The 56,040-nt window shown below is 35.8% G+C and overlaps 3 protein-coding genes across 6 annotated transcripts; 2 read left to right on the plus strand and 1 right to left on the minus strand.

Moving 5' to 3' along the window:
- Window positions 1-7,887: 7,887 nt before the first annotated feature.
- On the plus strand, window positions 7,888-19,269 carry LOC109103164 (CAP-Gly domain-containing linker protein 3). 2 transcript variants are annotated; one of them, XM_042739675.1, is made up of 14 exons: window positions 7,888-8,044; window positions 10,463-10,611; window positions 10,781-10,920; window positions 12,595-12,688; window positions 12,889-13,050; window positions 13,225-13,343; window positions 14,182-14,418; window positions 14,518-14,653; window positions 14,788-14,928; window positions 15,480-15,614; window positions 15,789-15,912; window positions 16,281-16,345; window positions 16,726-16,798; window positions 16,914-19,269. In XM_042739675.1, the coding sequence occupies exons 2-14, from the start codon at window positions 10,482-10,484 to the stop codon at window positions 16,969-16,971; spliced, it is 1,614 nt and encodes a 537-aa protein (XP_042595609.1). In that variant the 5' UTR covers window positions 7,888-8,044; window positions 10,463-10,481; the 3' UTR covers window positions 16,972-19,269. The 2 variants fall into 2 exon arrangements, with proteins under 2 accessions (XP_042595609.1, XP_042595610.1); XM_042739676.1 differs by having other exon boundaries at window positions 16,917-19,269.
- A 382-nt stretch (window positions 19,270-19,651) lies between these two features.
- LOC109103170 (homeobox expressed in ES cells 1-B-like) lies at window positions 19,652-20,896 on the minus strand. The gene is made up of 3 exons (XM_019116528.2): window positions 20,322-20,896; window positions 20,018-20,205; window positions 19,652-19,857 (listed from the first exon to the last, which is right to left on the minus strand). Exons 1-3 carry the CDS (start codon window positions 20,626-20,628, stop codon window positions 19,759-19,761), a joined length of 594 nt encoding a protein of 197 aa, XP_018972073.1. The 5' UTR covers window positions 20,629-20,896; the 3' UTR covers window positions 19,652-19,758.
- An 8,013-nt stretch (window positions 20,897-28,909) lies between these two features.
- Window positions 28,910-51,926, plus strand: LOC109103538 (nesprin-2-like). Of its 3 annotated transcripts, none has more exons than XM_042739678.1 (14): window positions 35,140-35,271; window positions 35,990-36,052; window positions 38,129-38,406; window positions 38,491-38,641; window positions 40,191-40,373; window positions 41,626-41,763; window positions 42,687-42,881; window positions 43,883-44,108; window positions 45,061-45,167; window positions 46,339-46,390; window positions 46,815-46,978; window positions 49,091-49,264; window positions 49,565-49,629; window positions 50,861-51,926. In XM_042739678.1, the coding sequence occupies exons 1-14, from the start codon at window positions 35,155-35,157 to the stop codon at window positions 51,105-51,107; spliced, it is 2,160 nt and encodes a 719-aa protein (XP_042595612.1). In that variant the 5' UTR covers window positions 35,140-35,154; the 3' UTR covers window positions 51,108-51,926. The 3 variants fall into 3 exon arrangements, with proteins under 3 accessions (XP_042595614.1, XP_042595612.1, XP_042595613.1); XM_042739679.1 differs by having other exon boundaries at window positions 49,565-49,620; XM_042739680.1 differs by lacking the exons at window positions 35,140-35,271; window positions 35,990-36,052 and adding an exon at window positions 28,910-29,163.
- The last annotated feature ends 4,114 nt before the right edge of the window (window positions 51,927-56,040 follow it).

Raw genomic sequence — 56,040 nt, forward strand, 5'->3', positions numbered from 1 at the left:
TTAGATAAATCTAAGACATATAAACTAATCTAACACATAAGCACACAGACTCACACATTCACACAAGTTGCAGGAAGATAGAAAGTTAGGGAAGAATGAGTTTAAGAGAATGAAAATGTGAAATCCCAAGTTTACAGCAATACGTGAAATTCCATAGACATGAACAACCATCAGTCACTTAATTAACCCTCGCATTGAGTTCATCAATTAGGTTAAAATTATATTAGATAACACCAGTACAGATCAGAGTCTGGAGGTACGTTACTTTTGATGCCTGTGTAACGGGGTTCCCTTTGTTGTAGCTGAAAAGGGGGTTTCCCGAGGTTCCTGATTGGCTGGAAGTTCAGTAGTCGTTGAAGTGACGTCTTGGGAAGCCCGTGGTTGGGCGTAGGCTGAAGATGCGGAGTTGTGGGCTGGTTGAAGTTTCAGACGGGCACGCGAGTTCAGACTCGGAGGCACGGCGTTACAAAACTTAACTCAGAACAAGAACTCTCAAACGGAAAAGAAAAGAAACTAAAGTAAAAGAATAGAAGTAAAGTTTGACGAGACTAGGTGGTGTTTCTTCTCATTGTGGCTAAGTAGCAGGCGTGGAGGCCGAAGCACGCTGGAACAGTGCTCGAAGAATGCTAAAAGTGATGACAAAGCATGACTAAAAGCAAAGGCTAAAAAACAGGCTAAAAGCTGGCATGACTGATAGCAAAAGCAAGACGCAAGCTAAAAGCTAAAAGCTAAAAGCTAAAAAGCAAAGGCTAAAAGCTAAAGCAAAAGCTAAAAGCAAAATTTGATGGTGTCCTGAGTATTTAAACTGGCCTTTTGGCCACACCTCAAATGTTGTCTTGACCAATTAGATATTGTCTTTTCTCGGTGTGTTGCGATGTTTGTCCCACCCATTCATAAATCATATGTTATCTTATCAAGCACGTGGTCCGAATTTTCCAGCTCTTGCAGGGTATAATTTGGACATAATTCCTATAACAGGAATATGATACATTTGACAATTAACTGATGGTCAGAAACGTTTCAAGCAAGAAGATTCGAACACACACATACTAAACATGAATATGATCCCTTAAGCTATTCAAGAGTTATTTAAAAAGACATACACCATTAATGATTAGAAACATTATAGTCAAATGTGTGGGTTACATGTATGATATGGAGTTAAGCAATGGACTGATATCCATTTAGAAGTCTTTTTTGAGTTCATTTTGGTGCATATATGCATTGGAAGGCATTCTCTGTGCCATTCTGTGGAGTAAGGATATGTCCTGTGAAGACCAGAGAGGTTAACAGGTCTCCTTAGGAATTTCAGTCTGGTTTCCTTCGAGGTGGGGGAAGTCAATCCAAAGAGCTTGTGATCATGATAACTATCATGGGTTTACATGTGATGGTAACGCTGTGCATCTCTTTGATTACTTGCCCCAAATTTGACAATCTCTTCTTCGAATTGAAATTGTCAATAATTGTTATAAAGGTGTTAATGTTGAAAGCTGTTCTGTGAAAGAGCTGGTTGGTTATCTAGCTTCAGACTGTGGTGCTAGGAGTTAATTTACAACATCCTGTTGCCTTTCCGAGGAATTCGGCTTCTCTTGTTTCAACCATGCTCAAGATCGAATCTTTAATTTGTCTGGTTCAGGCCTGATACGCTACACCTGTCTGTTCATTTAATTAACAGATATGGGTGTCATGCTATAACATATTTTTAATATGAATGAGTTTAGCTATATTTAATGTGAATTTAACATTTCAAGTTACATTATCAAAAAACATTTTCGCTGACAGTCTACGTAGTTCTAGCACTCTCAAAAGTGAGTGCAGGTATGAAGTAAATTCATGAGATAAACGGATAATTCATTTTTCAGATTTCAATATTAAATTAAAAAATGACTGGGATGAAACCCTGATTATATGTTGATTCATCACAAAGACGACAGTCTTCTTTAGGCTATTCATATATATTATGTGAGAATTAAAAAATTCTGCTGGCAGAATTTGGAAGAATATAAATCATTAAAGAACTTAGCACAAAAATCTGCAATAATCTTAAAGTCCTTAGTTATTTTCCTATCAATACATACTGTATTTGCTGAATAGAACTTTTAACTTGCTGCCGTTCCAACCTAAAGAAATAGACAGCTGAATTCTGCTCACCCTCCTCTAGCCAATTCAGACGAGATCTGATAAAGCCATGGATTTACAGTAGGCCTACTGAGCTTATTTTAACTTCAACCCTGATACTACATCAGTAATTGATAACTGAAGAACAGCACAAAGCAGTATTAGCTGATGCTAAGGATTAGACATAACACAAGGAATAAATTAATTTATTTTATTTGTACAGATTGTAACTGTAAAAATAATGTAAATATGTAACTTCGTAGTTCTTTGCATATTTGTTTACATGTGCACTAGAACTGTTTGTAAGTGTGTATTGCTACTAGATTTTAAATTTCAAAGTACAGCTGTGCAATAAATGCGCTCTATTCTATAAATTCAGTATATTGAAAGTGTGTAATATATTTAACTGATACAGTAATTGTCAGATAAAATACAATTATAAACATTATTACAGTATGTCAACATTGCCTTTTTAATTACAGTGTTACCTTTAAAATTGTTATATTGCAAAGCAAAATATATTTTACATGCAGTAATGCACATGCATCTTCAAGAAACATCTCAAAACGCATCTCTTCCATCTTTATTTGACCCTCGAACTCTAGCACTCTCTATTCTAACTATATTTTATCTATTTTTATTTATTTTTTTATCAAAAAACAAACACTTGACCCTCTGTCACTTGCACTTTTCATTCATTTTCTAACTGCTTGTTTTTCTAAAAAAAACAAAGAAAAACAAAACAAAACTCCAACACTATCTATTAATCAACACTTTCTATATTCTTTTTCAGTTCTATCTACTTGTTTTCTTTGTGTGTGTGTATTAATGGATGTGTGTTGTATATATAGATATATATGTGTGTGTGTGTGTGTGTGTGTGATATAGGCCTATGTGTATATTTCTATATAAAAATAAAGTAGAAAACCTATATATATAATATATATATACAATATGTATTGATAGGAAAATAACTAAGGACTTTAAGATTATTGCAGATTTTTGTGCTAAGTTCTTTAATTTTTATATATATATATATATATATATATATATATATATATATATATATATATATATATATATATATATATATATATATATATACAGTATGTGTGTGTGTGTGTGTATAAATGACCTAATGTAAATGTATTTAATAATTAATGATCTACTTAAAATTTCCACCATACCGAAACAAGTGGTTAGCGTTATTTCAAAGGACATTTAAACCATCTCTGATTTTTCTTATATCGGTTTTGCGCTCTGCTTTAACACTGGGTTTTGTTATAGGCCTAAACCATCAATATTTGACCGAAACGTGTCTGTTAATATCTGTTTGCATTATTTAACTGTTGCCCCGCCTTCTACTTCTCAAACCTCATACTTTCTATGGTATAGTGCTGGGAAAACACGAAGGAACATTGTGCTTTGCGAGTTACCCATCGCGTGTTGTTGTGTACCACAGTTTGCTTTGCCGATTGCAAAACGTGATTGGTAAACAGTTTGCCAGAATATACCCTGACCGAGGTGGGTCTCTGCAACAAAAAAGTATTTAAATTGAGCGGTGTTTCTAAGTCATGCAATGAAAATAATACCCCACTCCCAAACACAACCGTTTCTTTACGTAAGCAAATCAGGTGCATAGACTGTATATAAAAACAGATCAGGTGAAGTGCCCCGGGGGAAAACGCTCCTGCGTCTAAGTTAAACGAGAATTACCAAGGTCTTGCTGTGTGTTAGTGTTAATAATGACAATAATGGCAGCAGAACATTAAAACAACCATTCTTTTTAGTTTTGAGATGTTTTATTACATTTCACTGCAGAATAACATGTAGGCCTATGCAGTCATACTGTAAAACTTTTAAGTCATGCATCAGATATATCACATTTTCTCATAATTCATTTAATCATTCTTCACATTTCTGATGGTAGATATGAATGTGAATGTTAGTACAATGGAAGCAATTTGTTTAAGAGAAGCTCTATGGTTTTATTAACAGCATGCAATTCAATAAACATTTCACTGAAAGCACAATGCCTTCCACATGGAAAAAGCTAAGTATGGAAGTTGTAGTTTTGCAAGAAAATGCACGTTAATTTAATCCTTGCATAAAGGCTTTCTGGACTGCTCCTTCATTTATATCCTAGGAACAGAATTGCACTTATATGTGCAGGGCATGCAGCCAAAACTGCTGATTGTGGGGGTTATTTCAGTCTCCTCTGGATGCACCATGGCTTTGAAGGTGAAGTTTTGAAGGAGGGAAGTGAAGTACTGTAGATAAAGAGCTCTATAAGCCAAAGCCTCACTGAGACACGCACGCTTGCCTGTCAAGAGAGCACAGTTCAAAAATCATCTGTTCTCCATGTATCAGCAATTTTATTGTCTGGTTATGTTTGTCCCTATATATGTAAGACAGTAAAAAATTTAATTATGTAGCATGTGTCAACCTCAGTTTTCAAAAAAGGGGTACAATTTGTATAAACAATGTCAATGAAGCTGAGTTCACCCATGCCAAATACAACAAATGCATCTTCTTGAATTGAACATCTTCATTCAGAAAGTTTTATGGATCGAAACAATGTGGGTTTTTTTTTGTAGCATTGCAACTGAAGAAATAACCTGTAAATATATCAGTGTATGGAGAGGCAGTAAAGTGTAGAATACCTTAGGAATGGCATAATCATTGTATTCAGTGTCACACATCATCTTGTGCGGGATAGTGATGGGGGGCGTGATTCATACGGCGTTGAATCTCATGGATTACCGTATCTGTATACAGCAGGTTTTGTCTGTCCTCTACTGAGGGCCAATGGTGCTATCCTACAGTCCCATCAATTTCCTTCTGAACGTGCTCTGTACAGAACAAGTGAAAGTAAAAACAGACAGGATTGTACTTGATGCTTGAAAAGAAAAGACATTTGTATGATCTCAACTTGAACATCTGAGTGCTTCATCATCAGAAGCAAACCGTGTCTTACTATGGATAAAGTGGTTTCTTTGCCGGCACTGAACATGTTCCATACCACAGAAATCAATTTGTCAAAATGATATTCTGTGTCAGGATTGAATTTCTCCTGTGATTAATAATTAATACAAAGATTATCCCATAGTCTTAAAAGCAGAATATGAGCAAATATTTAAATGGGCCTGTTTGTTGTCAGGAAAAAGGATAAATATGTTTCCATTTATTTTTACCTCTTGAATTTTTAGCACAAAGGCATCAATTATGAGGGGTCCACATTATTATTTATCCATGCCTTGGCCTGACGTTTACAGTACTCTCTGACCTTGTTTATGTCTGTAAACAGCAGGTGGTGTTTACCAGGAAAGAGGCTGACTAACTTAGGAAATACATTATAGATCTATAAAGAAAGAAAATAAAGCTATTTATGCATGAAATATTCAGATGACTTCCAAAACCAAAATATTATAATATAACAAATTTCATCCAGATTTAGCTAACAAATTTGTTGTTGCGGTGCTATTTGTTTAACTTTTTACTCCTATTTGTTTTACTACACTCTAAAGAGTTCCATTCCACAAAAGATTCTTTATAGTGAAAAAAAAGGTTTTTCTAAGACCTGTTCATGGAAAGGTTCTTTTGGGGAAAAACTCTCTTTGTAACCTTTATTTTTAAGAGTGTATACAAAATATACATAAAAAAATTGAAACTTCTTGGAGTACAATACCTGTCCAGTAGGGCTATTGCGGACAGTGAAGACAGAATTTACTGTCTGAAGGAGAAACTTAAACTGTGGATCCTCAAATTCAAACCTTTGCCCAAAGACAATGCTGCAGATCACATTGGCCACGGCATTAGACAGCATGTCTGCAGGGCTGAAAGCAGAGAAAATAACATAAGATCAAGTTGCTAAGATCAGGAGTTTTCAGTTTATGTCAACTGATAAGCTGAACATAAAAGAGGACATGCAAAGAATATTAAACTGTTTTACCTTTACATTTTTTCTCAGCCTCCTCCCTGACCTGTTCCTCAAAGCTCCTGTGGCCCATTCCAAAGTTCTTCAGCATCATAAGAGTGAACCTGTGCATCTCCTTCAAGCAGTGTCCACTGCCCAAGCCAATGTTAACAACATGTATAGTCTTACTTTAAACAAAAATGGTTTTTCAAACTCCCTGCTCTCTCCAACTCCCAAAAATATTAAAGTGTAATGATTAACAATGGTCTAGAGAACCCACCATATCCAAGTGTGATCTTCAATCAACAGGGGATAGGTGGCCCTGCCGCTGAACAGCAAGAACTGATGAATAACCATGAATAATATTTATGCAAATGTGTACATATTTATAAGTGGTACAGATATAGTATGAGTTATAATGTGCTTTAGTCAGCAAGTCAGGGGGCAAAAAAACCAAAAGCACAATTCATCTTTGAACGACAGCAGTAAAGGGAGCCTTTGTATAATATTCAGCCCTATAAATTTCGTCTTTAATCCTCTCTGGCGAGAGAAATTTGAGAATCTCACCTACATTTTAAAATTAGCTGGGTAATTTATTTATTTATTTATATAATGTTTTTTTCCAACCCTAATGAGTTCAAATGCATATCCCAACAACCATCCAAGCAGAAACAGCTGTTAATTATATAACAGAGTTATTGTATATTAAATACTGACCTTTAGGTAATACTTGTATGGTTCCTTGACATCAATTTGAAGTACATTTCCAAGCAGTGGATATGGAGTTGGTCCTGGAGGCAGCTGCTCAATACAGCTCTGCTTTCTTTGACTCTTCCACAGCAATAACATCACCAAGCCAGCTGTGACAATGTATAATACATTTGTCAGTGTCAATGTTATATCCATCTTATATCCAAACTTCATATAAGACTGACGACGTAGCAATAACAGGAATAAGGTGAAGACACTGTCTGCTCTGGTGCAATGACGTACTGTCAACTACTGTCTGTTAATATTTACAAAAAAAAAAAAAACTATACACAAACGCTATAAAGTCTGTTGATGCTTTGTAGGAAATGTCTGTTTTAGCCAAGCCCACAAAAGAAATATATAGAAAATAGCACAGTGTTCTACTGAGCTACAGGAATTAGTCTGAAAACAGCTTTGGTATTATATTAAATTAGCATGGTATGCATTTTTAAAAAGTGTTAATGCAACAACTCAACAGTACAGGCTATTATACAGAATAGCTGTATACATATAGCAATATGTTCTTTCTGATACATTGTAGTGAAAATGTTTCTTAATTCTGAAATATGTCCCTACTGTATATAAAGATATGACGTTTAGAATATGCCAGTTCTGTTCAGGGCATTTGGTATGAGTTTGTACCCGTGCCCTTCTGAAAATAAATAAATAATAAAAAACTTGGCTTCCAATCAAATTGTTGCTACTCATAAAATGTTAACCTTTTACAAAAACCATTGGGCTAAATAGGCCTACACGTTGGAGAAACTTCTAACTTAGAGCGTTTTTCCACTTAGTTTCTCGACAAAACAGGACTGTCGTTATTCATTACTTTATTGTAGATTTACATATATGCAAATATGTAATACTAAGTTTTAGCGTGTTGATAACAAATTAAGATAACTAGGTTTGCCGTGCTCATAGAGACGCCAAAGACAGTCGTTTTAACTGAAATTCCTTTCAAATGCTGACCCAACCATTAAAGTCATTGTATAAATTATACATATATTGCATTAGTATTTGAAACGCGCAGGTGTCTTTTAACAGCTGCAAAGAAAAAAGCGTTTAAGCCAGTAGCAGGTTCTAGAATGAGCATCAAGTTCGGTTGAGGAGATGCGGAGAGGAGAGTGGTCCAGCTGTGAGTCACAGCCGTGACGCAGGCAGAGAGAAGGACAAGGCGCAGCATCCTCTCCATCCTCCATAGCACAACAACGACTCACAAAAGAGTGGAAGAGAAATCGCGATTTTGAGGCTTGTTATCAGGTAAAAAAGGCTATAATTCCGCTCTATCAAGTATCTGAATTTTTCGCAAAATATAGCTGGTCATCTTGTTTTTTCCGCGTGAGAAAAACAGCCTGCTTTGTTTTTCATGTGCTGCGTGACGGAGCGTCCATGTTTTCTTGTTGACACAGGGCAAGACTGACATGCTTAATAAGGGAATACGAGAACACACTGCGACTGTTTTTATATATTTAGACGCGAGATACAGATTTTAGATGATTTTGACTTATTTATCGTCGATTTAATCAGTAATGTTGAGGGATTGAAGACTGTGTCGATTTCATTTGTGCACGATTCATTTCTGAATTACGCCCCTTTTTGGTAGAAAGCGCTGGAGTAAAATAAAACAAATTAAATATTCAACAGTCAAGCAGTTTAGATATCTTTAAATTACATATTAATATTTTAAATAATATCATATATCTTATGTAATAGTCTTATGCTTTTATTTATTCATTTTTTTTCTATAAAATGAACGATTCAGCTGTAGGTTATATATACTTGACTGTTATGAAATATTATGTGGTTGCATTTTATTGTCTTCTTGGTAGACCTATTTTCCATTATTGAAGTAGATAAAACTTTGAATCTTAACCTTGCAGCCATTAAGGAAATTTTCATTTCCATGCATTTTTAAAAAGATTTGAAATCTGATTGAAGTGTCATCTATCATTACAAGATGCAAAATATGTGGTCAGTTTGTTAAATTGACATCTTTATAGTGAATAAACACCATCCTGTCTCCCACAGTCTGATGCAATAGAAGGACAATTGAAAGCACTACCACAAACAGCTGATGTGTGAGCTTATTCCAGAAGCAATTAAAAACCTTTGAAGGAATACATAATGTATTATTAAAAAGAGCGAGTGATACTGAAGCTCATATTCACTTTGATCTTTGCTTTGATGAAATAGTATTCAGAACAGATCAGAATATCTAGGCATTTCGTGAAATAGTCAATAAGGAATCACAATAAAAGCTCAATAAAATCTGATAAATTAATCACAGAAAATATGTTTTAAAATCTATCACATAAGATCATGATTAATGGGCTTTTGAAGGTACCCATTAATAAGTATTTTGATTTTATTATACGTCAATGGAAGTTAAGTTTATTCCAATGGATCAGGTTTTTTTCTCTAATTAACATGAACTTGAAATGCACTGTATCTTCAATATTCTCTTTGGAAACATATAGATTGCAGGCATACTGATGGTAAAAACCATAAAATGTATCAGTTGCATGAAAAATACTACATGTCATGGTCTGCTTTCCAAATATTTAGGGTAACTTCCAAAAGAATTTGATAAAACAGTGTACTGTAGGACATATACTGTAGTGTTGGGCTAAGTCTAGCATTCTCTTGTTAATTCCCTGAATGTTATTTTGATGGCTGATTGAGCAGAATACAGTTATGGGCATCTAAGACATCAAAATAAATTGTAGTGACTTATATTCACCATGGATCTCCAGTAAGATGGCGCAGTGGCTTGTGAGGTCTGGTCTCTCCTCTGTTCCAACAGACAGTGCTGGAAGCAGTGAGTCACTCATCCTCTCCACCAGACTCCGTACTAAACTTAGAGCCTCGCTGGGAGGGATAACTGTGGCGTAGAGGTTCATGATCATACGTCTCATATCATATATACTCACTTTTGTTTTTGAGCAGTGATCAAACAAAAAGAATATTGAGAGTGTCAATGAAGACTCGGTTCTTTTAGGGTGTGTTTACAGGTGGCTGGTTTGGTTTGATTAAAATGAACTCTGGTCCAATTGCTCTGTTAGTGCAGTTCAATTAAATAAGGATGAATGCTGCCTGGGTGAGCATCTAACTCGGACCTACTGGTGCAGTCTCTGGGGCAGTTTGATTGATATATGAGTGCAACTTAGACCAAAGCATCTAACGAACCTGATATCACAAGATGTGACTTGGTTGTATGTTGCACATTATAGTTGAGTACAGGCATCATGGAATTGTAAAAATACCACCATATATACAGTACACACATGCAGTGAGCGTGTGCTTGCACACAGCATTGATTTGGATGTTCGTTAAGTTCTCAACAAATACATCATTAAAGCTGTCCGATTAGGTTGTGACTGTTTTTTTACGCCTTTTGTTTTGTATCTTTAGTTTAGGTATTACAATTGACAGTGTGAACGCTATCTAACGCAAACCTAAGTATCATTTGCTTTTTTGGTATGGACCAAAATAACCAAGATACTAAATCAGTGTGGTTTTTAGTGGACAAAATGATGAAAATCAAGAAAAAATCAGTTATTATTGCTGGGTTGATTTTCTTGTACACATTTTATGAGCATTGCTCTATCCAATGTCTATAAAAGTTATGAAATTGCACTCTGTATTTGTTATTTTTAACTATGCATTTTTAATCTACAGGCCCAAACACATAAGCAGAATGACTAAAGAGGAAACTTCTGAGGTGGAAGAGGCCCAGCCGGCCTCTGAGTTCATCAGCCCTGCTCATGAACCCCGCAAGAAACCCATAGTGCATCCATCTGCACAGGCTCCACTGCCCAAGGACTATGGTGGGTTCCTCATCCTAGCAGTCTAGATCTACCCAAATATATTACAGAGTACAAGAAATCCTGAGCTACACGTTTATAAAATTCCACAACATAATGTAGTGGTAATCTTATTGGCTGTTGTAATAAATCCCTGTATTTATATCCTGTATTTTGTTTGCTTCTATTAAAGCATTTACCTTCTTTGATCCAAATGATCCGGCCTGCATGGAGATTCTGACAGACCCTCGGACCACAATCCCAGAACTGTTCGCCATTATCCGCCAATGGGTTCCACAAGTTCAGCACAAGATTGACATCATAGGCAATGAGGTAGTCAAGATTCAAGTATTTCTTACGAGTTGTCAGCAGTATAGACAGGAAACGTCCTGAATATGTGGGCAACTAACAAAACATATCTATTTTACTTAAAGGGATAGTTCACCCAAAAATGAAAATTCTGTCATTAATTACTCACCCTCATTTTGTTCTAAACCTCTAAGACCTTCGTTCATCTTCAGAAACCTAATTAAGATATTTTTGATGAAATCCGAGAGCTTTCTGGCCTGAAAGGTAAGCACATTGTTAAAATAGTCCATGTGACATGAGTGGTTCAACCATAAGTTTATGAAGCAACGAGAATACTTTTTGTGTGCAATGGGTGAACTATCCCTTTAATGAATAAAGACAGTAAACCATTAATAATTGACATTTCTGGAGACATATTGAATTTCTATCCAGCTGTGGGTATTTTTGTGTAATATGATCTATTGATAAACTGATGATAGAGTCTGGTTTCTAATCCATAGGTTGTGTTTAAACTTGTTGAAGACTTTTGTCCTCTTCACTCTTTGTGAGAGTTTTTTTTTTCCAAATGTTTCTCAGCTTTCTTTTTTTCATCTTTCTGGAGTGCATAGGTTGGAACGAGATGTTATATCACCACGCAGAAATACTGCACAGTCACATTTGCATTAATCTCTATATTAACTTTTGCCAAAGTGATTTGATTGCACTACAGGAAAATAAATGTCAGCCGACTGAAATGATTTTACACATGTTGTACTGAGAAAGGGTCACAATGTTTATTTACACATTTTTTTTTTTATTCAAATTGACTAACATTAATTGAAGTCTTTGTAAGCACTTGTAAACTATGTAAAGATGTATGAGTAATGGATTCGGAGGTGTCTTGCTGTAGATAGGTGTCCCTGGAGGAACTGGAGCTGCAGGGATTGATAGCAGTGCTAATAAGCCTCCTACATTTGACTGATCTATACACTGAGTCCTGCCCTAAATCAGCTACACCTGTCAGGTCTCGGTGAAGAAGAACTCTCACTGCCCACCAGTATTTAGCCTTGTGGGTTTAACTTGTGATGTGTAATCAAAGTAAAGGGTTTCATAAGTTCAGAAGGTTAAAAGTTTTCACGACCTTCCTAACAAGTCTAGCTTAAACCATCCTTTATGCTGGTTTCACTGGTGTCAGAGAAAAACCAGAAAACCACATTTTGAGTTATATTTTTCTGCAGGGAAATCACTGGTAGAGGATCAAAATTGTGACGATTTTTAAAACATAATTTCCAATACATCATTTGGGATAGATGGCATTTTTCATATTTTTTAATTACACACAAATCTTTTTGATGTATTTTTGTATGTATATAATAGACATGTGTTCATTTTCAATAATACTGCACTCAATTCAATAGGATTCTTGCATATCAGCTCCAAGTTTTCCACAAAATGGATGCTATATATTACGAAAATGTGACGTTTAGGATGACTCAGCAATAAGGCTTCTTTCTATCACATATCATAAATATTAATTGGCTTTATTTTCATCATTAGAGTGCATCTCACTAATACGGCTCTCATCCAGCTTTGAAAGTGGCCATTTGCTTTTGAAAAGCTTCATCTACTCAAGACCGTAATTGCCTGCAAGTCTGCATTAGTTATTAATTGGCTTCCAGTTGTATGGACGTTCATGTTGATAAACTCTGTCACTTTCAGATATTAAAGCGAGGTTGCCATGTGAATGACCGTGACGGCCTGACGGATATGACTCTTCTCCACTACTGCTGCAAAGCAGGAGCTCACGGAGTGGGTGAGTGATCACCTTGCGATCCACAATCCAAATCTGACATTTCTCTGTAATTGAGTTCATTAAAGTTGAACAGCTTGTAATTTTAAATCCTTTAATAGCTCTTACCTTGCTGTGCATTTCACACTTGCCAATTTAATAAAAGCAAATCTAGCCTGCAGCACGTGACCGTTGCTGTAGTTAACAATGTGTTTTCTTTTCAGGTGATCCTCAGGCAGCGCTCCGGCTGTCCAGTCAGCTGATAGCTCTGGGAGCTGATGTGAGTCTGCGCAGTCGTTGGACCAACATGAACGCCCTCCATTATGCGGCTTACTTCGATGTGCCAGAACTGATTCGTGTTCTGCTCAAAGCGTCCAAGCCTAAAGGTGAATTTCAAAAACTTTCAGTAAGCCAGATGCTTTTAGAAACTATCTAGCCATATTCTCACACATAAGCTGAGGTAGAAAATGCAAAGTACTTTAATCATTTAGAAAATGTCAAGTATCATGCACAAGCAAATGAAAAAAAAGCAAAAATCTGTTGCTCTTCTCTCCACACAGTGCTCAACTCCACCTGCAATGACTTTTGTCATGGCACAGCCCTGCACATCGCCGCCTCCAACCTCTGTCTCGGTGCTGTCAAGTGTCTGCTGGAGCACGGAGCCAACCCTACTGTCAGAGTGAGCATAATGATTTATACTTCACTTGAGTTAATCAGCCTAATTGGCTTTGCTATAAATCCACTTGGTTCATTTTGAATGAATGTTTCAGATGTCTTCGCTGGTCTGTTTTCAGAATACTTTTAAATGGACACACTGTATATATAAAATAAGATTCACAAATATATTCTACCATTCAAAAGTTTGGGGTTGGTATGATTTTCTAATGTTTTTGAAAGAAGTCTCTTGGCTAACCATGGCAGCATTAATTTGATAAAATACAGTATAAAAATGTTGTGACATATTATTACATTTTAAATATCTATTTTCTATTTGAATATATTTTGAAATGTAATTTTTTCCTCTGATGGCAAAGCTGAATTTGCAGCAGTCATTACTCCAGTCTACAATGTCACATAACCAGAAATCATTCTGGTATGCTGAGTTGGGGCTTAAGAAACATTTCTAATGGTGGATGTTAAAAACTATTTTGCTGCCTAATATTTATTTTGTGGAAACATTTTTTTCGGATTCTATGATGAATAGAAATTTCAAAAGAACAGCATTTATTTTAAAAAAGAAAAAAGATTTGTAACATTATAAGTCTTTACTGTCCCTTTTGATCAAATTTATGCATCCTTGTTGAATACAAGTTTTCATTTTGTTTAAATTTTTTGACCCCACTTATTGATAACTTATTGACACCAACCTGTCAAACAATAGTGTGTATTTATGAAAAAAATTATTCAAAACTGCACTCTGACTTTTCTTATCGACCCAGTAGGCAATGTAATCTCAAAATGATAAATAGCGGCCTGATGGGACTATAACTAACAGATAAACTCTCTTCATATTACAGAATGATAAGGGTCAAGGCCCTGCTGAGGTTGTTCCTGACCCCATGGACATGAGTCTGGATAAAGCGGAGGCTGCCATGGTGGCTAAAGAGCTGAAACAGTTGCTGCTGGACGCAGTCCCGCTCAGCTGTAACCTGCCCCGTGCCACCCTGCCCAACTATGACAACATCCCAGGCAACCTCATGCTTTCCTCCCTGGGCCTCAAACTAGGGGACCGTGTGGTGCTGGACGACACAAAGGTGAGATTAGGAGAGTCTGTGTGTTTAAAGACTTTGTGGAATGGATGCAGTGTCTGAAGGTAGGATATATAGATATAACACAATGCCTCTTTTCTGCAGGCTGGCACCCTCCGTTTCTGCGGCACCACTGAGTTTGCTAGTGGGCAGTGGGTTGGTATTGAGCTGGACGAGCCGGAGGGCAAGAACGACGGGAGTGTGGGTGGGATCCGCTATTTTATCTGCCCCCCAAAACAAGGTGTGTTCTCTTAATTTCTGTATAATAAAAGTTATTTTATAATTGTTGTAATGACAACAGATCTGATCACAGTATTTGGATGAAACAATCTGATTTCTAGAGTTTAATATTTGGTGTACACATCTATTCTTCAGGCATCTTTGCCCCTGTGTCAAAAATCAGCAAAGCTCTTGAGCAGACCCCCTCTTCAGTCACCTCCACGCCAAAAACCCCTCGCATGGATTTGTCTCGTGTAACCGGCAAGATTAAAAAAGAGAAAAAAGAGAAAGAAAAGAGTGAGTAATAAGATCTATATATCTAACAACTATCTATTTTATATGTGTGATTTGAATTCTGTGTTGTTCAGTGTTCATCTTCTATTAATCTGTCATCAAATCAGTGTTTAGTCCCAAGTTAATGTGTGACTACTTAAAATGAGTCTGTTATGTTTACCAAGGCCGCATTTATTTGATTAACAGTAATATTAACAGGGGCGCCGCTATGGATAAATATTACCAGTAATATTATTACAATTTAAAAGAACTGTTTTCAATTCAAATTTATTATAAAATGTCATTTTTTTTTTTTTTTAAGTTTAAAGCTGATTTTTTAGCAGCCATTAATACAGTCTTCAGATGATCACATGATCCTTCAGAAATTATTCTAATATTCTGATTTTTTTTCTTAAAATAGAAAATGATTCCTTTAAACTGTAATAATATCTCACTATGTTATAGTTTTGTACTGCATTTTTGATCGAATATAAGCAGCCTCGGTGTGCATAAAAGACTTGTGTATATCTGAAGTTTGTCAACTGAGTTCCACATTTGATTTGCTTCTCCACCAGCTCCAAGAAAGAAGTCTTTGTCCGGAGTCAGTTTGGATCCTGATGGAGTCAAGGTTGAGGTTGGGGATCAGGTGTTGGTGGCAGGCCAAAAGCAAGGGATTGTCCGCTTTTTTGGCAAGACAGACTTTGCTCCTGGTATGTCTGAGCGAATGTCTGAGATAATGGTATAATATAATGATATAAGAATAAGACTGACATGATGATTTGCACTTATCTTATAATTAATATAAAATCACATATAAGTACAATAATGTGCAGCAAGTATTAAGAATTGTGTGTGTGTGTGTGTGTGTGGATTCTTGTGATCAGGATATTGGTTTGGTGTGGAGTTGGAACAGCCCACTGGAAAGCATGATGGCAGTGTATTTGGAGTGCGTTACTTCCACTGTCTGCCCAAATATGGGGTTTTTGCACCACCATCCCGTGTTCAGAGGTAAAATCTTCAACATGTACCAGAAAAAAAAAAAAGTTTTACAGATACCCAACTTGGGTTACAGTAAATAGGGATATGTTTTACTGCTTTGGTTGTAGAATATGAGCACAGCATGCCTTTCATTTAGCTTTTATTACTGGATAGCAAACACATTTGCAGTAATGTTTCACTGTTTATGAAGGGATAACGAAAAAGTCTAAGTAAATGTGCTAAAATACCATCTACGCTGTGAAGTCTTTGTAAAACTATCTATTATAAGGTAAAAAAACAGAGACATTTAGTAAAATTTAAATTTAAAAAATTTAGTTGTTCAGATGAATTCTCCAAAAAGACATCAACAGTATAATTAGATTTTTTTAATCTTGCAGAATTGCAGGGCCCAAAGATCCTCAGGGGGATGGGACACTAGTGAAGAAAGTCCACCAGGTGACTAGTAAGTACAACGATAAGAGCATGTTCTTCTTAAAATGTTTCTTGTTTGAAAAATGTGGGGTTTTTTTTCTTTGCCTGTTTTTAAAGCAACACCGCTTCACAATCAGAGTGTGTGCATTTGTATGAATAAACAACATTAGCTCACAGTTAGTGCTCCATCTTGTGTGTATCTTGTTGGTTAGGAATACAGTGACACCTTCTGTCCATAATGTGTAATAGCATTAGCCATAAGTACTTTTCCCGTCTAAAGTTTAACATTCAGCTGGATGATTGCATGGAGTAAAGAACAGAAATATATATAATTGATTATACAATATCAATGAACAACACAGCCTCAGGTGCATGGTTATAATATTTGTCTGTGTTCATCCTCCTATACAGTGTCCCAGCCGAAGCGTAATTTTAATGCGATCCGTTCTCCAAAAGACATAACATCTGAAAGTTCCATATCCAGGTATGCTTGTGTCCCATAAATAACACATGCTTTTGGCTGCAGCTGTGAATTTATAATGTATCCTGTGATGCAAAATTAAACAGCATTTTACATTCATGATCTGTTTCTGTTATAGCAGGTTGCTGTTCTGTTGCTGGTTTCCCTGGATGCTCCGTGCAGAGATGCAGTCCTAAATCCACTGGTTACATCTTTAATTCTATCTCCCCCTCTTTTTCTGTTCCTGCTCAAGATAAAATCTCGCCCACTCTGTGTATTTCCATTATTCGTATATGCTTCTCTCTGTGGACTACCCAGACTGCTGTCCCGCCCCTTTGACGGCAACTCAATAGCAAAAAAATAGTGCCTTGTCAAGTAACTAATGTCCTGCATTCCGATGATTGAATTATAGACAAACAATCATTAATGAGTCAAAATAAGGGAAAATCATTCCTACTAAAAGCCATTCATATCTCTCTATCTGCTCTGGGTTTTTTTTTTTTTTTTTTTTTTTGTTTTTGCTAAACCACTGTGGGTAGATTACTGGCAGTATTCAAGCTTGATAATACAGTCATAATCCACAAGCAACTAGGCTTGTACATCTATTTTAATTTGTAAAGGTGCTCTTTTGTTTTGTTTGTAAACATGCTGCTGTATTATGTACCTTTGCTGTCTTACTTTACAGTATTTTATAGCATACAGACTTTGTTTCCTAAGTTTCAAATGCCTTTAAGTGAACTAGTAGGTGACATATTATTAGTAAACATAAAATGTTTCATTGTAACTGAAGTCTAAAAATATTGATGCTGCCAATGTGGAAAAAAAGAGGGTTTTTGTCATTGGAGCCCAATGCTTTTTTCATCTACAGTGAAACTGTGAGCATATAGCTTAAAAGATATTAATATGCTGCATGAAATAAGCAGGCATCGGCACGTTTTTAGGTCATAAACTGCTCTGAAATTAGGTGAGAGGCCTGCTTTAGATATTATAAGCTAACAAATCACATTTCATTTAATTAAAACCAACCAAAGCGCAAGCTCCATGATATAGCAAAAGCTAAATAATCTCTTACTTCAGAATAATGTACTGTTAAGAACCACATCAATAATGCAACTCTTGAGAGGAGGCATGTTCATTCTTAACCTTTCATAAAAACGAGGTGACAATAAGCATTTGTTGATTTTATAATCCCAAATAACCATACGAGTCACAATCATGTTTCTCTCACCAAAAAATTTTTATAAAACAAATAGTTCATCTAGTATAGTTTAAAGTGAAGTACAGTTTATATTTTAACATAAATCCTCATCTATCGTCTACAGTCTACTGTATAAAAGCTGTTAGGCCAGACTACCTATTCCTTCTCTCTCAGTTTTAACTTGGATCAGTTTTGTAAATGCTGTTCTTTAAAGTCCTGATTGTGAAAACAGTATGTGCTTATGATATCGTAACCAAGTGTGTGGGTAATAACAGCAATATTTACTCTGTGTGAACATGCTATATGAATATGGATAGAAACTCTGTCTACTTTATTACCACCTATAGAAGCACAGCATGAGTAAAAGTGTCTGTCCCTAATAGATGACCTGGGATCAATTAACAATAGGTGAACTCACTACAGTGATCCCAGAGCGAGGAGAGAATAAAAAACAACAGCTTTGCTTGTGCACTCTCCTTTCTTGTGAACACTTGGTCAGCTGCACTGATTTACAAAAAAGAGCAACTTACAAAATTGAAAATGTACTGCTTGAGCAGGTCTGAACAGCTTATGATTTCTTCAGCCGCCATGCCATCATTTCATTAAAGAACAACTGCATCTGTGTGGTAGGTTTAGCAGTGACACTGTAGTGAGTAGAATAGTGCATCTTCTGATGGAGTGCAAAGGTCAGCTCACAACAAACCTGAAATTGTGCATTATCATTTTGTGAATTACGGAGTACAGTATATTGTTTTATGGTGACTTAAAGTTGTTGTTTACCTTAATTTCAGGACAAGTCACATTCTGTTTTTTGATGCCAAAATGAGAGTTAAAGTATGACTGTAAATGGACTATTTCCTATGTAAGTATCTCGCCCTGACTGGCTCACCCTCCACGCTTTCAGAGAGTTTCAGTGTGACATCTAGCATTGTCAGCAAAGCTTTCTGTCATTTTCTATCCAGTTGTGTAATTGGTATAGCCTAGTTCGTTTGTAAACATTTATTCGTCTGACAAAAAAATATATTTTAATAATTTCACACAAGGTACTTTTTTAACGTCCTGTGCTTTGTGTTTTCGTGTTAACTATACTCTGTAAATCAGATTAATGTGGATCTTATCATGAATTCGGATTTTGGATTTGATGGACAACAACTGTAGCCTACTGCATGCTGTGTATACATTTGCAGGTTTCTTTTTCCTACAGTATATCAGCATGAAACAGCTTATTAATTCAAGTGAAACTCTAACCTGACTATGGATACTTATATGACTAATAAACATGAGTGTTTTATACTTAGTTTGAGTGTGTTGTGTTGATTGATTTGATATAGGCCTACAATACGATACGAGAACACATCAGTCTTTCTTTTATGGACTTTATAACTCGAAATTGCGAGTTTAAATCTTATAATTCTGAGAGAGAAAAAAAGTAAAAAATTGCGAGATACAAACTCAGAATTGTGAGTTTATATCTAATAGTTTACATCTTGCAATTCTGACTTTTTGTCTCAGAATTGCCTGATACATACTCGCAATTCTGAGCTTTTTTCCCCTCAGAATTGTTCGATAAAAAGTCGACCTTTTGTTTCCAGTTACTACTATTACAACAGAACCATAATTAAAATATGAACAAATAAACGAAACTCAAGTTTATTTCCCTTAGAAAGGTGTTTATTCGTATAAAATGTACATATTTTTTAGACTGTAAAAAAAAAGTGTAGGATACTTTTAAAAACAATGCTTATTAAAAGCCATTAAGTCTATGTTGATATAATTCAGTCATAAATTAATCTGATTCAGGATGGTCCTCTGGAGCGCTCCTCGTGTTTTTGTCGGGGCAGGTGGTCTGTCTCTTTCTACGTGCACGTCGATTCTTGAACCAGACCTAAAATTAAGAATAAACATTTTAGTCATTTTGTTTTTAGATATAGGCCTAAACGTTAGAAATGACGTCAAAATGGATTTTAGTTAGTTTATGTTCTGATATTAAAGTTAGCACAAAGTATAAAATGTCATTAGGCTACAGATTAAGAGCGCTTTCTTACCCTCACAGTCTCCTCGCTGAGGCCGGTGTTTCTGGCTAACTCCGCCCGGGTTTCAGCGCTCGGATAGTCGGTGATTGCGAAGAGCCGCTCGAGCGTCTCCGTCTGGTTCTCGGTGAAAACCGTTCGGATTCGACTGCGCTGTCTCTGAGCTACAGTTTGGTGGCAGTGATTCTCAGCTGTATCACAGCCTGAAGGTAGTTTTAAGAAATAAATACATTTTAAACACAAAAATGAATTACATATTTTTTAAAATAAACTTAACAAAATAAAGAGAGAAAAAGAAAAAGAAAAATGCATAGCCTACCCGACACTGCAAAAGGCCACGGTTGAGCTGCATAATCTGAATTAAAATGCGGTTTATAATAGGAGACTGGAACACAGCAGCTGTACATTCCTGCATTCCATGATGGAGATGGAAAGTTCATCATCAGTGCTGCATGGTCACCATGACCTCTAGATCCATCCTGGGAGAGCAGGTCCAGTGTTGTCAAGTGTCCTGGGAAGTCCTGAGAAGATGCTGGATGATCCACTCCAGGTGATTCTGCTGTTTGTTTGCTGGCGTCTCCCAAGATGTAATCAATAGAGAAGTTTGAAAATTTCTGAGTTGCCATGTTCAAGTAGGGGCCTACAGAAGATGCTGTGACTGTGTAGCTACTCTCTTCTCTTGCCCTCACAATAATGACATGGAGCTGGGGAGTTGTATTTGTACCCCCTGTATCGTTTTAACTGAGGTATTAATGTATTTAATTATTGGTCCATTAACACCTCTTTGTAAAGGTTAAAGTCAAAGGAAATTAACTTTTGAAGATCCACTTTGAAGAGCCTTAAACCCTTTTAACCTGGCAATTGCAATTCACCTGCTATGATACTTATGAATGTTTATTGATCACACTTCAAAACTTTGGTAGAAGTTAGTGGCCTGTATCAGATTATTGATTTTATACAGTTTAATGACATTACAGAAATAGTTTAATATGTTTAATATACAGTAGTATATGATAAAAATGTATATATATTGCAATAATATATATTGTATTTTGTTTTGATTTAGCCTAATAAATAAATAAATAAATAACCATTAAAAGACCATAAAAAAGCACATGGTAACAGATTTATGTAAATGTATAGACTGCGTTAATGGTTTTAGACATAAATTTACAATTTCAATAACTAAAACTGTTTAGGCTATATAAAATTATAATCTCATTCGTGGGCATAAATATTATGCTACGTTAATCGTGTTAGTTTATACTGGATAAAGTTTTATAGTTTATATTGAATTAAGTTTATCTTAATAGGTCTGAAGAATAAAAAAGAAATAACTTTGATGGCACTTGTTCAAAGAGACACGTGCGCTTTGAAACTGTGACGTCATCACCGCGTTATCTGACGTTAGAAAGATAAAAGTCTTTTTATTTGAACTTTTCAAAGAGGTCAAAAGTGCTTTGATTTGTTCCTTTTTTAATGTCCATTTTAATTTGTGTTTGAATAATACATAATAATAAACTTATACTATAAACTGTATAATTATCAATGTAAAAATTATGATATTAATGATACAAATTACAACAGTCAAACCTATTATACTGACTGAAACATATCTATAATAAATAAATGAATAAATGTCGCCATCCTGCGGTATTATTAAGGAAGTTTAATAAAACAAACAAACAAACTAAATATGTCTTACAATAATTTTAATAAAAATGTTAAAAAATAATATAAATAATTGCTTTACTTCCTTTTAATACCCATTAACTGCACTGTTTTTACGATTACATACCAAGATAACTTGGTAAATAATATTAAATGATAGTATTTTTTTAAATACATTGAAAGAAAACATTGCATTATCATAGTATTACTAAAAAAAAAAAAAAGCCCAGTGTCTGTGGAGAGAGGAATTATTCAAAATCCTTCAGCGTTACACATGTGCTGCATGCCAATAAATCAGGGTTAACTCAAGATTAAATGATCATGGTTATTTTAAAGCACAAGCCGCAGCTGTAGCTCAGTTAGTCGGTTTTGACTGAGAGAGTGTGTATTTTACAAACCAGCAGATTCTCCCAATATAACTCAGCTTACATCATTAACATTTGATTCTTTTTAAGCTACTTGGGTTTACAAAGAATTCATATGAAAATCCTAGTGAGCGGATATTGGTTTTGCCTCTTTGCCAAATGAGATCATTTGATAATCTGCAAGACCCACAGCACATACTATATACAGAAAATGAGAATTCTGTACGGCCTTCATTGTACTGAAGAATTTTGATGTATTAAACACAAACTTGCTATTATGAACTTTAATGCCCATATCTGTATCTGGATGGCACAGATCAGTTACAGGGATTTTGTTTAAAGAATCTGTGAATGAGTATAAGATCTTTACGTATGAAAGGTTCTTGGCCTTTCCATTCAGATCATAACAACTTGTAAGCTCTGTTTAATACACAAAGGATTCATTAAAAAAAAAAAAAATCAAAGAGGGATTACTATTTCAACAGCAGTATAAAAGAGCATATAGCCCTACATATTTAATCAGTCAGTATCTTTCACTAAATCAGTCACACAACAAAAGTATAGAAACTCACACTAAACAAACCTCATTTGCATGATAAAGGCAGCAATCTGATTCAGAGCATTGAACTAAATCATATAGCTGACCCATATTCAGTTCTGCATATGTTTATAGAGAACATCCAGTGTGGTTGTAAGCATCCATCTGTACAGCCAGGATTTGCACAGTGCCACTGACAAGTATTGATATGATTTGGGCCAATAGGCAATTAACAAATGCATGACCTCCTCCAAACAGAGCTGGATGTTCATTGAGAACTCCCAACTATTCAGCTCTGCCAAATCAAACTATTATGGGGATAAAATTCAAGCTCCAGTGAGTTAGATGTGCATCCCAAAAACACAAAAGGAAGTTTAACTATCTAATCTGAAGCAATCCATCCAAAGCACAGACAAACAAGGGCGGCTTTGAAGGTTACTTGCTGGCTTTTCTCAATGGGGTGCACTTACTACAATCAAATAATTTATGATAGAAGGTAAGACATTGTTGTAGAGAATATTTGGGCCACAACAGTTGTACTGTAGTGTGAGAAATAGACCTGGCAGATGGTGTTTGGATTTAAGATTAGCTGAGTCATTCTTTACTGAGGAAATAAGCCCTGATGGTGTCTTTTGCATAAACTGCATCTAGAAAAACGAATTCAGGCAGCTTCGGTCTGAAGAACAAATGTGTTGCTCTGTTTACTAGAAAGTTACATACTAGATCATGTTATTGCAGTGTCTAAAGGAATAATTTACCCAAAAATGAAAATTAGCTGAAAAAGGACTCACCCTCTCAACTGGAACAGTTTTGGAGAAATTTAGGATTACATCACTTGCTCAGTGAGTGGCAGCCATCAGAATGAGAGTCCAAACAAGCAGTTCATTCATTTTTAGTGTGTGTTTGTAAGAAATCACTCAACTGTCACTTCTGGCCAAAATGCGAGTCCATAATCCATAGTAACACATCCATATGCACCAACATATTTGTTTTGAACTGTTTTGGACTGTTTATGCTTGTAAGCAGTGCTTGATCTGTGCATATTTCTCTTCTGATTCATACAATTTTTTCACTGGAGAAAGCAATATTATGGATGTTAGCCAGAAACAATGGATTGAAGTTAAAAATGTCTTGATGGATTTGTTTCTTACATACAGGTCCTTCTCAAAAAATAGCATATTGTGAAAAAGTTCATTTTTTTTCCATAATGTAATGATGAAAATTAAACTTTCATATATTTTAGATTCATTGCACACCAACTGAAATATTTCAGGTCTTTTATTGTTTTAATACTGATGATTTTGGCATACAGCTCATGAAAACCCAAAATTCCTATCTCAAAAAATTAGCATATCATGAAAAGGTTCTCTAAACGAGCTATTAACCTAATCATCTGAATCAACTAATTAACTCTAAACACCTGCAAAAGATTCCTGAGGCTTAAACAAAAAACTCCCAGCCTGGTTCATTACTCAAAACCGCAATCATGGGTAAGACTGCCGACCTGACTGCTGTCCAGAAGGCCATCATTGACACCCTCAAGCGAGAGGGTAAGACACAGAAAGAGATTGTGAACGAATAGGCTGTTCCCAGAGTACTGTATCAAGGCACCTCAGTGGGAAGTCTGTGTGAAGGAAAATGTGTGGCAAAAAACGCTGCACAACGAGAAGAGGTGACTGGACCCTGAGGAAGATTGTGGAGAAGGACCGATTCCAGACCTTGGGGGACCTGCGGAAGCAGTGGACTGAGTCTGGAGTAGAAACATCCAGAGCCACCGTGCACAGGCGTGTGCAGGAAATGGGCTACAGAGAAGCAGCACTGGACTGTTGCTCAGTGGTCAAAAGTACTTTTTTCGGATGAAAGCAAATTTTGCATGTCATTCGGAAATCAAGGTGCCAGAGTCTGGAGGAAGACTGGGGAGAAGGAAATGCCAAAATGCCTGAAGTCCAGTGTCAAGTATCCACAGTCAGTGATGGTCTGGGGTGCCATGTCAGCTGCTGGTGTTTGGTCCACTGTGTTTTATCAAGGGCAGGGTTAATGCAGCTAGCTATCAGGAGATTTTGGAGCACTTCATGCTTCCATCTGCTGAAAAGCTTTATGGAGATGAAGATTTTGTTTTTCAGCACGACCTGGCACCTGCTCACAGTGCCAAAACCACTGGTAAATGGTTTACTGACCATGGTATTACTGTGCTCAATTGGCCTGCCAACTCTCCTGACCTGAACCCCATAGAGAATCTGTGGGATATTGTGAAGAGAAAGTTGAGAGATGCAAGACCCAACACTCTGGATGAGCTTAAGGCCGCTATCGAAGCATCCTGGGCCTCCATAACACCTCAGCAGTGCCACAGGCTGATTGCCTCCATGCCACGCCGCATTGAAGCAGTCATTTCTGCAAAAGGATTCCCGACCAAGTTTTGAATGCATACTTGAACATAATTATTTGAAGGTTGACTTTTTTTGTATTAAAAACACTTTTCTTTTATTGGTCGGATGAAATATGCAAATTTTTTGAGATAGGAATTTTGGGTTTTCATGAGCTGTATGCCAAAATCATCAGTATTAAAACAATAAAAGACCTGAAATATTTCAGTTGGTGTGCAATGAATCTAAAATATATGAAAGTTTAATTTTTATCATTACATTATGGAAAATAATGAACTTTTTCACAATATGCTAATTTTTTGAGAAGGACCTGTATACCCAGCATTTTACTTCACAAGACTTTATTTGATGGACTGGAGTTGTGTGGATTACTTGTGGATTATTGTGATGTTTTTTATTAGCTGTTTGGACTCTCATTCTGACGGCACCCATTCACCTCAGAGGATCCATTGGTGAGCAAATGATAATGCTAAATCTCTCCAAATCTGTTCCGATGAAGAAACAAACTCATCTACATCCTGGACAGCCTGAGGGTGAGTAAATGTTTAGAAAATCTGAATATTCCTTGAAATAACATCTAGCATATATTTTTCACATGTATTGGATCAGTGAGCCTATTTACACTGTTCTTTTATTCCTCCAGTGCCCGAGAGTGACAGCCAGCTGAACTACACACTTCTCCTTGACTGTTCCAGATGGCTGGAAAAGCAGCTCGTACCCCACCACAAAACCACAAATTAGAATTATGAACTGTTACAAATTCAGTCAAGCATCTGAAGGTCAGCTTTTCAAATTCAACTCTACACAAGCTCATATGAGAGTATGAGACTATTAGCTCTAGTCCTCTAAACTGAGAAGAGTTCTATGTTTAAGCCAGTAAAGTGAAGTAAACAGTAAAGTTTTTATGTGTGAGTCATGAATCATTTTCTCAATTGATTCTTTTAATCACACTCATTCATCCAGGAATGAAACAAATGACTGTCTTTATAAGTGAATCATTTTATAGTGCCCCTATTATGGGTAATGAAAGGTTCATATTTTGGTTTTGGGAGTCCCCAGTAACAGGTTAACATGCATGCATGTTGACATGCATGCAAGGTCAAAAAACACTTTCATTGTCTTATAATATGCGTTTATTTTTACCTTACTTCCTCAACGACTCCCAAACGATTTGTTTAACCATTCATTTTTCCAAACCCCTCCTTTGCGTGACGGTAATCTGCGGTGATTGGTCCGATTGGTCTCGTTTTTATTTCAACTTGCCTGTCATGCCTGATAAAGCAGCGTTTGTAAGCGCAGTGCTGCTTTGTACAACATTACCAGGGAAACAGCTATTTTTACCGCTTCAAAAGCGGCACCTAATGGCAAAGAATGAATTTGCATTTTCATTCAGACAAACTTGAAAAGACCAACGATGCCAATTGATTTTATTAACTTTTTGAAAATACCTGATCTAAAGAATACAACTTTAAAAAACTAATTTGAGACGGAGCATTCACCTTATTTTTGTAACGTTTTCCTGATCAGTTGTCAATCTACTTTAATTTCTGTGAACGTACACTACGAAAAAAAAAAGGTCAGTCTGCAGGAAGTGAAATAGAATCGGCTATTCAGTTTGCTCTAGAGTCGCTTTAGATAATAATCTTTCTCCAGAGAGCTGTGTTATTACTGTTTATTTTGAGTCGATTAATCATCTCTGCAACCCGTTTCTTCTGATGAACATGCTCAGCAGACTGTGGAGGCCACACAACGTGACACAAGGAGCGGAGAGAGAGAGAAGCTGAAATATTTAACAACCAGGACAAGACTCAGACAACACAGCCTCTTTTTGTGACGGTGGGGGCATCCGAGTGAGGAAGGATGTTAAGGCTCATTTGTGCGCGTTTCTTTTCTGGTTGAAACACAGTGGTGACCTCATTTCATCTGCTTTGGCTCGTGAGCTAGCAAATGCGAACAAAGCTTCTGGTGTCCTTTGAAACCCCTCCAAATAAGACATCTTATATTAGCACACTCATTTGATACGCTTTGATGTTTACAGTACTGCAATGTCGCTTTGGAAGCGTCTGCAAAATGACAATGTAAATGCAATGAAAGGAAGATACCGACAAATCCCGAGATCAAAGGATGACGATGAATGTGTTTAACAGTTCACGGAACGTCCAGAAGAGGGAGACATTCTATTAGAAGACTTGCGTCTGGATGACGACATTACATAATTACGATAACATTGAATGATTCATTGGAAGAATGGAGTTAATTTATGCAAACTGACAGAATTGTGTCATACTTTCTGTTTGTAAGGTTGATGCTCTCTGCAGGAAGGCAGCAACCATTTGAACACAGCCAGAGGTGAATATTAATATATAATTGCAAAAAAGCTTTGAAAGTGAGGTCACAGGCAGAAACCTGAAAAGAGGGTAATAATATATATATAATATATATATAATATAATATTATTAATTTGTTTTCTAACCACTACATATATAGAAAAGTTTCACACAGACAAAAGATTAAGCATTCTTCAAAATATCCTCTGCTGTGCCCATACAGCTTTGGAACAACATGATGATGGTGAGCAAATGATGATAGCATTTTCATTCTGGGGCGGACTGTCCCTTTAAATCATTGCTCTTGGTTTATAATGAAGCTTATGACCTTTTCACCTTTCAATCTTAATAGACATCTCTATTGTTTTCTGCTCATGCAAATTCGGGGGCTCCATAAATAAAGCAAGTAAATGCACTCCACTGCATTATTACACTGTGTTTTATTCATAATTAGCAGAGTGACCGATTCATTCTGACGTGAGCGATGAATCACTGGACCCCTCCCCACTCAGAGTTATGAACATATGCAGAGCTGTACCTCCTTACTGGGTGAGGAAAGAGACAAATGGTGACTGCATGAGGCGGTTCAGTGTACACTGGTGTATTAGTACCGTCTGCTCACACATGCTCTTCAAGGGGGCTAAATGGTGTCCTGCCAAGTTCATATCTAGCAGTTGTCAGACAGCAGAGAATGCATTGGCCCCTTATGGGACCTTTTTCTTTGTTTCTCCGTAATCAACAAAGGGTCTCCTATGGGAGATCTGCCTATTAATATACAGTGAGCTAATCCATCCCTCCAATAAAACATATATTCATGCTGCAGTTTCCTATAGTCAGTATGTATTGAGCAGCTTATTCTGAAAGAAAAACACAGCACAAAATAATTCGATGCCTTTTGTAAAGGCTGACAAGTGGCAAAAATAAAGGCTAAATAAATGCTGACCAGTCAACCATGTTTTTTAATCATATCTTTGGATTTAATTAGTTTTTTTATATATATATTTCCAGGTTATAAATTTATTCTGTAGTTCACTCCAGGTTGCCCTGAAATAAACCATGATATGTACTGAATATACTGGATACTGCATCACCACTATTTATAGCCTACCTACAGGCCTATATGTTTTATAAAAAAAAGTTTCAGAATACAAAAATACTGATTAGAAAAATATGCATACTATGTCAAATGCTGCATCACATATTCAAACTTGTGTATATAGCAACTGAGTAGCATATGATTTTATGGCCTCCTTTGGATCATAAAAAATATATATTTACAGGCATCTTTTCTGCTCACAGGTGTGTATGTGTTCTGAAAGGTTTCAGAAATGAATGAAATGTTCCTGAATGGAACTAACTTCCAAAATAATAAGGGAATAACAGATATAAATGCACACATATTTTTAAATATTTTGAATGTACTTCATTTTGTATCTTGTCTTGAAGTGTATTATAATGTCACTTTTTTCATTGTCTCTTTTTCTCTTCTTACAAAAATAACAATATTATATTTCATTTCTGTAAATAAATATCGGTGCTTTAAGTCAAACATAAGAGCTGTAAAGGTGAGTAGGAGGAGCGTGTGAACTACTCGGGGGCGTGGCTTCTCTCACCTGTGTCAGGTGACATTTCAATTTGCTTATAACTCAAAAGACTGATGGCTATGTTAAGTGACTTGAAACAGTGTTTCACTTCGTCGTACAACAAAACGTTGTTTCTTGTTTGATGTGTGTTAGTAAAGCATAACTGGCATTTAAACCTGATCAGACGTATTTTCACCCTGAGGATGAAAACTTTTGTACCTGTATGATTCCTGAAACCCTGAGGGATTCCCTGAAGGAGAAAACGGAAGCAGGAATTAGGACAGGTTTTGCACGTAAGTGTTAAGAGGAGTAGCCTACATAACATTTTAATATCTACTGAATTTTTTAAGCCCGATTATTTATTTTAAACCGATTGCAAACATTGTTCACGTGCTTCTACACCGCGCTTGTGCATTTAGCACGTCTGTTTCGTCAGCGTAGTTTGTAATTATAAAAGTACGCGTACGTTTTCTAACAAAGCCTTATTTATCACGTATTAAAATGAATTTTCTTGAAATGTACTGGGATATAAACATTTGGGGAATCTAATTGTAGTTGCCCACGTGACTGTGTGCAAAGGGTGTGTTTAAGTGTTTCGCGTCTATAAGCCATTGTTTTCAAAGTATTTAAATGTGTTGCTGTGGAATGGCAGGCTATGCATGACTCACTTGGTTGACAACAGCAGGCCATTAGGTTACAGACTACTGCTGAATGTGATACTTCATGCCCATTGATTATTCCCACAATGACATCTGATGCCCACTGAGTGATGCCTCTTGTAGTCCAAACCAGGCCTGTTTCCTGGTCAAAAATCTTTTGTCGTTTATCTAATTAATTATATTGGGCTAAAATGGCATTTTCAACCATAATTGGTCACAGAACCTCTGCAGCCTGCTTTTTGCTTTTAAAACATGCTTTTAGAATAATAGTGATTAGCAAGTTATAAAATTATAAAATGTTAAATGGAAGTATTGGAATTGGTGTTGAGCAACATTATTAAACAGGTCAGAGCTTGTATTTTAGCATACATTTTAGTAGCCACAGTTTGTCTAAAATATAGCTCTATTTTTTTTTAACCAACTTAAAGGAATAGTTCACCCAGAAATGAAAATTGTCATTCACTTACCCTCATGTCATTCCAAACTTAAGTTTTTTTTTATTTAAGAACACAAGATATTTTGATGAATGATGGCAATCAAACAGTTGATGGTCCCCACTGACTTCCGTAGTATTTCTTTCTTTACTGTGGAAGTCAATGGGGACCAACAACTGTTTGATTCTTCAGAATTCTTTAAAACATCTTCTTTTATGTTCAACATAAGAGAAACTTATAAAGGTTTGGAATGACATGAGGGTGAATAAATGTTTTCATTTTTGGGTGAACTATTCCTTTAAGACTTTTTAAGTATGGATTTAAAAACAACAACAACAAAATAACTGTTATCCTACACTATCTGGACCAACTCATTTAAAAAGGTTTTAAAGAAATGCACAATAATATTTGTGTATAATACATTTCACACATTTATTCATAATAGCCTTTAGATAAAAAGTGTTTAGGATGAGAAACAAAAGAATCAGTCAAATGTGTCCAAACTTGTGATTAGTATCCTTTTTTACTGGTAGATCTGTGTCTGTGTGCATTCATTTTTATCTACAGAAGTTATTTCCTACTTTATATGATGTTTGTATCATTTGCATTGCATATCTTGCAGTTGTGGTGCCTTCATTATTAGCATAACAATGTTATTTTTAGTGTACCTTGTGGTTGTAAAAAACACACTGGCAACTCTCATGATGACATCATGATCAGAATGACCTGAGAAATTTGTAATAATTCATGTTCGGACAGCTGATTGTGTTTTCTGCCATTTCATCGATGGTTTTCAAGACTGCATGACTTGAACTGAATCAGTGTTGTACTTTGCTAGACATCTTGCTCTTATCTCAATCTTCCAGGAGCCTTCCAGTGAGCCCTTTAAAAACAATTAACCGATTTGCAGTCAATATACCCTCTAATTTGATGTTTACAATGTCTTTTGTTCTTTTTTCAAATGTAGACCTGAACCCGATGATTCAATTACTGAGTACCAACAAACTAGGGTTTAAGCAGTCAGGAGAAAGTGCTGTGAGCTCAGAGAATAAGTTCTCCTGCTTGAACTTGGCTGTTCTGTGGCTTCCTGCTTTAAACAGACCCCAGAAGTTATTTTATTTGAAGAGTGTTAGTTGAAAGAAATGTATGTTGGTTTTAAATGGCAAAAGAGAGCTTCCTGCTTTGTCTTTTCTTTCTAAATATCCCCTCCCAGGCCCACTATGTTTCAAGCCAGGGTATAGATGCATTCAACAAAACACTTCTTTGCCAGAATGACACCATGCTGAGTTTAATGATGAATGGCGTCATGCATCGGTAGTAATTGACCATTCAGTCTAATGCTGCTCATGGCTTTCATTGTTATGCTTTATGTAAAAAGGAGCGCTTTCTCCTCACTGTTGCTACTGGCCAGTATCTTCGCTGAAACTGCAGATGCCCCCTGAGCAGAGCTTTGTTTGAAAACCAAGAATCAGGTTTCACCAACACTTGTAAAGGATGAATGCTAGTTTTGTTAGGCTTGCACAGATGACGAGAGCAGGAGAGTATGAACGTGATCTGTGATGTAGTTTTTAGCTTTGACTCTGACTTTATACATGAATATTTTCATTGTTAGCTATAACGAATTAAGTCGAGGATGATAATAATAGTAAAAAAAACAAAAACAATAAGCCATGTGTAAGCTAATATTAGTTTATAATCAGTCAAACATTACTTATTAATAAAATTATTAACATTATTATTAATCATATTACAATAAAATATCAACATTTTAATAATAGTGTTTAATGTACTGTGTGTGTGTATGTATATATTATAATATTAGATAAAGAAATAAATGAATTATATAATGCATAAGACAGTGACTATACACATTTATTAATTATACAAAATAAATAAAAATATCTTATCTATTATTATTATTATTATTATTATGATGATGATGATTATGATGAAGGGTCCACAGGGCCCACAACCTATTTGAAGTAACCAGATAGCAGCAACAATAATAATAGTGTGTATAATAGTGTAAGAAATAATAATAAATAATAATGTATACTGTATATTTCATAATGTATCTAATTACAATATATAATAGTGACATAAAAAAATTATAATATTAATTTATAGTTAAACATTCATTATAAATTCATTATTAATAAATATTACAATATATTACTCATAGTAAATGTTAAATATTATTTAATAATAATAATGTTATTGTGTGTCTTTAATAAGTTAATTGTTTTTTGTAATTGTTGTTGTTTTTTTGTTTATTCTGTTCTCTTTGAGGTGATTGGAAAGATACATTCTGTCTTTATCTTTCTCCTGAGAGAATGACCTTGCTTCAGGCTCTAACAGTGATGTGTCAAACAGACATTCTACTGTGTAAAACTTGCTGTCTGTCCTTGAATGAATCCTCAGTCATCATGAGTCTGCGTTATTCTCCCTGAGCACAACACCTGTCAGGCATCTGCTAGCTGGGGAATCACAGCTGAGAGAACAATCTTTTCCATCTCCAGCCATGACGCCTTCATGTGGAGCGGCAGAATTCATCTTCTTAACAAGTGCGCTTTTTGGAGTTCCTTGCCTTTGGCTATATGCTCCAATTCATGGATGAAGTCCTCGTTATACCTTTGATATTGTCGCAAAGCAGCAGATTCTTCTTTGTCGTCTGTTGTTTTTGGAACGGTGCATGTGGTCTTAAGCATGGGAAATGAAGGCAATTCCAAGAGGATGCGGTTTGAGGACTCTCACCAGATTGCGAGTGCTGTAAATGGGATTAGAAGAAGCCTGGATTGGATTTGAAGGCTGATCTAGCTGCTTGAATCACATACTGACAATTTCTCAGAGAGCATTCAGCTCCTATTAGGAGTATTAAGGCCACAGTCGGTCTTAAATTGAGACACATTTTCTGTTTAATGGCAAATTAGATGTAATGAACTATAATTCACAGGAGTTTGCTGTACCACTGCTCTTTTGCCTTTCTGCACAGCTTGGTCTCCGAGGGGCCCCGGGAGAGGAGGGGGGCCCGGTTCATCTCTTGCTTTGTGTGTGTGTAGTGGATCGGATCAGGTGTCCTGGCACTTGCCTCTTCTCCCTATCCGGGTGCTGAGAAAGGCCTGTTTGTTTGTGATTTGGGCCTGTGGCACCAAAGAGAGAATGAGTGCAGTCTCTGTGAGGACGGGGAGGGAGAGCTGAGGGTTCGGGATCAGAGGGTGTGGAGCGCCAGGGTCCTTATCTCCTCTGTCTTCATAGTGAGCACCCATCACCGGAAACACAGATGTGCCTCAGGTCACCTCTATGGGATGGCACAGACGGGAGTGGGTGGAATGCTGTCACCTCACTGGGAGTGTGTGCACACGTTTTCGATTTAAAAACACATTTACCCAACAGGTTGGCTCAATCAAGAAGAACTATTTTAGCTTGTCGTAGTTTTGTGACTCACACTGATTAAAAGGTGTTAAAATTGTGCCGGTCTGTGGCGTTCATCACATAAACCACTGGTTCTCCACTGGTTTTGAATGAGGACCAAGGATTTACATTGAACGTTAAGTGGTGACCCAACACGATTCTACATTTGTTTATTGTACATAAGTCTTAAAAAAAAAAAAAAAAAAAAAAAAAAAAAGATTATTATTTATTATAATTTTTTTTTACCGTGGGCAACATATTAAAATGCATTTGCAATTGTGTTGTCATTTGGAAAATATTGAATATATAACTTTTTATTTTATATATATATATATATATATATATATATAAGTTGTTTTATGCATTCATTTTATTATTATTTATTATTAATAATTATTAACTGCTGTTATTATTATTATTATTATTTAATTTTTTTTTTTGAATCCTAACACATTTATTATTAACAACTTTGTGTATATTAGTTTTTTTTTTGTATTATTTTTTAAGTTATTAATGGTTTACAAATTCATTTTTTAAATCATCTGAACACATGGATAAAATACTGGGCCAAATTAGTAGAATTAGTATTTTGCATATTGCCAAGTGACAAAATTTGCATGAAAAATATTACAAAAAATAATTAACTAAATGCATTGCCTTTGTCAACAACAAAAGTTATAGCACTTTTTTTTTTTGTTTTTTATTTTTTATTTTTTACATGGATAAGAATTTAGCAATCCTGTCTATCCATAAATGTATGGTTAGGTAGTTGCTTTTTTTTTTTTTTTTTTTTTTTTTTTTTTAAGGTCACCACCCACCAGTTCATAACTACTGACATAAATAACATGGCTTTATCCATTATATCCTAACTTGTGGTCTTTGTTCATAGTTTGTTATTGTAGGAAAGTTAGTTTACGTCTCAAATGTTGGTCCTTGAGTCTAATTAGTATTTACTATAGAGCTTTTCAGTGATGTTTTCAGTGGTGTGATTGATTAGAGTCATTAGACATGCTGTTAAACTCATTTTTGTCCTCCACCTGAAATTAATCAATAGAATATGGGCTGCAATTGTCGGTTCTACTTTTTGCTTGGCAGCGTGTGAGATGAGATTCAGTATGAACACTGAGCTTGGCAAGAGATGTGTGTTTACTGCTTCAGATGAAAACAGCAACAGTCTGAGCTTTTAGAGTGTTATGACCTTTCCCTGGCTTATCATAAACAGAGCGAAGTAATTGTCATTGGCCACCGAAAGGGTAACATTACCTCCGTTTGCCGTGAGCTTTATTCAGCACCAAGGAGACAAGCGCCGCTTTATTCGCCATTAAGAAAGAAAAAAGGTGTTATGATGTTATCGATGTTGAGTTTTTTGTTTTTGTGTTTTGTGCCTGTACTGAGGTGTCATGTGATCTGGAAAAATGGACTATAAAAGCTGAATAAGAGGCCGAGATGGATTCGAGCTGAATTGATGTATTAAATGCATCATTACTTTTCATTTGCTTCCACATGCAGACTCATCCCGCGTCACCTTTCACCTAAATGGAAGGGCTTTTTGTCCCCCGTCACTCTCACAGACAGCAGTTTGCGTGTTTATTCAACTCCAGCTCATTCAAATGCGGGCTGTGTTATGGAAAGGTCCCCAGATGCACCTGCCTCATCTGTTTCTAGCCAAACCACCGGCACTAGCTGAAGAGGATGACTAAGCATCTGTAATCCGGCCTGTCATTTCCATCCTTGTGTGTCTCAAGCTGCTTTCTGATCCTGCTGTCTATATTAATTTACTATGATCCTTGTCCGTGGCTTTCTTGCAGGATTACACGTATATAATTACCATGGTCAAGTTATCTGTGACCGGACTGGATACCAACACAGGCACATTTATGTTACTTTTACCTGTGAGGTGTGTGTTTTTGTTTAGTAGTTTATCTATTCATTTATTTAGTAGTTTAATTTATTTTTATTTGACTTGACTTTTTAAGTTTTATTATTATTATTACAAATGTAACTACTGTATGAAATTTGTCTTTATTTTATTTATTTTTATTCATTTTATTTATGATTATATTGTATTTAAATAATTCTTTAGGCTTTATTTGTCTTGGGTCTTAATTTATTTATGCAATATTTGATATTTATTTTATTTATGATTTCTGTACAAAAAATATATATATATATATATATATATATATATATATATATATTTTATGACCATTGTATATTATTTATGTCATTTAGATTTTTGTACTATCATTTGACTTTGAATTTATTTATTGACTAATTTGTGTGAGTACTTTTATTGGTTATGATTATATTGTGTGTGTATGTATATGTGCGCATATATATGCACATTTATTTGATTTTCTTTGACTTTGATTTTATTTATTATTTACAAAGTGTTTTTATTGACATTTCTTTGAGTTATGTTTTATTAATTTATGAATATTTTTTCTTTGACTTGTTTTTATACATTTTTCATTCACTTAATTTTGCTTAGTATTTACAGATGGTTTGTCTGAATTTGGCCTAATGTAATTGTTACATATGTAATCTCATGCTGTTTTCTGATCCTGCTTTCTATAATAATTTACCACCCTACTTTTTCTATGACTTTCTTCCAGGATTACATGTATATGATTGCCATAGTCAAGCTGTCTGTGAGTGGATTGGATGCCAAATATCAAGTTTGTGAGAACTTCATGTATCATTATACCATGTGTTAGTCTTGTATGACCATCACCATGGTTTCGGTTTTTGTGCTAGGACATTATAATATGTAACTTAATCTGGGCTGGGATGTGCTGTAGACCTACAGGGTGAAAATCAGGGTGAAATCAGATTCTTAATGTCCCATTTCCAGTCATTGTGTCACTGCACGCCTGTTGGGTGTCACGCGTCCACACCTGTTCCTCAAGACCCAAGCTCACCAATGAGATGGGAAATGGCCTGCAGCCTGCTATAAGTTTGTTCACTTCTGAAAAGGTTAGGAAGAGAGTATGGATCGTGGTCGTGTTTGCACTCCATTACTCCTCAGATGAGAGCAACATTCTCTGCTGTTTGAGAAAAGCAATAACAGTGACTTTGATTTTCAACCTGACTGCTTTGAGACTCAGTCCAGTGCCTTAATGCCCTCCACTGGGGCAAACTCACAGCGGACCCTGAGAAATTAGTCATTTCGGCTGAGCCTGAAGTCGGTGTGTACCTGTGGTGGAGGCGGCCGAGGTGGGCGGCAAGGTTGCAGGTGAATTATGCCCATCTAACTTTGAGTTATATGCTGGTTGGGCTTAAAGTTTTGAAAGAGCCATTCTCCCCAAGTGATTTTTTGCAAGGCAACTCCATTCATAAATACGAACATGAGCCGCTGTTGAGACTAAGATAGGCTTTTAAGCTCTTCTTGAAGTGTTTGTTAGTTGTAAGGTCAGCAGTGAGCTCAGCCTAAGGCACTTTTTGGGAGCATCAGTCTTGATTGACAGCAGCCACGGCCTGGCATCGCTGACCTTGCTCTGTCAGCCACATTATGCAGGTATTAGAGTGAGGAAAATCTATTTGGCTTTTTTCTGCCAGGGCTGGGACGGCAGCGTCGTAACTCCTTTGGGTAATGGGCATAAAACTGATTTATGGTTCTTGATGGCTGAAGTTATACCCCAGAGCACAGGAGCCTTTTCTCTATGTCTGAGGTGTCTGGAAGTTTTAATGCGTTTGTCATGCAGAGAAACCACAGCTTTTCTAACCAGATACTGCACTTGTGGGTTTCTATGCACTGAATCAGAATCAGAATCAGAATGAGCTTTATTGCCAGGTATGTTCACACATACGAGGAATTTGTTTTCGTGACAGAAGCTCCGCAGTGCAACAGAATGACAGCGACAGAACAAAAAACACATAATAAAGAATAAAAAATACAAAAAATACAAATAAGTAGGTAAGGAATTACAATATACAAATTGACAATTGTATGGCAGTTATATTACAATGAGCAGGTGTGTATGTACAGGAAATGAATGTGAATGAATGGTGAAATTCTTTTGTGATGAGAGATTTTAAGGTTGTATACGATTTGTATAAGCCTTCTGACATGTATTGACTCAGTTTTTTTTTTTTTATGATCTCATTTATGATTTGTAATTATTTTTAAGTGATTTTATTGTATTTTATTTATTTATGAATCATTATAACTATTTGAAGTATTTGATTTTGTAATTTTATTATAATGTATTTGATGAATTTCTATTTATGCCGTAATTTTATTTGTATTTATTATTTTTTTCAAATTTGTTTAATTTCTATGATGAATTTCTTTTTTTTTTCTATGATGAAATTTTTTTAAGATTTTATTTATTCAAGATTTTCAAAATTGTTTCAAATCCTTTAACTGGTCACCACTAACTTATGTTTTTTACTATTTTAATCACATTTTGGCTTTACTAGTTTAGTTTTAAAACTGACAAATGGATTTTTAATATTTCGTTTTTTTTCTCAATAAATATGTTCATAAGCTGCATGCATAGTCATAAAATAGCAAATTGCTGTTAAAAATAGTTTTAGATGCTTCCCAAAAATATTAAATGTCAACTACCAAATGTGTTTTTTTTTTTTTTTAATGCACAGGAAAGAAAACATCCCACAATGCATTTACCTCCTCATAAGGAAGAATACATTACTGAAAGAGCTCCGTTTTGACAACAGGGTCACAATATGTCTGTGCATCATGTTGTGTTTGAGCCTAATGAACTGGCCTCCCTTTGTGTTCTTGTAAACAGGTGGCACTTGGTGATGCCAGGATGTTAGAAGAGACGTCACTCAAAGCCAGTCACCATGGAAACACCAGAGTAGGCCCCAGAGGAAGTGATGAAGACGGAGAAGAGAAGCAAACATGTGTTGATATAAACCCCCAAAGTGGTCTCTACCTACAGTCCTCTGAGACCTGCTTTCCCTCGAGAAGCTCTCAACTGCATGATGATTTGAATGAGTTCTCTGAGTGCTCGTCCATTGGAGACTTGAGCCAAGATGCTTCCTTCTCCCTCAAGAGCTGTGTCAAGTGAGTCGATGTATATTGGCATCCTATCTGTATAACTGATCTGTACAGGTTGTTCTACCTAACTGTTTCTCATTGGTCCATCAGGCTGGAGAGGAGGTGGATGCTATGGTATGAATTCAAGAAAGAACTCTCCTGTTTGGACGACTGGCTTCGATCAGCTGAGAAAATAGCAGCGTCCCCGAACTCCAGCCATGTGCTGTATGTCACAGCAAAAGAGGAGTTACAAAAATATGAGGTAATGAGACGTTTGGTCTAAATTCATGCAGTTAGATGCTTAATTTAAGGGTCAATGACAAATAAGTGTCCATGATAATGAAAAGGATGAAATAAAATCGAAAAAAATGCAATGTTTAAATGCATGCTAAGGATCTATAAATATACTTCTATAAATATTTTTATTAGGGAAAACATTTTATTCATTTCAATGCATGCAAAAAAATAAAAAATCTATACACTTGAGTGGTGACATGTTAATGTGGACATCTTGATCAATATTTAAAAACAAAATTAAATATATTTTTGGAGTTAATTATTTATTAATTTATTAATTTATTTTTTATATTACAAATTATGGAATATTATTTCAAAAATATAACTTTTTGGGGAGTCACATGATGAACTATCATGACCTGAACTAACCCTGCAAAAGTTTTCAAATATTTAGTGAAACACTTTGTAAAAAATAAATAAAATAAAATATAAGAAAAAAAATAATCTAGTAATATTTAAGTTTTACAAGTATTCAAGTGATTTGGATGTAGGCATATGTATACATGTATGAATGACATTTTAATGTATTTTTAGTAACTCTCATAGATGTATACTAAAAATTGTGGTCATTTAAATGTAATTTGAAATTTAACCTTTCTGAAAGCACTTTTGTTAAAAAAAAAAAAATTAAATAAAATATGTAAGTAATAAAAAAAAATATTTTAAATTAAAACCTAGTGACATGTTTGTTTTACAAGTATTTAAGTTATTTGGATGTATGAGTAACTTTTTAATCTATTTATTATAATTTCATAGATGTGTACTAAAAATTGTGATGTCATTTAACTGTAATTTTTGTACACTTTTTTTTTTTTTTTTTTTTTTTTTTTTTTAAACCTCAAACACAAGAAATATTGTGGTCTCTTTTGAACAAAATTTGTTGACCAAAGAATTAATTTGAAAAAATCATTTGGAAAAACACAAATTTAAATGACACTAGCTTGAGGCCTACAAATACAGTAGAGCTAAAGTCACAAGTCTGATCATATTCTGAGGGTGAAAACTCTAGAACTGAGTTACCAAAAGACAGACTACTTCCAAACTCTGGCAAGTAGTGTTATATTTATTTATTTTTATAGAGCGAGAGAGAGAGAGAGAGAGAGTGCAAGACCATCTCCAATTAGTCATTACAGGTGTCTGTTGCTGAGTGCATGCCAGCCAGCATTTTGACGCTTTCTACAATGAAAGTGTAATCAGCGACACATACACACTAACAGACGTGTAGAAGGCAGATTTTTTACTGAGTGTGTAGTAGAAGGGGGGGAGTCGTGAGTGTTGTTATATGATGACAAATGGTGGTTGTAAATCTTTTTGTCTTTTCTTATGAGCAATTGTTGCTCCTTCATCTCTTAACCCCTCGCACTAATTTCTTAAAATAACCTGCTTTAGCTAATCAGGGAACCGGTGGGATGTATTTTTTTTTTTTTTATTTCTGGTGGTTACTTTTAGAGTTTAGAGGGGGTTACCTCTTAGTTAATCACACAATCTCACTGTGTTTTTGTATATCCTTCCAGAACCTGCGTACTGAGGCCAGGATACGTTTAACCCAGCTGGACGGACTGACCCAGAGGAGTCGAACTCTGGTTGGCCTGTTCAGAGGTGCTATGGGCGCACGGCTGATGGAAATGATGAAGGATTGTGGACAACGCTGGGATCAGCTCAGCAACACTGTGGATACTGTGTGCCGCAGGTTGAAGGTATATAAAGACCCTCAAGCTGCTCAAAGGTGTCATGGTTTAACCCTTTGGTGCTGTTGTGGGAGGTGTTGTGTTTTTTTTTTTTTTTTTTTTTTTTTTTTTTTTTTTTTTAAACGATATTTATTTTTATTTACTTCATCAGAATGGTACTGTACTTGGTAAAGATTTTGGCACTTGCTATTTGAACACACACAAAAAAATAATGAACACAATTCAAAAAGGTTAAAAAAAGACCTGAAAAAATAGTCACACTTGTTCTTTTACAGTCAAAAATCACTGCATAGGAAATGAATGTGAGATGAATTTCATCTATTGGAAATATTTGGCATTGCACCCCAAATTATTATTATTATTTTTTTTTTAAGATATCAACCTCAAATTTGGAGCACAACTTTTTTCAGTTTATGGTTTTGATTTATATTTTGCAGTTTTGGATTAAAACATGCTTTGGAAAATATATGTTTCGTATAAAGATTTTAAAATGTTTTGTGCATATTTTTCATAACCATACATGGATGGGATTTCTAAATTGCCTAAAAATCTTATCAGTATAATTTAAAGCCTCCAAGTGCCATTCATTTTTTTATATTAAAAGCTCATTTTAGAAGACAATTTTAAACGGTACTTAGAGGCTTTTGCATCTGAGCTCTTCATATATAAAATTTATTTTATTTATTTTTTAATTTTTTTTTTTAGATATCAACCTCAAATTTAGAATATAACTTGTTCTAAATTTGAGACCAATATATAATAGCCGAAGACTTTTGCACCGTATTGTATGTTTATTGGTTGTTTATTTATTTATTTTAACAGTGTACAAATTTTTAAGTTCCCAAGGCATAATTTTTTTTGGAGGTGAAAACCAGAAAAAGACAGTTTTTAAAATGTGTTTTTTTTGATACTTTCTATTTTGTCTCTTTTCTGTTTTCTTTTTTATTTTTTTTACTATTTTATCTTTATCCATACAGCCTTCTGCTCTGCCTGCGTTTATCTTACATAATTCTGTCCTTCCAGCCGCAGTGACCCCGGCGCACTGTTGGTCTGTGCTCGAATGCACTGCATATGCCCCCCTTACCATGGGCTTCTGTGTTTTGTTTATGCCATTTCCGCTCCCTGTCTGCCACATTGACGTCCTTGTTGTAATTTTGATGTGTCTCCCTGTCAGTCTGCGTCTATGCTAAAAACAGCATCAGGGTGTAGACGGTCAGACAGAATCATGCTCTGCCTGTCTGTGTGTGTGTGTGTGCGACAGCATTTCGTCTGCCAGCGGGAGGATTTTGAGAGGCAGAGGGAAGAGATGGCAGTGTGGCTGGCTGATATGGACCTCAGGCTGACTGAAGTGGAGCACTTCTCAGGCAAAGACACCTGCTCGAAGATGCACCAGCTTCAGGTACTTTCAGGAAACAAGGATCGACCGGATTTGTCCATGCAGTTTTTTTTTTTTTTTTTTTTTTTTTTTTCATCTGGGTAGTGGGGTTTATGTGTATAAGTGCAGTTCTTTAACCCCTAAGTTGCAGGTACAAATCCCAGAAAGGCCAAGTTGGTCAGTCTTAAGAAACATGTCCAGGTCACATTTCACCCCAAAAGAAAATGAATGTATTTAGCATGAAGAAAATGGTCTACTTTTAGGACTATTAATGTTTGTTTGCAATGGGTCATAATTGTTAATATGTGTCCAGACATTTTACTTTTAAAATAAATAAGTAAATACATAATTCATTCAACTGTTAAGTGTACTTAAGTAATAATGAAAAATTAACAATTAAAATTGAGAATTTAATGAAATTTCTTAATTTTTTAGTTGAAAATATTGTATCAAAATATTAAATTATTTGTTAATGTATTAAAATATAATTTAAATACAGTAATATTTATAATTATTATTTTACTATAACAACTTGTAATATAATTATAAAATAAACGTAACTTTAAATGACAAATTAAAATTATTATAATTAAAAAAAATTAAATTATTAAAATTATAATAGTTTATAATATATTAAATGCTTTTATTTAATGTTATGCATAATCCTCATTACTGAAAAACTGCTGTTATAAAATTTATCCAAGCTTTTACATTGTGACATTTTAATGGTCCTAAGCTTGATTATTATATATATATTTTTTTATAAATAGAGCTTTAATGGTTCTAAATACATTATAATCGAGTAGTTCTGAAGACCTTTATTAGGTGGTTCTGATGTGTTTAATTAGGGTTGGAACTAAACTCTCAGGGTTTAATTTTAAGGATGTATATCATATATGATTGTTTTTTTTTGTTTTTTTTTGTGTGTGTGTGTATTTGTCTCTCAGGGGTTTCAAGAGGCAGTTGGAGAGAGTGCAGGTCGACTGAATGATTTGCTCCAGCATGGAGAAGAGTTGATCCAAAGAAGCGAGCCGGCTGATGCCCAGGCCATCGAGAACCAGCTGCAGGAACTCCTGCTCCACTGTACCCGTGTCTTTCAGGGCCTGGGCCATCTGCACACACGCCTGCTCAGCATGAGACTGGTATATATCCATGCATGGGAACAAATTAGTTAAATTCAGGTGTGAGGACAGTTTAAAGCCTCAAACACTTTTCATTGTCTCTTCTGAACTTGAATCTAATTCAATTACACGATTATACTGGAATAAAATCAAGGTGCGTATAATCATTTCAACTGATTTGCCACACAGAATATTGGCTAACCAAGCGGCTGACTGAATATATATCTAAAGTAGCACTGCTATGTATAGCCAGTGTTTATGGTCAATACTCCATAGATCAGTATTGGCACACACCATATGCACAATTGACTATGAAACCTTGAAGAGTCCGTTCTCTGCCCTGATATTCCCCTGATAGCTTTTTTTTTATTATTTGATCATTTAATCTGGGCCATCTCAAGTTCACTTGCTCAGAGCAGGGCTGTTGCATTTTTCAGAAAATTATCCCAAGGGAAAGCTACTCAAGCATCCAACTTCATACGTTCTGGCAGAAAAGTCATGAATACACCCCCTGAATAGCCTGAATAGTTGTCTTGTAGCCAAGCAGCCACTGTACAATACATGTACTGTCCATATGAACAAGTTCCTTGTGTGAGCCTTTGTGTCTTTAGGTCCAAGCGGATCACTTAAAGACATGCTAAAAATGTAGCATTCTTTATGCTGTAGTCAGATATAGGACGTTTATAGAGTCCCACACCAGACATCTCAGAATTAATTACCACTGCATATTTTCCATAGCTTAGAAGCACACAATGTCTATAATGTGTAGCAATTTTTTCCACACCCCAGATCAGCATGTTCAACTTTTATTCATAACTTGTTATTGATCAAATAATCCTGAAAATGCATCACAGTTCCTACAAAAATATGAAGCTGCACAGCTGTTTTCAACATTAATAACAATGATATTATTAAGAAATAGATAAATATACACAGTTCACACACATTACATTACATTACATTTTTCGATTTGACTGCACTAGTTTTAAGATGTTTTATTTATGTTTCTTGTGCTGTGGCAGGTTTTTGAGGAGGACTGGGCCCTGTGTGCTCCTGATTCTGGCTGTCCGTCTGAGAGTATGCTGGAGGATGAGTGTTTTATAGACCGCAGCATGGCACCTCAGTCTCAGGCCTGTCTTCCTCAGTCCAGTCAAGATCACCTGGTTCTGGAGTGGGACCCTTCAGTGGACATTGGTGGTTCAATCTCCCATGATGGCACAGACTCGTCCTCCTTCAGTGCAGCTGCAGGTAGGGATTGCCCCGTAATACAATCCAATGGTTCCTCCAAGCAAACTACTCCATGTCCATTACTTGTAAACAGGGCTAATGGTGACCATGAAATTTTAGCTGGGGATTAAATGACATTTGAATAATTGTGATCCAGTTATTTACAGGGTAAGCTTGAGACGCAAACCTTGTTGTTTTTTAACAATAAACTTAAAATCCTACACAGAAATGCATAGCAGTTTTTTATTATTATTATTATTATTTATATACTATTTATTAATATTTTGAGTTGGCTTTTATTTTTGTTTTTGTTTTCATTTTAGATTAAGTTTGTCATTTTGCTATGCAGTTTTGCCATTTAATTCTTTTATTACTAAATAGTTAAAAAAAAATCTTCATTTTAACAGTACTTTTAGTTTTAAAAAAAATCTAAGAAATCTTTCCTTGTTTTCCATTTAATATTTCCATTTTATATCATTTACCAACATCAAGGTCCACATCGTTTTTTTTTTAAAACCCAGGCAATCTAAATATTATTATTAAATTGTAGTAATGTTGATTTATTTTTGTGGTTTGCTGTTTATCTATTGTTGATGTCTGCTATTGCTGATGCTATGATTATTAGAATATTTTACAAAAGTAATATATTTCTGTCCTGAATTCACTTTCCACACATCATTTCAAGTGAATATTAAATTGAAACTGGAGCGTTTTGCATTCACTATGCATATTAACACCTTGTTTATGCTTTCATGTGCATGTGGTGTGAACCATCACAGGTGCTGCAGAGGCATTTATGCTTCACATGTGAATTACAATCAGGCCATTATGTAATAATCATGACCCCAAATAAGGACTGATGAGTTTATTGCATTTCATAGCTATACATTTCTAGTGGTTTATTGTTCTCTTAAACACAGAAACTGTAAATTTTACCCATCTGGAGCATCAACATTTTCTTTCTTCCTCTCAGGAGTGCCTTACACAGATGAACCAGCCAAATATCCTCAGAGGAGAAGAGTCTACATGAGTCCTGTGGACTCGCAACCAGACAATGCTGCTGTCAGCATCAAGCAGCCAGTAAGTCCATCTGACAGCTCATACTTCATCTTATCGTTATTTACATTATGGACCAAGAAACCACAGCCCATGTTTTAATGTATAATATAGTGTATTTGCATACATTTTCCATCTAGCAACGAAATACAAATGAAGTGATTGCATGGTCTTTTTTTGGGGGCTTTCAACTGAAAAGATCACAAACTGGTCACTGTGTTTGTATGCGTGCATAGACATAAGCACACGTGTGCATGCAGGGTATGTAACATGCAAATAGATGGTTACATGTTTGTGTTAGTTGGTGTGTTTGTTTCTGTGTTGAACACAGCTGGCTTCAGATTTAACTTTAAAACAAATTAACCACTCTACTGCTAAAGTGCATTAAAGCAGGGGTTTTCAAATTAGGATCCAGGACCCCTAGGGGCTGCAAGGGAATTCTATGTGGTCTTTGGGAAAAATTTGTCCTGTGTATAAAAAAAAAAAAAAAAAAACACCCATATAAATAAATAAAAAGATTAAATACATGATTCAAATAAATAAATTGAAATAAATTTAACAGAATTATAATAGTATTATAGTTTACAAAAAATAAAACTTTAATGAGTATAAGAAAATGTAATTATGTAACAGAAATAAGAAATATTCTACAAATATTTACACACATTTATCATTTTAATTTTTCATTTCATAAATGAATATAATTATTATAAATGTTTGTGTATAAATTGAGTCTTTAAAAAAATCAGTGAAAACATTTTTAAATATATAAATAATCTGAAATAAGATTAAATAAATGATTTAAAGTAAATTAATAAATATAAATACATTTAAATAAAGAAATGTAAATTATCTAACCGTACATTAGAATAGTGAGTGGAAAATAGTTAATTTCTATTATAATTTACGTAATTCTGTTAGTTTTTTTTTTAAGCTTAAATTGGATCTTTAATGGATGAAACTAAATATCTGCATTTTGAATTTTAGGATTGGGGTCCCTTGCATAAGGATGAACATATTTAGTGGTCCGTGGCATCTTAGATTAAAAACCCTGCATTAAAGGACATTACTTTGAAAACAAATGCATCTTTATGTATAGAAGCAAGCCTTGATGCTAAAAATGACTATGAATATCATGCATGTGTGCATTTCTGTAATGTCGGTAAATGCTGAATGTAGTTGCTGTGTTTTTCAGAGCATTAAGAAGAGCTTAGAGAATGCGGCCCCACCCCAGATGCCAGTGCCAGGTAAAGCCATGGCTCCTGATTGGTCAATGTGACTGGTGCCATCCACTGAAGGCAGTGTCCCTGTCACAGCTTAATCACTCGATAATCATGGAAGAGCTGCACTCAATTTGGCTTGTTTTCTAATATCCTTGAAAAATAGCCAAGAGCCACAAAAACCTCGATTATGAGGGTCATGATATGCAAAGATCTCAAAACTTTTCAGCCTCTGTATTGTGATTTAGCCCATTCAGAGCAGCAGCTACTTCTCAAATATTATATCTGGTGCTTATATTCAGGAGTTAGATATTTTATGTTATATATCTTGTTTAATCCACAGTCAGCCTCAGGTGTTCTTTTCACTGCCTCGTCCTGATTTGTTTATGCTTAGAGACTTTGCTAATGTCTGTTTTGCATGTGTGTGTGTGTGTGTGTGTTGTGGATACAGTCATTAGAACTTGCAAGCATCAGTATGCCGGACCATTTAAGACTTCCACACCTGAAACTAGGGCTCCTGAATCTGTGACCTTTGACCCTGAGCGCATCAGTGCTTGGCTGGGCCAGACGCATCAACTTTGTTCTAAAGCCGTCCAGACAGAGCATGATCCACAGGTATATTTTGCTTTGTGAGAACACACAGTTTGGATGTTATTCTTACAACCTAGGAATGTTGTTCTGGGACCTGTGATTAGGGAGGCCTTACTAAGGTTCTATATTATACACTACTGTTCAAAATATTTTTTTAGTTTGAAAGAAGTTCATGCTTTTATTCGGTCATATTTTTATTTGAGCAATGCTTTAAATTGAACAAAAGTGATAGTAAAGACTTTTATACAAATAAAACTTTAAATGTCAAATAAATGTTGTTCTCTTGACCTCTTTATTATAAAAGTTTCACTGTTTCCCCAAAAATATTAAGCAGCACATCTGTTTTCAGCATTGATAATAATAAGTTTTATTATTAAAAATATATAAATAAAATGTTTTATGAGCACCAAATCAGCATATTAGAATGGTTTCTGAAGGATCACTGAAGACTGGTGTAGAGATGCTGAAAATTCAGCTTTGCCATCACAAGAATAGATTACATTTTAAAATATATTAAAACAGAAAATATAATACATCAAATAAATGCAACCTTGGTTAGCATTAGACACTTCTTTCAAAAACACGTAAACATTTTTTTGAACGGTAGTGTATATAAACGTCTAATCTGCTCTGTGAGTAATGCTACTCATTACACTGTCTGTCAAAAACATGGCTCTTGCAGATTACTTTTGACATTAGCTTGATGTCAATACTATTGAATTTTTGGATGCAAAGTGACTGTGTTAATACCAGAGAGGTACATCAGTGTCATTTACTTAGCTGCTGCTGCCCGTGTGTTTATAATGAATTACAGATTATAAAATCATTAGACCATCAAATACATTTAGACTACATTTTATATAGCCATTAATTATAGTAATTATATAAACCATTCAACTTTTTGTCAATGGGACAGTCTCTCACAAAATGTCAAGATAGAAAATGAATTTCTACATTTCTTGTGAACTTAGTTTTAGCGGTTGATGTTTAATAGATATATTTTAAATTCCCAAAGTTTGTGACTGCTTTAATTTGTACTTTTTTATTTAACCTGGGAATAAATTTATGCTGATAATATAATAAGAAATGGGGGAAAATAATAATACAAATTGCATTAAATCACAAAAATGCACTAGTGGGCTTTTGGAACCTCATTATATATGTTCTTCTACACTGCATTGCATCTATAGTCTTTATAACTTGCTGGTTTTGTTCTGGATTTAATTTCTGCTTCATCGGTGTACATATTTAGTACTGCAGTCATAAATGCAGAATGGATAGTGCAATTGCGCATGGAGAATTTTTTGCCAAATCTCATTAAGACTAGACACTGCAGTCACAGTCTGTGTGCATTATTACAGTCTCTACTCTGTAATAGTCATCATGCTGCTTTTCCACCATTAATAGATGTCACACTGGCTTTCTGAAGACCTGTTTGTGTTCTCAAAGTGTTGTTTAAATCTACATTCATAAATCTATCATTTATCAATATTTCTGTGGGTAAAAGCTTATTTTAGGGATATCATAAAATAAATGTTTACAAGAAATATGAAACACACATTATTCAGATGTGATGATAAATCCATCTCAAATGAATCCGTACCATCTTGACTTAAAAAGCTCATCGCGAGATGGGAGGGGGGCGACGTTGGTTTCTGGGAAAGAGAATCCTCTGCACTGATGCAGAGGCCGATTTGCCTGCCGAAGCCTTGGAAAAACCGTCGAAAGAGAGAGAGACCATTTCCATTTCAAAGAGCCTCTTGTAATTTCTCAGCGCTCATGGCTAATTGGCAGCTTTACAGGGATGGCAAAAAGACCCACCGCTCTATAATGGATGCCATAATTGTGGGCACAAACATAGTGAGGATCTGGTGCTGCATAAGGGCCAAGAGCGCCTGTGTAATGTGTCACACGAGGCAGCGAATCTGTTGGTCCCATTAAAGGACTCAAAGAATGAGAGCAAAACAGAGAGCACAAAAAGACAGAGCCGCCTTGAAACTTATTAGTTAATGGAGCCTGTCTCTTTCGATTTACAAGCACCTTTTGTAGCATAGCGAAGCTGTCACATGTAGTGAGAACTCTGCTGTCCACTCTTTGGCAATCGAAAGTGTTTGTTGCTTCTGTGAATCTTTATAGGCGTGCTCCAGTTTTTCATCTCTGCCGTCCGGAAAGGAGGAGGAGGGAGTTGAGTATCAAGAGAGCGTGCTCCCCCAGAGACGCCCCTACCCACCGCACACGTGCTCCACCCCCCGCCCATCCCAGTCATGTGACTGCCAGCATCACTCTTACCAACGTCATGAAGACCCACAGGTATATCTCGCTCACACAGACACGTACGCCCCTTCTGCACAAACACCCTTCATATGTGTTACAAACATTGCAACTGCTTTTCTGATCACCTGGGGTTTGCGGATTAAAGCCAGGCCTGTTAATATGTAGCAAATGTGGCGCCTTGCATGATTTTTATGATGTGATTTACACCTCTTAACACACCCCACACATAATTGCACTTGTAATGTACGCCGGTGCCAAAGAACTGGTAAACAATAGAGTCCCTGCAGGGCTTTGTTAATCTCAAGCTATTATCGTCTTGTCCCTCTCTGTCACTAGAGGCAGCAGGAGAGACTTTGTTTCCCCGACTCTTTGGAGGACAACACCCATGCAAAGTTGAGTTGGTGAGAAAGTGTGTTCCTATGCAGACTTCAATGAATTTGATTTATAAGCTGGTTGATTTATTATGGTAGGCATTGTGTATTTTCTAGTGCTAAATTGCACCTGGAGTAATTTATAATTTTTTTTTCTGTAAACAGCTGGGGAAAATAGTCATTAGAAATGCATTAGCATTCAAAAAGTTTTTTTTAATAATTAATAACTTCATTCAACAAGGACATATTAAATTGATTGGAAGTGACAGTAAAGACATTTATAATGTTAGTTTTTTTTTTTTTTCCAAATAAATACTGTTTTTTATTTTTTATTCATCATATACATTACATCATATACAAAAATACTAAGCAGCACAACTGTTTTTAAAATTGATCATAAGCAATGTTTTTGATCAGCAAATCAGCATTTATGAAGGATCATGATACTGAAGCCTGGAGTAATGGCTGCTAAAAATTTGGCTTTGCCATCACTGGAGTAAATTGTTTTAAAATATATTCAAATAGAAGGGTTATGTTTGAATTATAATACGTCACACTATTACTATTTTTAAAGTGATAATTCAGTCAAAAAACCTGACTTTTATTTCTTCAGCAGAACAACAACTGTTTTGTTTTTTTCCATACAGTGAAAGTTAATGGGGTTCAATATTGTTTGTACAACAGATTTCATGTTGAACCCAAGATTCTTACCATTGAGCCAGTGATTTGGGCAGTGTCCAGAAAAGGCATGTTTAAGGTCTATCGGACTGCAAAAAATGCAATGAGAATCATTTGACAAAGTGAAGTCATATGCTTCCCTTACCAGTGAGGCCAATTTTGTCAGATTAATCAATTTAAATGGACTTAAACATGAAGCAAGGACACAGATATTAGTTTTGACTGTTTAAATCTTGCTGAAAGTTTCAGTGAGTGAATACAGTAGAGTTTCTTTAAGGACAGACTTGGCTTGCAGTTCTAGCTCACCAATGCATACCAAACTTAAACTGTGTAAATGAAAATTGATTTATGCCTGGGATGTACAATCATGCAGAGTTTAGCTCTGATCCTAATTAAACACACCTGAACCAGCAAATCAATGCCTTCTGGATTACTAAAAAAAAAACTTCCAGGGCAAGTTAGAGATAAACTCTGCGGGAGCAGGATTGAACAACATTGCTTTTTGCCAATTATCACCATAGCAGAGAACAGGTCTATAACTTCTGAAAAATGACCTTTTATCATGATGTATTTCTGTTTCCAGTGAACTGTGTGGACCGAAGGCTTCTGCTGGCAGATTATGGCACAGTGGCTCCTGGCTTTTGGGGCCCTTGAGGTTTTTTAACATACGAAAGGCCTCAGCACCACTGCTGGTCCTCCTATTTGCCATCTTGCTTGCTGTGGTGATCTGGCCCCTCATCTTGCCCCACGATACATCATGCCATCAGTCCAATACTCTGACCCGCTCATTTCACCTGGCCCTACATTACAAAGGACCCCCTCCCACCTGAAGACACAAGCAATAACCGCAAACAGTTTAGTAAGAACACATGGGATTGTTTTCAGGGTTTTTTTTTTTTTTTTTTCTTCTATGAAAGCATATGTCACCTGAAAACAGAGTGGGTCTCTATATCTGTTTGGATGCACAACCAGGGTTGCTTTGGTCGTGGATTGTACAAAAGTGTCCTTAAGTGCCATCCACAAGATTTAAATATGCTTGGACTCAAGGCCATCAAAACTTATGAGTGCAAACTAATATAACAAGTGCACTTAATTCTGCTCTGACACTAATTTTCTCACAATGTCAGAGTGAATTGTATAAAACTACATTGATTTGACAGCTCTGGAAGCATCTCTGTTTAAAACTGCCATGTTGAGCATGTTTACTTGAATTGTTGACTGACAGATTAAGCATTTTTGGCCAACCAGTTATTTATAGGTTTGTTAGATGCAAATTAAAAATATAATAATAATAATTTAAAAAGCAGATCGTTTATGAATAAAAGGGGTGTGTCTATGTGAGTGCTTGCTTTAAGATTTTTGATTGTTTGTTAAAAAACGAGTTTTGTACAGAAAGAATATAACTGAACATTTCATACTGCATCACAATATGCAATATTTGATCAAGAACCACTGTACTGTATACTGTAATCGCTGTAACATTTATTTTTAAAAAGGGCATTCTGCACTGTATTTAATAGTTCGCATCAGTCCAATGAAGAAGACACACAAGCAAGCTTTAAGACGAGCCCTTGAGCCCATCAAGGATCTGTTTTGCACTGTTATCCACTTTTTATGACTTGTAAAATAAAAGAGATGAGTGAAAACAAGTGGCTGGCTGTGGATGGTGACAATGGAATGCGTGTAGAGTGATACGCCGTGTGATTCTCATTGGGGGAAGCAGTCAGTGTCTTTCTCTGTCTCTGGCTTGCTGGACAAGCTGAAAGGGGTTTTTGTGCTGCTGCCAGAGACGAACACTCAAAAAGATTATGAAAGAATGTTTCAAATTCAATTAGCACACAAATGATCTTCGCTGGAAACGTCTGCAGATGGCCTTTCAACCTCATCTCGATCCATTCAGAGCTCTTGGGAGTTGAACTATAGTCAATGCTGCAGAAAATGAAGTGTGTGCATGGGTAAGCAAGCCTGTCTTTGTTTGATGATGAGTTTATTTACTTGGCAAAAGCAGAGCCTCAAATTGAACCATATACTGCTGCAAGCCTTGAGCCTATAAACTGAAAGCAAATAAATTCTGGTATCCACCTGAGGAGGACATGAACAAACAGGGAGGATTTCTGTGGCAATAAAACCTTTAGAGGAAATAGAATTTTTTGAACTTTGCCAAGGTATTGAAGGTCAGGGCTGCTGTTACAATAGCAGTAATTGCTGATATAAAAAGCATATGGACTGGGTGGAAAAGAATCATGAGATAATAGTTCCTATGAAAGAAGAGGAGATGGCTTTTTAATAAAACATACAAATGAATTTATCTGGGATGCATAACTTGCATGATCTTGAACTAAATGTGACTTCTTTATTTTTTAATGAGTGTAAACGCATTTTAATTTGAGCTTCTAACTCGCTCTTGCGGTTGCTATCATAGTTGACAGGGCAGATGTGTATCACAAAATGCAAAAAATGTGAGTTGGGACAACCTGACTCTGATTAGGCAGCATCACTAACTCAGTTTTGCGATGGTTGCTTAGAATTAATATGATGCCATTGACCACAACAGGCCTTGCTTATGTCGAGGGAGTTGCCACGCTTGAGAAAAGAAAAAGCATTTTGTTTGTGCACCATTTAGCTGAAATGTGGACGAAGGCCCAGCAATTCGCATTCCAGTGCTTTTCATTATTTTAGTAACACCATTAACATTAATAACACCATAAAACTTTTTATTTAAAACATTTATAATCGTTTTTTCAATGTTATATTTTGCTCCCTGGTCACCCTTACTAAACTAACAGCATTTCCATACTGTTTTTACTAGTTTCAGAAATGTCAATGGTGACTGTACTGTTTTTGTTTCCTTTATGCACAGTTTAATGTACTGTACTAATAATCCTATTTCAGAAACCATCTCATTTCATTTGTTCATTGACTGTTTGGTTATAGGGTACTCAATATTCAGACATCACTCTGGCATCAGAACTATGTCTGCTCACGTTTCATGCTCTGCATGATGGACAGCGGCTGCACTGAAGCCTCTGTGATCAATATTAAAAGAAAAATTTCACAATGATTAGCTGTTGTTTTCAGATACCATTTCTGTGTCCTGCCAACACAAGTGGGCAAAGGTACTCAAGTAACTTAATGAGATAGCATGGAGCTAATCGACAGGATAGGGCACCATTGGCTGGGACCTTGGCACCCAGAACCCCCTCCCACACAGCAGGGCTCAGTCACAACAACACCAGTGATCGAGGCTGACAGGCTGTGTGCTAATAAAGAGATTACACGGAAATCCCTCTGAAGCCAACACTTCAGGACAGCGCTCGTTTGGAGATCTAGAACAGCTGCACCTCAAAGGTTGTCCATGCGTGAAGTTAACGTTACGTTTAGGCCACAAGGGACACATTAACCAATCAGCATTATACTATAAAAGGTCACTGAACAGTGCAGCTTGACTAAGCTGTCCACCAGGGCAGTGGGATGAAAGATCTCAACTTGCTTAATTGACAAAAGTCACACAAATAAATGGCTGTCAGGTACGAAAATCGCTTGTTAGCCTCAAATAATCACAGTTTAAAGGGATAGTTCACCCAAAAATTAAAATTTTTTCATCATTTACTCACCCTCATGTTGATCCAAACTTGTATGACTTTTCTCATATTTCAACTGTTTTATGCCTGAAGTCAATGGGGTCCAAAACAACTGTTTTTACGATTTTCAATATTTGCTTTCCCCTCAAAAAAGAAGTCCTCATACACACACAAGGGTGATTAAAAGACAACCACATTTTTATTTTGGGGTCAATTATACCTTTAAAGTCCAGTTGAAACTGAAATAGTGTCCATTTTCTTCCAGAATGTGACATATATCAGAGCGTAATGGATTATCGCTATTATATTGTTAAGGCTGATTGGCTACTGAGATTTTGGCGTGAGTTTACAGGGGCGGAGTTTAAGTGGATTAAATGATTGGAGAAGTCATGTAAACGTCACAAAAGAAGTCTCGTTTTCCCTAAGTTACTATCCTTAGCTTAAAGTAAAACCATAAAAAAGTTCATTTAAATTAGTGCTGTCAAACAATTAATCGCGATTAATCACATCCAAAATAAAAGTTTTATGTTTATGCAATATATATATATATATATATATGTGTGTGTGTGTACTGTGTACATTTATTATGTATATATAAATACACACTCAAGCATGTAAATATTTAAGAGAAATTTTACTTTTATAAATATATTTATATATAATATAAATTACATGAATATATATACATATACATATTTTCAAAATATATACTGTGTGTTAATATATTCATAATAAATATACTCAGTACACACACATATATTATGTAAACAAAAACATTTATTTTAAATGGAATTAATCGTGATTAATCATTTGACAGCACTAATTTAAATACAATTAAAACACATTTTATTTCAGCAAGTTGCCAAGGCCACATTTCTTTTTTTCCCGTTTAATTTAACATGAAGTACTAAAGTAACTAAAAATATATAAAAATTTACAAAATATGGATATATAAAAAATTAATATGATAAAACACACAAAATGTCTAAAACTTTACAATTAAAGTGAAAACAGAAACTATTAAATTGAATTAAAAAAAATGATAACAAAAATGATAGTAGTATATTGATGACATTAAAATAACACTGGTTCACGATATGATCTGTAACATGCATTTCGAAAATAGATTTTCATTAATGCCGACTTCTCAGTCTCGAGCATCTCTCAGTCTTCCAGTACATGTTATGATATTGCTGCGTCATCATCCGGACAGCAGCAGGCCTAGCATGGCCAGCTCTTATTTTGGATCAGATCAGGCCTGATGTAATCTCCCCTTATAGGAGCTGATGGATGTTTTGGGTTGGCAAGGAAATTAATTGGAAGGTGGACAGCCAAAAAATGTTCATTTCACCAAAGTTCTCCTAGGTACAGGTTGCAGAGGAGTGAAGTATGCCAGAGCAATCTATTTCACACGGCGAGGCTGAAACCTAATTACACAGATTAATGTCCCATGGAAGGTGCCATTACCTAAATAGCCTCCTAAAAAAGGAGGAGACTTTGCTTCAGACCAAATATGTGGTTTAAATTCTAATGGATCCTTCAAATCTAGATTCGAATATGTACGTCTTGACTTTCTCCAGTCTGCTGCTGTGGTAAGATTTTGTGCAGCCTTTAATTCCTCCTCTGCAGGCACTTCTCTTGACAATGACAGTAAGCCTGGATAAGTCCCCACCCCGCCTTTTCCAACGTGAAATATTTAACCAGGCCTGCCAGTAGCAGAGTGAAAGGCTAAACTTATCATTTAATACTGATTTCGTTTCCACGTCTTACCTGTTTAGTGTGCAAATGCCGGACTGATTAAACAACATTTGCTTCCACAGCGAACCGCCAGGGACCCGGCATTGGGGGGCTAACAGAAGTTTATCAGCTCACTTCTGATCCCAGTGTTTACAGCTGCATGTGGAAGCACGTGCCGGTCAACCTGCCACGACACCGGCTTCTTAAGACCTCGGTTGTGGCGGATGAGAGTGCGGGAAATGGAGTTGACAGTCGGAGCCATGAGCTTGACGTGGCCTTCGGTTGAATATGTCAGACCCATAGACTGTATCACCCCACCCCCAGCTTCACCCCTTTGCTCACACACAAGCGCACTGTCGCAAGGCATTAGCGTGGCAGAAATACACACACTTGCTCCTTCCACTCCATCCGAAGCATGCATGGACATTTCACAACAGCGGCACAA

This window comes from Cyprinus carpio, chromosome B15 (assembly GCF_018340385.1).
Source record: "Cyprinus carpio isolate SPL01 chromosome B15, ASM1834038v1, whole genome shotgun sequence".
NCBI classification, from domain to species: domain Eukaryota; kingdom Metazoa; phylum Chordata; class Actinopteri; order Cypriniformes; family Cyprinidae; genus Cyprinus; species Cyprinus carpio.

Bases quoted from the DNA above. Each gene is read 5' to 3' on its own strand.
- LOC109103538 (XM_042739678.1), top strand. From the start codon at position 35,155: ATGATCCTTGTCCGTGGCTTTCTTGCAGGATTACACGTATATAATTAC. The intron at 35,272-35,989 runs GTGTGTGTTTTT...ACTTTCTTCCAG, and splicing joins ATGTTACTTTTACCTGTGAG to GATTACATGTATATGATTGC. The intron at 42,882-43,882 runs GTATATATCCAT...GTGCTGTGGCAG, and splicing joins GCCTGCTCAGCATGAGACTG to GTTTTTGAGGAGGACTGGGC.
- LOC109103170 (XM_019116528.2), bottom strand. From the start codon at position 20,628: ATGGCAACTCAGAAATTTTCAAACTTCTCTATTGATTACATCTTGGGA. The intron at 20,206-20,321 runs GTAGGCTATGCA...AACTACCTTCAG, and splicing joins GTGGCCTTTTGCAGTGTCGG to GCTGTGATACAGCTGAGAAT. The intron at 19,858-20,017 runs GTAAGAAAGCGC...TCTTAATTTTAG, and splicing joins TCAGCGAGGAGACTGTGAGG to GTCTGGTTCAAGAATCGACG.
- LOC109103164 (XM_042739675.1), top strand. From the start codon at position 10,482: ATGACTAAAGAGGAAACTTCTGAGGTGGAAGAGGCCCAGCCGGCCTCT. The intron at 10,921-12,594 runs GTAGTCAAGATT...TGTCACTTTCAG, and splicing joins TTGACATCATAGGCAATGAG to ATATTAAAGCGAGGTTGCCA. The intron at 15,913-16,280 runs GTAAAATCTTCA...TTAATCTTGCAG, and splicing joins CCACCATCCCGTGTTCAGAG to AATTGCAGGGCCCAAAGATC.